We start from the raw sequence: 72,089 nt of genomic DNA on the forward strand, positions 1-72,089 counted from the left end.
AGTCTCCACCACCCAGTGATAGTGCCATTGGTTCCATTAAAATGCACATCTTTCCCATCATCTGAGGCTATCACAAGGTAGCTGACTATTGGTACCATTTTGCTTCTGACCTCAATCTTTCCTTCCCTTGGGCATCCTTGATCTCTCCATCACACTTGTTCTGCCTCATTTTAATTGAGTCAGACTGACTGTCTCTTAAACATCAAACATCAAGTTCTTTAGCAGCCCTGGGGAGCACCTATAATTTCATTCTTTCCATCTCTTAAATTATTACAGCCACACTTCTTCTTAAACCTTGGTGATATTGGCTCACTTGCTCTTCAAACTGTTACTAGCAACTTGGATTTTGTCCTTCATATGTTGTCTCAAAATTTATGTTTTTTGTTTGCTAAGACTCACTTCAGATATTGTTCTTCTGGAACTTTATTCTTTTAAGATTATCTTTATTGGAAAGGCAGAATTGCAGAGAGAGAAAGATTCCATTTGCTGGTTCACTCCCAGAATGTTTGCAACGGCCACAACTGAACTGAGCTGAAGCCAGGAGCCAGAAATTTTATACAGGTGTTCCACATGGGTTCAGGGTACCAAAGCTTTGAACCATTCTTTACTGCTTTCCCAGGCCACAAGCAAGGAGATGGATGGAAAGCAGAGCAGCTGGGACATGAACCAGCACTAATATGGGATGCTGACACTTGTAAGTGAAGGAGTAGCCAGTTGGGCCAACACCCTGGTTCCCGGGGTGATTATTCTAAGAGACATCTTGTTCACACAGAAACCATTTGCCCAGTGGTTGAAACAAGTAGAATATCAGTAAGAATGAATTAAAATTAACAGAACTATAGAATGTTATAGTATAGTAAACCTGCACAATTACAGTTCTTTTAATCTATTGCAGTAGAATTGATTAAGAATATGTGAGAATTTATTTTTTTTTTGTAAGTTGGGAAGATGTATCTAGCAAATTTGATAAGGCCCCTTTTGAAACCTTGTGTGTGATACAAATTGTGTAATAAGCACAACATAAACATTTTGTTAGCAGATGGCATTGTGGTACAGGAGTTAAGTTGCCACTTGCAATATCAGATTGCCTACCTGACTCATCCTGTTGCCTGCTAAGGCACCTGAGAAAGCAGTGAAACTTGACCTCAGGATTTGAGCCTCTACAACTTACGGGAGACCTGGATAGAGTTCCTGGATCTTGGCTTCAGCCTGATCCTGAACCAATGGATAGAAGTTCTCTCTCTCCCTCTTTCTTTCTCTGCCTTTCAAAATAAATACATCTAAAAAGAGTCTTTCAGAATATATCCCATCTTATTATTTTCTTAATATTTTAAGTTATCACAGAATCACACAGTTTCTTAAATTTCAACTAGACTTAGGTTGACATGCATTCTTTCTCCCTCTCAATGAAAGATAGATCAAGGTATTTTCAATATCCTCTTAACCAGTGCACATTTTTTTAAACAGTAAAATATTTGCAGATGTCTTCACCTTGTAAATTACAGGTTACGGGTTGGGATCAGTCAGGTTCCTTTGGCAGGAGCGTGGATAATGGTTGCATAGTGAGTTTATGTAATTACATCATGCTATTGGTTGACAGATGCTAATTAATTGAGCTGGAAGCTGTGGTTACAGTGATTTATAGGCAATTATTTAGTGGTACATGAGAGTATAACCTTTGGTAAGATTCCTCTGGTACTTTGCATGAATTAGTGTGCCTAATCCTCACATGTTCCATTGAAATAGATGTTATCATTCTTTCTACCAAGGTAACAGAAAAACACTTGTAGTAACCTGGACAAGGTCACACATGTCTACAAGACTAATGTTAACGTATTTGAATATTCACGTTGAATAGAAGATAACACTTCACTTCAGTATTTTAAGCTGTACAGATGCCTTTGTTTATACTATTTAAATCTTTTTTAAAAAAGATTTATTCATTTTATTACAGCCAGATATACACAGAGGAGGAGAGACAGAGAGGAAGATCTTCCATCCGATGATTCACTCCCCAAGTGAGCCACAACGGGCCAGTGTGCGCCGATCCAAAACCGGGAACCTGGAACCTCTTCCGGGTCTCCCACGCGGGTGCAGGGTCCCAATGCATTGGGCCATCCTCAACTGCTTTCCCAGGCCACAAGCTGGGAGCTGGATGGGAAGTGGAGCTGCCGGGATTAGAACTGGCGCCCATATGGGATCCCGGGGCTTTCAAGGCGAGGACTTTAGCCGCTAGGCCACGCCGCCGGGCCCTATACTATTTAAATCTTAATGGTACACTTGCCATAGATCTTTTAGGTTTTAGTGACTCAAAGGATTAATCTTATTTTCACAGTGTTTCTTTTCTTTTAAATTTGTTCCCTGTTACAGTTATCCTGTCATTATTTCTGTTACATTATTTTTCAAATTTTGACTTACATTAATGTCATAAGTTGTGAACTCTTGTATGACACACATGTACGTGTGGAATATATATATATATATATTCCTTGAAATATCATCACAGAAACTAGAAATCACTACTAGGGAATTCAATTTTTGGTTGTAGGCAAAACAGTAATTTTTTTCGAACTAAGGACTGAGTCCAAGATGGGGGAAAATGAAGGAAAGTAACCCTAGAAAATTAAAGGTTGCAGATATGTCACAGGAAGTGAAGAGCTGGCAGGAAACACACAACCCTGGGCTGTCACTGCCAGGTTTGTCATTGGCTGGGCTGAGAGTGCCATGGGAGAGGGAAGTCTCTTACAGGAATGGGGACAGGACCCTGGGCTGCCACCGCCAGCTTTGTCCATGGCAGGGCTGAGAGTGCCATGGGAGTGGTCTGTCTACTGTAAGAATGGGGACACAGAGTCTCAGTGGCAGTTTCCTGCAGGGGACACCTGGAAAGGTGACAAGAAGGCAGAAGAACCATCAAGAGCATCTTTCAGCATATGGAACGTTAGGACAGTGGTTAGCTTATGTTTCTTTTTTTTAAAGATTTATTTATTTTTTATTACAAAGTCAGATATACACAGAGGAGGAGAGACAGAGAGGAAGATACTCCGTCCAATGATTCACTCCCCAAGTGACTGCAACGGCCGGTGCTGCGCCAATCCGAAGCCAGGAACCAGGAACCTCTTCCGGGTCTCCCATGTGGGTGCAGTGTCCCAATGCATTGGGCCGTCCTCGACTGCTTTCCCAGGCCACAAGCAGGGAGCTGGATGGGAAGTGGAGCTGCCGGGATTAGAACCGGCGCCCATATGGGATCCCGGGCATTCAAGGGCATTCAAGGTGAGGACTTTAGCTGCTAGGCCACGCCGCCGGACCCCTATCTTCTGTTTCTGAAATGAACTTTTTCATGCATCCCCTTGCTCCTCGTCCTCACGTCTGGTTAAGGATTTCAGACTTAATTATTTTCTCTGCAGATGTGGCTGAACACTTTGTTTTGTTGCTTCCCCTGCATGGCTTTTGTATTGAATTTCATTGTGGCGCCTACTACTTTATTATGTTTCCCTAGGCAGTGGCTTATGCATGAGTAAACAATATTATCTAAAGTTTTCCATTTGTTTAAACTCAAGTTTGTTACTTGAGAATGGACATTAATGAGTTGATATATTATGCCTTGTAGCAAACCTGTTTCTCATTTCATTGTTTTTTATTATTACTTTCCATGATATAGCTTTGTAGGTATAGGGAAAGGCCGATCAAAATTGCCTTATTACCTCACACTTGTTAGGATGCTGTGATGGAAAAGGAAAGAGGTAACATATGTTGGCAGGAGTGTGGTCAAAAGGTGCTGTGCTGATGGGAAGGTTAATCAGTGCCGCTGTCACATGGAGCACTATGGAGGAATCCTTAAAAAGTTAAAAACAGAAGCCTGATACGCTCTAGCAATCCCACTGTAATGCACATCCACATTAAATGACATCAGCATCTCAAAGTCGGTGTTTGAACATCTCTGCTCATCACAGCTTTTTCTCAGTAGTCAAGAATGGCAACAGTCTAAGTGACCACTGGCAGATGAATGGATGGAAAAAAATGAATCTTCAAACTATACCTTCAGTGGTCAGTTCTTGGTGTACTCAACCCTGGTGTAATGGCTGGCCTGTGTGAATTACCTTCTTCATACTCTGCTTGAAACTCTCCACCATATGTACCATTCTCCTTTTATTTGCTCTCAAGGAGGACGACTTTTGGGAATTAAATCTTTGAAGTTCAGCAGTGGGACCAGTGCACTGGCCTAGTGGCTAAAGGCCTCACCTTGAATGTGCTAGGATCCCATATGGGTGCTGGTTCTAATCCCAGCAACCCCGCTTCCCATCCAGCTCCCTGCCTGTGGCCTGGGAAAGCAGTCAAGGACGGCCCAATGCCTTGCACACTGCACTCGTATGTGATACCTGAAGGAGGCTCCTGGCTTCGGATCAGCACAGCACCGGCCGTTGCAGATACTTAGGGAGTGAATCATTGAATGGAACATCTTCTTCTCTGCCCCTCCTCCTCTCTATATATGTGACTTTGCAATAAAAATAAATACATGTTTTTAAGGAAGTTCAGCAGTTACGCAGTGTGTTGTGGGTTGTATTTTCTGCTAATTCCTCTCAGTTGAATGGATGCCATGTATATAGATCCTGCTTTGAAAGTAGTATGGATTCATCTATCCCATGTTTGATGAGCATAAAGATATCTTGATATATTTTTCCCCTTTAAAAAGATGCCATGAAACAGGTCACTAGAGATAGAATGCTCACATGGGTTTCTCAGGGTCAGTAGGCTTTTATTGATCTACGTATGGCATTGCATACATAATCTGGCCTCAGGAGTCACAGTTACACACAGTGAAGCTAATGGCAATAGACTTTAAAAAGACAGTCTAGAGAGCTCAAGTTCATTTTCAATAAAATAAAGTATATATGTATAACATATATTGCACATACATATACTAATGCATAAAATAATGTACTAGGTTGTCCTAAAAATCTGGAAATATATTTCAGGCAAATCTGTGATAATTATTTTCTAAAACCTCTTTCAAGAATAAATATTTAAACATTTTTAATTTCATATTTTATTTTGACCTGTGTACATGAACATTATAATTTTAATTAACCAGTGAAACATTAATATATTATTTAAATCATACAACTTGAAAATGAAACATATAGTTAAAGTTTAAGTGGATTCAAAAAAATAAACCTATTTATTTGAAAGGCAGAGAAACAACAGACACTGGTAGACTTTGTATCCACTGGTTCACTCCCCAAATGGCTGTACCAGCCAGGATTAGGCCAGGTCAAGCCAGGATCCAGGAACTCTATCACATGGGTGACAGAGTTCTAAGCACTTGGACCAGCATCTTCTGCCTGTCAGGTGCATTGACGGGAAGCTGAATTGGAAGTGGAGACTGTTCCAGGCATGTGGACATGGCGTGTGGCTATCTTATACCGTGGATTGACGCAAGGAACCAAAGTATTTGCTCTAGTCTGCTTGGATTTCAAATTGGTTAACCTTGACTCTTTAGTCTAAACACAGTTATCTTCCAAGAGTTTCCCAAAGTCACAACATTTTAGAAATTCTAAATTAATGGTAAAGGAAAAAAATATTAAAATCCTTATACAGTTTGACACTAGAAAAGATTTATTTTAGCATCTGTATAGAAAGGCATGCCCTACTTTTTCACACAAAAATTAATCAAGAAAACATTTAAGTATATTTTTTGTATAAACTTTGAAAATATTTGAGAACTGAAATTTTCCTTTGGACCAGAATTTGCTTTGGAAAAAAATACCTTCCTATGGCTTTGTTATCTTTTTGTGTAAAATAATAATTGAAGATATTTTCTTGCACTCTCATTTTGGCAAGGAAAGGCATTTCAGTTCATCCTCATAAATTTCCCCTGGGACTTAACATATAATTTCTGCCAAGATATTTTGATAGATGGCAGCTTAGAAAGACTAAATAATTCATCTGTCTCAACACGATGAAGTCTGTATGCTGAGCTGAGAGAAGAATTCAGATCATTAAGAAATATTCCTTTGTTTTAAAGCAGATTTTAGGCTTTTCCTGCAGAATTAACACACCTGTTATAACTCATTTGTTGAATATACATTGTTCATTTGATTTTTAAGTCTCCCTACTTGATTTTTACAATAGAACCTAATTCTTACTCTATCTTGTGCTTTCTTGTCTTAGAAGCAGTTTATTTTATTTGAAAGGCAGATTTATAGAGAGAGGGGGGTGGAGAGAAGGAGAGGGCGGAAAGAGAAAGAGAGAGGGTAAGAGAGGGAGAGAAGAGGAGAAACAGGAAGAGAGATCTTCCATTCGCTGGTTAATTCCCAGTTGGCCTTAATGGCAAGGGCTGGGTCAGGTTGAAGCCAAGAACCCAGAGCTTCTATCAAGCTTCCTAAATGTCTTCCAGGAGCATTAGTATGGAGCTGGCTTGGAAGTGGAGCAGCTAGGACTTGAACTAGCAGCCTTATGGGATGCTGGTATTGAAGTGCCAGCCCTTCATTCTTCTCATTAGACAATTAAATACACTAACCTGGCAACATAATTTCCTGTGTGTTTATGTGATACACACTCATTACTGACCACCTAAGGTTTTATTAAAACCTTTGTTCTGGGATGGAGCTGGAGTTGGGGAATAAAAATAAAGCAGCCATCTGCAGTGCTAGCATCTGATGTGAGCACCGATGGGCGTCCTAACCTAGCTGTTCCACTTCCAATTTAGCTTCCTGATGATGTGCCTGGGAAGGGCAGCTGCAGATGGCCCAAGTACTTGGACTCACACACTAACGTGGGAGACACTGAAGAACTCCTGACCTCCTGACTTCAGCTCGTTGTGGCCACCTGAGAACTAAACCAATGGGAGGATTCTCTCTCTCTCTCTCTCTCTCTCTCTCTCTCTCTCTCTCTCTCTGTAGCTCTGCCTTTCAAATAACAGATCTTAAAACAAGCTTTGCTCTAAGATGTGATTTTAGGCCCTTCCTTCAAGCATTCTCTCCCTTTGCTCATGTTGCCAAGTTCTACAAAACACTTGGTCTTTCTTTTCTTTCTTTCTTTCTTTCTTTCTTTCTTTCTTTCTTTCTTTCTTCCTTTCTTCCTTTCTTCCTTTCTTCCTTTCTTCCTTTCTTCCTTTCTTCCTTTCTTCCTTTCTTCCTTTCTTCCTTTCTTCCTTTCTTCCTTTCTTCCTTTCTTCCTTTCTTCCTTTCTTCCTTCCTTCCTTCCTTCCTTTCTTTCTTTCTTTCTTTCTTTCTTTCTTTCCTGTTGCATCATTAGTCCCTGCTTTGGTGCTGGACACTTGAAAAAATGAATCATTTTACTAATTGTATTTCTAAGACGATGCAAGTTGAACATTTTGCTTAATTTTAAGCATTTAGGAATTTTTGGCTCCAACCCTTGAATTTATACAGTAAAAAATGCTTCTTTTTTTTTTTTTTTTTTTTTTTTTATGTATAATCCATTTTATTGTATTGTTGTTGACAATCTTTACATAGTTAACTATAGTTGAAGGAAAATCAAGAAAGAGAAGGAAAAAAAAAAAAAAAAAGGTTCAGGGGGATAGGGAGGTGGGCAATGCTATTATGTCCATATTGTTTCCATCATGTATCTGAGGTAAAAGGGGATATTGAGGGAGAAGCCCCACCCGGTTTCCCGCCCACCCCAAGTCCCATATGTGGGGCATGCTCTGAGATATGTGCTCAAGTGGAGTTAATAGTTCTCCAGTTATGAGTCACTGCCAGTTTCGCTCGATGAGGTGGTCCACTGATTGATATGGTCCATCATGAAGTCTCCATTTGTCCCTTATTTCGCTGCCAACATGTAGCTGAGATGAATGATTGTCCTATTCTGTCTTCTGTCTTTTCTTGGTTAGAATTCTGAGTCCAGCAGTTCAAGTGGGGAGATCTCCAAAGATACTTTGAGGTATTCCCAGACCAGATTCTTGTATGTTCTAGCAAGCACAGGGCCCGGCACAGTCCATCACCCTGATCAGCTGGTGGTTGCAATTGCTGTGTTGGTTCTGTTTTCAGTCCCGAGTTGCACTGGAACCAATGGGTGTTGCAGTCCAGTCTGGTTCGGCCCTTACATCAACCAGTGGGAGCTGCAGCCTAGTCGGGGCGACCCACAATAACCCCCACCAAGCCTGCCCCCTACCCTGGTTTGCCAATTTGTGTAGCAGAAGACCAGTCTGTCCCCCATCCCATTTGGCTCTGGTACTTGTCAATGGGTATTAAAGCTTAGTTCTATCTAATCGACTCAACCATCCAGCCCTCACAGATGTTGTTGAGTGCCTCTGTCTAGCCATCCCAGCCCCCGTCCTAGTTTTCATGCCCTCCCACGGGAATAGTGACCCAAGAAGGGGGAACCCACTTTTTCCCTCCCAGGTCTCTCTGTCCCGGTTTATGCACTCTTTAGGTGGTCCTGTGATTTGACTCGACAGAATTAGTCCCCAGTGCCAGCTTCTGCCAGCTGATGCTGTGGCCCTGATCTTGTCCACATGCAGCGCACAGGTGTTGCAGCCTTGCTTAGTCGTGTCTGTCTCTATCCCAGCCAACACTCTCCAGTGGGAGTGGTTGTCCAGCGAGGGGACCAGCCCCTTAACCCCCCCGCCAGCTCTGCCCCTCCCTTCCTGGATCTCACGTGTGCTGGATGGGTGTTGCATTCATATCCAGTACAGGCAGCCACGCCCTGGTGTTCCAGAATGTGTACTGGTTTTGTCGCAACCAAACCCGGCCCATTCCACACTCTGTTCTGGTGATCGGATTTGCCAGAGGATGACATGAACTGATTCAGCCTGGCCTGCTCCTGACCCATGCCGAATGCATGCCAGTGGGAAACTTTCCATGGCCTATTCTGGGCTGTTTCCAATCATGCTTCTCGCGCTTACCTGCAGGGACTGTGTCCTGCCAGAGGAGTTGCCCAGGCTCCTCCATCAGAACCCCTCCCAATGCCAGATTTTGCGCTTGCCAGGGGGTTCTTGAGCCAACCCTACTCAGTTCACCTCCTGTCCTAGCAGGAACAGTGGCTTTTCCTGGCTGGCTTTCACCCCATTCTGACTCTTGTTGTTGGATGTTTCAGCCCAGCCATGGCTCGTCCATACCCACATACAGCTCACACATGGCTCAGAAGGGGATTGAGACCCAGCCTAGTCAGTCCCACATCTACCCTGTTTCTCCATAACACCAGATGGTGCTGGGATCTGAACCGGCCTGGTGCATCCAATCCCAGCCCACACTAGTGCCTCGGGTGACTGCAACTGTTTCCTAGATAGAACGCAGCCCCCATTCCAGCACATACACCCCTTGGTGGGAACCTCATCCCAGCTGTGGCTTCCCAGATTGGGACCGTTCCTAGCTGTAAATCACACACCTGCACGTGGTTGCTCCGAGGACCATTAGGTGCCAGCCTGCTACACAAGCCGGAGCTTATCTTTTACTTGATAGGTGTTCAAAGCTCAGCATTGTTAAGGGATTGGAAGTTCTTCAAAGGAAGAGTTACTGGCATTGGGAATCTTTAGGATTGACTCAGATCCCAGAAACAGTGGGGTCACTCTAGAGCTATCTCAGCAGCGATTCAGATGTCCAATACCCCAGAGCTCCCCGGCCGGGCGGCCAGTAGGCACAGCCTGGCGCCAAATGGCGCACTGGCCGCCCTGGCCGCACCCAGGCATGTCCGGGCCCAGCCCGCCATGAGCCATGGGCACATGGCGGACTGGGTTCGGGATCCGAGCTAGACGTCCTCTCCCGCAGCCCTCGGCTCGCCTCTGGCAGCCGGAAGTTAAATCCTGCAGGCCCGAGGTTGCGCCCCTCCCCAATCCCGTTCACCCACCACCCAATGAGGGTGTTGGGTGGGTCCCGGACATGCCCAGTCACGGAGGCCTCCCCCCTCGGCGTACTCACCCCAGAAGGAAGCAGGCCGCACCCAGGCATGTCCGGGCCCAGCCCGCCATGAGCCATGGGCACATGGCGGACTGGGTTCGGGATCCGAGCTAGACGTCCTCTCCCGCAGCCCTCGGCTCGCCTCTGGCAGCCGGAAGTTAAATCCTGCAGGCCCGAGGTTGCGCCCCTCCCCAATCCCGTTCACCCACCACCCAATGAGGGTGTTGGGTGGGTCCCGGACATGCCCAGTCACGGAGGCCTCCCTCCTCGGCGTACTCACCCCAGAAGGAAGCAGGCCGCACCCAGGCATGTCCGGGCCCAGCCCGCCATGAGCCATGGGCACATGGCGGACTGGGTTCGGGATCCGAGCTAGACGTCCTCTCCCGCAGCCCTCGGCTCGCCTCTGGCAGCCGGAAGTTAAATCCTGCAGGCCCGAGGTTGCGCCCCTCCCCAATCCCGTTCACCCACCACCCAATGAGGGTGTTGGGTGGGTCCCGGACATGCCCAGTCACGGAGGCCTCCCCCCTCGGCGTACTCACCCCAGAAGGAAGCAGGCCGCACCCAGGCATGTCCGGGCCCAGCCCGCCATGAGCCATGGGCACATGGCGGACTGGGTTCGGGATCCGAGCTAGACGTCCTCTCCCGCAGCCCTCGGCTCGCCTCTGGCAGCCGGAAGTTAAATCCTGCAGGCCCGAGGTTGCGCCCCTCCCCAATCCCGTTCACCCACCACCCAATGAGGGTGTTGGGTGGGTCCCGGACATGCCCAGTCACGGAGGCCTCCCTCCTCGGCGTACTCACCCCAGAAGGAAGCAGGCCGCACCCAGGCATGTCCGGGCCCAGCCCGCCATGAGCCATGGGCACATGGCGGACTGGGTTCGGGATCCGAGCTAGACGTCCTCTCCCGCAGCCCTCGGCTCGCCTCTGGCAGCCGGAAGTTAAATCCTGCAGGCCCGAGGTTGCGCCCCTCCCCAATCCCGTTCACCCACCACCCAATGAGGGTGTTGGGTGGGTCCCGGACATGCCCAGTCACGGAGGCCTCCCCCCTCGGCGTACTCACCCCAGAAGGAAGCAGGCCGCACCCAGGCATGTCCGGGCCCAGCCCGCCATGAGCCATGGGCACATGGCGGACTGGGTTCGGGATCCGAGCTAGACGTCCTCTCCCGCAGCCCTCGGCTCGCCTCTGGCAGCCGGAAGTTAAATCCTGCAGGCCCGAGGTTGCGCCCCTCCCCAATCCCGTTCACCCACCACCCAATGAGGGTGTTGGGTGGGTCCCGGACATGCCCAGTCACGGAGGCCTCCCCCCTCGGCGTACTCACCCCAGAAGGAAGCAGGCCGCACCCAGGCATGTCCGGGCCCAGCCCGCCATGAGCCATGGGCACATGGCGGACTGGGTTCGGGATCCGAGCTAGACGTCCTCTCCCGCAGCCCTCGGCTCGCCTCTGGCAGCCGGAAGTTAAATCCTGCAGGCCCGAGGTTGCGCCCCTCCCCAATCCCGTTCACCCACCACCCAATGAGGGTGTTGGGTGGGTCCCGGACATGCCCAGTCACGGAGGCCTCCCTCCTCGGCGTACTCACCCCAGAAGGAAGCAGGCCGCACCCAGGCATGTCCGGGCCCAGCCCGCCATGAGCCATGGGCACATGGCGGACTGGGTTCGGGATCCGAGCTAGACGTCCTCTCCCGCAGCCCTCGGCTCGCCTCTGGCAGCCGGAAGTTAAATCCTGCAGGCCCGAGGTTGCGCCCCTCCCCAATCCCGTTCACCCACCACCCAATGAGGGTGTTGGGTGGGTCCCGGACATGCCCAGTCACGGAGGCCTCCCCCCTCGGCGTACTCACCCCAGAAGGAAGCAGGCCGCACCCAGGCATGTCCGGGCCCAGCCCGCCATGAGCCATGGGCACATGGCGGACTGGGTTCGGGATCCGAGCTAGACGTCCTCTCCCGCAGCCCTCGGCTCGCCTCTGGCAGCCGGAAGTTAAATCCTGCAGGCCCGAGGTTGCGCCCCTCCCCAATCCCGTTCACCCACCACCCAATGAGGGTGTTGGGTGGGTCCCGGACATGCCCAGTCACGGAGGCCTCCCCCCTCGGCGTACTCACCCCAGAAGGAAGCAGGCCGCACCCAGGCATGTCCGGGCCCAGCCCGCCATGAGCCATGGGCACATGGCGGACTGGGTTCGGGATCCGAGCTAGACGTCCTCTCCCGCAGCCCTCGGCTCGCCTCTGGCAGCCGGAAGTTAAATCCTGCAGGCCCGAGGTTGCGCCCCTCCCCAATCCCGTTCACCCACCACCCAATGAGGGTGTTGGGTGGGTCCCGGACATGCCCAGTCACGGAGGCCTCCCCCCTCGGCGTACTCACCCCAGAAGGAAGCAGGCCGCACCCAGGCATGTCCGGGCCCAGCCCGCCATGAGCCATGGGCACATGGCGGACTGGGTTCGGGATCCGAGCTAGACGTCCTCTCCCGCAGCCCTCGGCTCGCCTCTGGCAGCCGGAAGTTAAATCCTGCAGGCCCGAGGTTGCGCCCCTCCCCAATCCCGTTCACCCACCACCCAATGAGGGTGTTGGGTGGGTCCCGGACATGCCCAGTCACGGAGGCCTCCCCCCTCGGCGTACTCACCCCAGAAGGAAGCAGGCCGCACCCAGGCATGTCCGGGCCCAGCCCGCCATGAGCCATGGGCACATGGCGGACTGGGTTCGGGATCCGAGCTAGACGTCCTCTCCCGCAGCCCTCGGCTCGCCTCTGGCAGCCGGAAGTTAAATCCTGCAGGCCCGAGGTTGCGCCCCTCCCCAATCCCGTTCACCCACCACCCAATGAGGGTGTTGGGTGGGTCCCGGACATGCCCAGTCACGGAGGCCTCCCCCCTCGGCGTACTCACCCCAGAAGGAAGCAGGCCGCACCCAGGCATGTCCGGGCCCAGCCCGCCATGAGCCATGGGCACATGGCGGACTGGGTTCGGGATCCGAGCTAGACGTCCTCTCCCGCAGCCCTCGCTTCTTTTTTTTTTTTTAACAGATTTATACAGGATGATTGCAGAAAGAATGTGAATACAATCATTCTCCAAATAATGTGCTTAAATTGTATTTCAATTGTCTTACTTAGTACAGTGATTTATTAACATGAATTTTTTTGTTTGTTTTTCAAAGATTTATTTTATTTTTATTGGAAAGGCAGATGTACAGAGAGGAGGAAAGACAGAGAGAAAGATCTTCCATCCAATGGTTCACTCCCCAAGTGACCACAATGGCCGGTGCTGTGCCGATAAGCCAGGCACCTCTTCCAGGTCTCTCACGTGGGTGCAGAGTCCCAAGGCTTTGGGCCGTCCTCGATTGCTTTTCCAGGCCACAAGCAGGGAGCTGGCTGGGAAATGAGGCTGCTGGTATTAGAACTGGTGCCTATATGGGATCCCGGGGCGTTCAAGGTGAGGACTTTAGCCGCTAGGCCACCGCATCAGGCCCTATTTACATGTATTTTAAATCTACACAGGAGTCAATGGAACTTACACTGAAATAATTTCAAAATAATAATAATAATTTCAAAATAATTTGCAAAATTTTTTCCTCAATTTTATCTTTTTAATTTGAAAGGTATCCAAGAGGGAGAGCTGGAGACAGAGAGAGAGTTAGTTTCATCTGCTGGTTCACTCCTCAAATGGCCACATCAGCCAGGACGGGGCTAGGACAAAGCCAGGAGCCAGCAGGTTTCCCACGTGTGTTCAGGGTCCAAGCAATTGGACGGCTTTTTGTTACTGTCCCAAGGGCATTAGCATGGCGCTGTGTCGGAACTGGAGCAACTGAGACACAAATCGGTGCCCACGCAGGATGCTGGCATTGCAGTCAGCAGCTAGCCTGATACCCCGCGGCACTGGTCCTTCCAAATTACTTTATAAATATCTGATGTTATCAACAAGCTGTAGATGTCTGGAGACAGTATAGAACAACTGCTGTTTTTAGGATGGCTGGAGCCTAGTTTGTACTTGATACATTTGTTGAATGCATTGATAATTGGGCAAAAGTAGAAATTTGTTTCTTCTGTGTTTGGGAAGACTTAATGAAGTAAAATCGTGCTGGAACAGTTTAAAAATAATATCTGAAATGGTATTTGTTATATCCTAAAGGAACAAAGAGAAATTGTAAAGCAGTTATCTGATTATGACCTTCTATTCGTTATATATGTATTTTTCAAAAAGCAAGAAATTGAAGAAACATAATGTTTAAATTTTTTGATATTTTTTCAGAATATGCTTGTAGATATTATTTGTCAGAATGTATTTGTAGATATTATTTTTTAGAAATTATCACTAGGCCAGGGAGAGGTTCAAGTCAGTAGGCCAGGGTGAAGTCAGTGGGCCAGGACGTTCTTTGTGTCTCCCATGTCAGTTCGGATATCTTTTCTATGTGCAGCTGCAAAGATGATTCTTCCCTTCTGCTGAGTCAGTGGCTATGGAAAAGCTTCTCAGCATCACTAATATTGACCTCAAGGTTTTGTAATCAGGCCTCTGTTTCCAACTTAATGTCTTGGATTAGTGTTTGGAGCATGCTTTTACTGTAAATTCATTATGCAATGCTGTATTACTTATGGACTGAGTAGAAGTCGGTAGGTGTGTTGGCCCACAACTGCATCTTTCCTCATGGAAACACTCAGCTCTGCCTTGCTGGTCTCTGCCTTGCGCTAACATCTGGTAAATATGGGTGTGGCTTCATGTTATATTTTAACCTGGGTACAGAACACCTGGGTACAGCATGCTTGATGGCAATTTTATTTCAAATAGATATGAATATCATGATGCATATTAATCTCATCAGGGCCATATTCCCTAAAAGTTTGTCTCTTTTTTTCAAAATATTTTACTTAAATATCAGTAAAGTACTAGCCAAAATTGTTAGCAAACTTACGTAGTGTTGAGTTGCATGAATAAAGGCAGGGATCCTTTAGGGAATAAATGCCTGTATGAGCAAATGGCCTTTTGTTTAGTATGACTTACTCTATACCAACTTCATATTAACTGTGTGCAATGTTAACAAAAACTAAAAGGGAACATGTAGAGGAGATATTTTGGGTCTTTCTGGACATGTCACTGTGTTGGAACAGCTTGTAGAGTGCTAGTCCTTCCAAAGGAGCTTTAAAATAGATTCTTAGTAGTTTTCCAGCAAATGACCCTATTTTAAAAAGGTAGACATTTCAATAGAGCTGCCGATGAAATGGGATTGACCAGTTTCCATTTAATGATGCACAGAAAATTAAAAAAGGAGGGTGCTAGCCTCAGACGACAGAAGCTGCGAGCTGAGGTCATTGAAGTCTGAGCCATGATGAAGAAAGTGTATGCAGTGATTTCCACATCAATGTTTGATCTCTAATGATCATAATCAGGGTTGCCTTTCACACTTGAAAGTGATTATAAACATACTGAAGTCTTTTCCCAGAAAGGTCATGTTGAAAGACGTAGATTCAAGAAGAGATCAGGTAAATGAATTGATGGCAGATGCGTGGCAGCCTGTCAGAGAATGTTAACGGGCTTTGGGGTACCATTTGGAGAGCCACTTACTGAAATGCTTACATGATTGATCCCAGTTTAAATGATTGATTCCATGCTTAAATGAGTCTGCTCTGGCATGACATCGTCCTGATTTTTTTCCCCGCACTTTTACTGATAAACTGGAACTTTTAACGGTAACATTTGTTACCGTTATTGTGTAGCTGCAAGTGATTTGTTGCCTTGCCAGAAAGCAATGTCCCCTGCCTTTCCCTCCTACTCCTGAACATAGCTTTGATTTGGGGTTGAGTGAAATCTCAGAGCTGCAGGCTGTGCAGGTGTGAGACGCTGCCTGCATCTTGCACTTTCCTGAAGCTAGGCTTCTGCTGCAGGCCACAGGTGCCAGGCTGACGCATCCCCACTCAGAGTGCCCTTCTGTCTTTTCTCTTCAACCAACTCCTCTATATTTTAAGATGCTGACTGACACAGGATTTATGCTTTATATCACATCATGTTTGTGTATTATTTCTATTCCTGGTAATGATGTTTTTACTGCTTGTAACTAAGGATAAATGTGTCTACCACCAAGGGAAATCTTGTATCTCCTGATGAAACAGTGTACCTTTTCTTCCATTCCGATCAAAAGTTCGTAATGGGGACACACATCTTCTGGGTCCTGGCCCTTCTTAGGTAAGAAGTTCTTGAAGGGATATTGAATGCATCAGAAATACATTTTGTCCCGCCATGAAATCCTGAGTTTGTTATGAATCCCTCCTCTGGCCTTGACCACACTTAGGATTTCTAGTTCCTACAGCTTTCAAAGGGGAATTATATGATTTCCAAAGCCCCTTTATTCCCCCCAATCTCATAAATTTCTTTTTTATAGATATATTTCTTTATCTGAAAGAGCTATATAGAGAGGAGGACACACACACACACACACCCTCTACCTTCCATCCTCTTGTTCACTCCACAGATGGCTACACATGTCCAGGGCCTGAGCCATGTTGAAGCCAGGAGCTGAAAGCATTTTAGAGGTGACCTTAATGGGTGCAGGAGCTGGATTACATGCACAGCACAGGACAGAACACAGCAGCCAGCACAGAGACCAGTGCGTCAGCTCTGGCCCCAACAACTGTTATTTTAGTGGATCTCATAGCATGACCAGGACGAAGTACTCTGGGCTAAGGGAAATTAATGAGTGAGAGAATGAAAGAAAGCGATTAAGTTAGAAGGAAAATGTGTCATCGTATAAAAGAAAATTAACAAACCTTCAATATATTTTATACTTGTGAGCAACTGATTGAAAACCTTATGGCGCAGAATTCGTAAATTCTAATAAGAAAAATATAAAATTTTTCTTTCTAAAATCAGTAATCACCGCAGAATTGCCTTTGTTTTTTTTATACTAGTTTTTGACCTTATTACCCACTAATTTAATTTAGACATGGATCATCTTCTTATCAATTTATTAAAAATAATTATGAGGTTTTATTTCTTAACTCCAGAATTCAGAGATTTTACCTGAGGTTGAGTGCTAAGATACAAACATTTATCATGTGACAGGTGTGGGTGGCTGCTGCACACAGGCTGTGTTAGTGCAAAGACGGCGGACTTGGTTACAATGTGAGTCATCACCCTGAGCTCAGATATGGTTGCTCCAGCTCGGAGTCTTGACTTCCACCTGCTTGTCCGTTAAGGGATGATAAAACATGTATTTTATAATGTTGTTCTGAGAAGTAAGTACTGGATAAAAAGGGTTTGTAAATGCTATGTTTTGTGTTAAAGACTTTTTTGTTTGTTTTGTGTGTGTTTAGATGGAGTCAAAGAATTGCTTGACATGTTTCTTTGGTGTTGGTTCTAAGTGAGTCCGAAAGTGTGACCTCTGAGCCATTTCTTTCACTTCAATCTGTATGAGCAGTGGCTGAATGTGACACGGATGCCTGGGCTGCAGCAGATTTTGGAGGTAGAAATGCAAATTTGGGTCAAGTGTGACTTCTTAGGGCACGTGCCATTAGTTCCGTGAGAACTTGAGTGTTTGGTAGATGGAGCCTCATTTTGGTGCTTGGGAACACTGAGGGGGCTGCTTCCTTGTCTCACTAGCAAGCTGGAGTGATGGTGGGCTCCGTGGTATCATTAACCATGACTCTAGGACAGTGAGGTGCCGACTCTTCCGGGAAAGTGCAAGGGGTGCCGGGGCTTATAGCACCAGGAATCCTGCTCCCAGACTGTGGAGGACCCTGCTCCAGTCCTACAGGGTAACTACAAGACGCACTGGAGATTTGGCACTGGCTAGTATGGGTCTAAACAGGTGGAATGCAGGCTGGTTCTTTCCTGGATCTCACAGGGAGGACTCCCAGGGTCCGAGAGAATTGCTGTTAATGTTCACTGTCTTGAGGCTGCAGAGGATGCACGGGTCACAACCTCACCTGACAGACTGAGGTCCAGCTGTGCTGGGGATGGTAGCAGTGACCCGCCTGAAGCAAACCGGTGTTGATCAAGCTCTCTGGATTCTGCAGGAACTGTAACAATGACATCAACAATGCCAACTCTGTAAAGAGCTGAGAGAAAAAGTCCTAACAGTGGAGCTTGGATGGTTGGGTTTGCATGCCAACTTGACTGTCTCAAGGGGCACCAATGGTTGACATGCCTCTGGGTGTGTCTTTGCCGCATGTTGGCAGAGGAGGCATGTTTGAATCAATGGATACCTCTCCAGGGTGAGTAACTATCACTTATTAATTGAGGGCCTAAATAGAACAGAAAGGATAAAGTCATCGTTTTTGCTTCCTGTCTACCATCTTGAGCTGAGACATATGACTTTTCCCACATCTGGCCTAGGGTTTCTACCCCTGGTTCTTTGATTTCTCAGCATGGGGACCTGGACTGGAACTATAACACCAGCCTCTCAGGCTCTCCAACTTGCAGGAGTAGATTGTGGACCTTCTCAGCATTTGTAACTGAATGAGTCAGTTCCTCATAACAGTTTTAAATGCATCTGCTCCTGATTGGTTGTGTTTCTCTGAGGAACTTCCTCCAGTGTAATTCTCCAAGCTATCACCGATATATAAACCTTTGTTTTGCCACTTCTGTGTCTATTCTGTGAAAATTTGGACACAGTGAGTAACTGTATACAACCTGAATCTTGCAGTCTGCAAGAATGATTAATCTTACCTATGTTAAAAGGATGGTGTAATACTTTTTGAAAAAGAAAATGAATGTAAAATGCTTAGTCCAGTGTCTTATGTGTTTACTGTGTAATAGTTGATAATATAGATAGCACCACATACCTTTCAAAAGGGGCAGGAATAAGAAACTACAGTTGGAGTGAGAAGACAAAGACAGAGAGGACCAGTATGGGCATTTACCGTAACAATGGATCAAATAGTGACTTTCCAGAGTCTCCAGTCATGTCTCTATTTTGAAAGCTTTGAGAAGTTAATTCAACTCAGGCATTGGGTACTGGTGCAAAGGGATTCCTAAAGTACTAAGGAGCACTTGGAGCATTTTGGGACATAGCTGGGAAATTCATCAAAACTGGGTTGTGGGGATGAGAAATCTTCCATGGGCTGAAAAAGAGATGTCTCCACAGCGTGCATGGCCGAAGATTCTGTCCACACCCGCAATGGTGTCATGTGAGCTCCTCAGCTCATTAACTTCTGTGGCATCTGTAGTTCTGAGTATAATGTGATTTAATGCCCTCTAATTTTTACTGTGTTGTTTCAGAGCCCATTAGGGCATTATGGAAAATGCTGTCATGACTAGAAAAACTCATATCTAGAATGGGAGCGACTTGAGCATGATCTGTTTGAATCAACAAAAATCCTGCCATGTGTGCTGAGAGTTGTGTTAGTACGAAGTTGTTTCAAATAGAAAACTCATTTTGAAATTGGAAGACACATGAGTACGTCAGGGCCGTTCCTGGCAGTGTGCAGACATGATTTACTGTGTGTGTTTTCTCCACTGATTTTCAACTTTCTTTGTAAACACCTCTATATATAATTCATAACAATCAAAGGCCTATACTGTGAAAGAAACATGGGTACAGTGAGATTCCCTTTCTTGAGTCTGATTCAGGCCTTCATAGCTTGCTGAATTTAAACAATTTGGTTGCAACGGAAAAATAAATAAGTTATTTAAAAGACTTGAAACTAAACAACCCTCCTCTGTGTTTTGGCCATGAGAAGCAACGGAATAACACAGTACATCGAGAGTCACTCACTGAACACTAGTGGGATATTCTGCTTGTATAGTGTGGTATAACTCTTCAAAAACATGTGGTTTGGGGCTTTTCAAACATAATATACTGTAGTGGCTCATTTGATGAGTCAACATTCCTGTGCCCCAGAATGCACAGACATGACGAGGCATGGTGAAGATGCTGCATTCACTCGGCCTGGCAGGGCTGGGTGCGATTTACCACACCCTTTTATCTTATCTTATCTTATTTTATTATTGGAAAGTCAAGCATACAGAGAGAAGGAGAGACAGACAAATATCTTCCATCTGCTGATCCATTTCCCCAGTGGCCACAATGGCCAGAGCTGAGCTGATCCCATGCCAGGAGCCAGGAGCCAGGAGATTCTTCTTGGTGTCTCATGTGGGTGTGTGGTCCTAAGGCTTTGGGCTGTCCTCAATTGCTTTCCCAGGCCACAAACAGGGAGCTGGATGGGAAGTTGAACACCAGGAAATGAACAGGCAGGTATATGGGATCCCGGCAGATGCAAGGCGAGGATTTAGCCACAAGGCTACTTGGCTGGGAGCTCCTCTGCCCTTTTTTATTCCTGGTTTTCATTGTTTGGATTTCAACTGAATCTACACATTGCCCTGTTTCTTCTTCTCAGGCCTTTGACTGTCCCACTAGATTTGCTAGGTTTGCAGCTTTCAGAGGACAGATCATGGGGCACCTTGGCCTTCACAACTGCGTGAATCAATACCCTTCCTTAGACTATAAGGGTGTTTACATTTATATGATGTGTGTCTCACTGCAGAAATATTTTCAAATTCATGCATGGTTTTTAAAATATGCATTTCCATAGACTTTTAAGACACTTTATTAATATGGATTTCACAATTTATTTGTACTATAATAAACAACTTTTAATTTTTTTGCATTTTTAAATACTCTTATGTGACACACTGAATGCATACAGACTTAAATGAAAACAAAGTTGCTCATTTTTAAGATTTTTATTAGGAATGAGATCAGAAATGATACTTAAAGCAAAGGGAAAAGCAATTTAGCATTTACCAGATGTTCCCTTCAAGTAAAATGTTGAATATTCAAACACACATCTATCGCAAAAAGCATTTTTCTCTGTTAGCATGTTCCTCATTAATTAGAGAGCTACTAAGTTGAGGATAGAAGTTAATTAACTGTGAGATCAATATCTGATGCTGATTCCAGTCTTACATCCCTCTAGCAGCACTAAACCAATAGAAGCAGTTACGTGTTTCAGTAAAACTTACTGGAGCAGAGCTTCAGAGCGAAGGGGTTCCTGAGGCTGTCACCAAGAAGCAGAAGATGGTTGCACTGGCAAAGCTGGCTGTTTGATCAGTAATTGAGTAAAACTAAGGTGATAAGGCATGCAGGTTATCTGAGATGTCTAAATAATAAAGAATTTTATTAGTGTTAGTTGCGTGTATCTGTAGGCAAGAGTGTGCATACATACAATGTTCATCAATTAAAGCAAAGCATTAACACCCTTTTTAATGTTATTATTGGAGGCTTGAAGATTCTTCTCTTATAAACTAGATTATCTTAAACTATGATCCCTTTACTGTCGTGTGTAACCATAGGAACCTAGTCCTTCAATCTAACTGATTTGCTATCCATTATCCAAACTCCCTCTATGCCACCCTACCCTGCCTGGCATTTCCAAAGTTTGTCTCATTACATTGAATGCATGTCAGCCTGTGCCATCCTAAGAACATATGAGCATACCTAAATGCATTTTTGAAACTATAATTTAACAGATGCCCAAAGCTATGGCTCATTTTAATCAGGCTCAAAGTTGATCCATGACTGTTTTGAACGGATTTAGTTTGTGAGAAATTATAATTTGATTCCTTATGTGCTGCTGAGCCACAGCAGATGATTTCTGTTGTTACGAAGATTCTTAATTGTAACTTCTTAAAAAGTTTGCAATCATGGCATTTTTTTCATACTGTGAAGAAAAGTTGCCACAAGTAAGACTTCATTGTTTCATCAGTGTTTGGACGTAGAAGGCCTTGCGGTCAGAATTCCTTTTCAGGAAAACACAAAGTATTTCCTCCACCTATGAGTGGTGTCCACATTAACAGCCAGAACTTTCAGTTCTTTGGGATTTTCATTTCTGATGGGGAACGAGTTTTGGCTCAACCTTCAGGCCCCATTAGAGGGAATTACGATACAGTTTGTGTGATGCCCTTTAGCCTGTTGGCTATAAGTTGTAGTTAGAGGAGCTTTGTTCTCCATACAGCAGCTGTGAATGAGCATCTGCTGGTTGTCATCACCCAATCCCGATGGCCAGCGTTAGAGGCCACACGTTAACCATCCTGAAAGTGAGCGTGAAATTGAAGTGCAGTGTGCAGCTGACACCCTTCCCTTTTCTCATCCCACTCTGAACCATGGGCATGGCGTTCTTCCCCTAGGTGTAGTATCTGTGTTTTCATAATGAATTTGTTTTGTTCAAGCTAATTGCTTTAGAATGCTCAGTTACGTTTTGCATTTCTTATGGTCCTCTTGATAGAGACCCGAATTAATGCATGAAAAACAGGGAAAACTGTTTCGCCACCTGCTGAGCACCTGATACCACTGTTGCTGTAAGTGTCATTAAACACCATTATTTAAGATTTTCACTGGCTAGTTTCTAATAATCTGTGGAACACAGGATATGCAAGGAAGGAAATATTGGGGTAGGATACTGGTAAACATTAAAAAAATTAAACAAATACAAGGGATTCTGCAAACATGGTGGATACCAGTACTGGATGCTTTTAACTACCCTTATAGAAGTGAAGCAGGAAGTGGTGAAACCAGAGACTCGCAGGCATCACTTAGAACAAAGCCACCTGTGCTGAGCGGGGTCCGCTTGGCTTGGAAGGGTTTCAGGCATGGAGAGTATACTGAAGTGAGGCATGGACAGAATGCCTATCAGTGAGCTTGTTTCTGGTGGGAAAGCTTTTTAAATTAAGAAATCATTTAATTTATTTGAGAGAGAGAGAGAGAGAGAGAGAGAGAGAGAGAGAGAGAGAGAGAGAGAGATATCGTCCATCTGGTTTACTCCTCAAATAGTCACAACGGTTTGGATTGGGGATGCTGAAGGTAACATCCAGGAGCTTCTTCAGGGTCTCCCACGTGGGTGTAAGGGCCCAACGACTTGGGCCATTCTCTTTTCTCCTTTGCTTTCTCAGGCTCAGTAGCAGTGAGCCAGATGAGAAGTCGAGTAACTGAGATGCAAACCGGTGCCCTTGTGGGATGCTGGCATCACGGGAGGCCATTGTTTGTTAGGCTTCTCCTGTCCTGCCCTTCCAGGAATGGGGCCTGGAAGGCTGTGCTGACCTCCATGCTGATGCCCTTTCCGGGACGGAGTCAGGACACGTGGCAGAGGGCTGTGAAGGTGGCTGCGGTGTACTGTCCGTCTTCCTCTCTCTCTCACTCCTCCCCTCCGTGTCTGCCTCACCGCCAGCAGGTGTACATGCAGGCATATGATTGTATCATTCACTTCTGGAGTTAAAATAACTCCAAGTGAAAGTTTATGGGAAATGAAATCAAAAGTTAAGTTTATTTTGACACGGGCACTTTTGAATTATGCATCTTTTCATAATACTCATTTTCCATAAAGTTTTTGAAAAGTACTTGCAAACTCCATGCACACTTCCTCCAGAGAGGTGTTTTGTAAGTAAATTCTGGGTTCTCACTTTCAATGAAATGTGATTTTCTTTGGCTTCATTAGGAAAAGACATTCATTAAAGAAATAAGAGAAAAAAATCAAGAGAAGATTCTCTTTCAAGGGCAAGGAACATAAACTCTGTAAATGCCACATATTGTAACCTCACTAAAATGGAGGGTTGCAGCCTATTTTTTAAAATGTCAAGATTATAAGTTTTCAGATTTCCCAAATAAAAGTATACTGTATATTGTCAAGTTGAAAACCAGATGAATAGTGCTTTTTTGCATGAAGCCTAAATATTTTATGGAATGTACTTCAAAATATGTTGCTAATTCAGAATGCAAATTTAACTGTACATCCCGTATTTTTTCCCAGCGATGTAAATTCTACACATTTTCCTTGCTTCCGTAGTGTAATGTCCTTAGCTAAAAGAAGTAATATTGTACAGGAAAATAGCTTTCTCTGGATGAGTACGTCTTTGAAGTCAGTTCCAGAGGTAAACTTCTTGGGTAAAGTTAAGTATGTGCAATATACAAGTCTATGAAAGAATTCTCTCTGTGTGTTTGCTAGAATGGTACAGTCCTCAGCATCAGTTCCTTTCATTCGTGCTTCCAGCTAAGTGTTTAGGGTTGGATTTGTATTGGCATTGCCTGGCACACACCTGCTTTTTCATTCCATGTAAGGGGATCCGGAGGATCCTGGTGGGAGTGCCATGGTGGGAGTCCCTGCACCTCCCTGGGCTGCTTGCAGATGTCTCCGTGTCTGGGAACATTATGTCCCCGTGTTCTGTAGCTATGCTCAAACCGTTGGCACCCACCCCATGCCATGTCCTCTCAGCCCTGGGTTCATTCTCCACTATCCTTTCTTTGTGTCTGGCGGATGGCTTTACATTCTAGGCTCAGCATTTAAACAGTGACTGTAGGATAAATGCAGCATCTTAGAGATTCTGAAAAGTTGCCTTTGGTCGTTTGCAGTGGGGTGTCCTTAGCCAAGTTTCTTGGCTTCTCTGAGGTTTGGTTCCTTTATGCTAATTCGACAAGAGTATATTAATCATGATAAAATGAGGGTCCCTTGAGAACAGCACTGAGTGTATCGGCTCTTGAGTACAACCCTAACAATGCTGACCTAGATGTAAAGATGAGTGGATGTGGGCGACCCTTGGAGAGAGTGATTGCTCACCTTGGTTGTTATCATCAGCTGGGACGCCTCTACACAGGTTCCAGTTCTTCCTGAGTGTGGGTCTCAGGTCATCAGGAAGAGGAGCTTATGCAGGAGGGCTTACACATTGACGTGGCAATGAGATGCCTGGCTTGGGCACTGTTGTTGCCGTTGAAGGGTGATGACCTGAAGCCTGGTGGGTGACTGGGTGTGGTGGGGGTGCAGAAGGAGACCATATGAGGCAGGGGCTCTTCCCCATTGCATCTTGGGTGCTCTATACCTGATGGATAGGTGAGGCCCCATTCACCAATCACTAATCACCAATCACTAATCACCAATCACCAATCACTAATCACAGATGCATCTTCCCTTCCCAAGAGTACTGCCTATTCTTACATGGCAGACCCTGCCGCTGTGTACTAGGGGCCTGAAGAAAGTTTAAGGAATAGTAACATTGAAGGACAGTGGTGTGTGTCAGTGATAAGCAAAACAAACCAGGACATATATGGGCGATGAAGAGTCTCTTGCCTCTTCTCCACTGCCTGCCTCTGTTGATGCCTTGTCTGAGCACGGCTGCTTTGGTGAGTGGGACTCCAGCAGATCATCGAGCACAGGAGGCCTTTATGAGTCTCTGGGTTTTTAGCTGAAAGAATAATTTCCAGATTGTGCTGAAAGAGGAAAATAACTTGCTTGATGTTGAACAGTCAGATGTATAAAACTATGAAATACTTCCCTGATTGCAGCAATAGCTCAGGATTTTCGTGTTAATCCCCTTGCAGTGCTGTCAGACACACCTCATTCTCATTGATCCAGCCTCACCTCTATCCATTAATGATTATTCAATGTCTATTAAATTCTCCCAGGGTTTAATGCCCAAGAGTGGTAGTGAATCTTCTGATCAGAAAATACGATCTGTTAGTACATTTCCCATGGCTATAAAACACGCGACAAACGCAGCCTTGTTCCGCAGTCAGTCAAGGCAAGGTCCTGGAGTGGCTGTTCATCAGCTTTTCCGAACAGTGTTGTCAGTGTTGAAAGAGTTCAGCATTCTTAGTGCATAGCTTTTAAAAATACTTCCAATCGTTTGCGGTCAGTGCTGTAAATATGAATTCCAAGTGGATGGTTGAAACATATCGAAAATGCCTCACATTTTTGCAGCCTCCTTTGATGGCCGAATCACTCAGTGGCAGTGGGTGAAATTTTGCCTCAGGTGCCCCTGTATCTCTGGACTCTGCCTCTGGATTCTTGCTAGGGTTGTCCGTCTTAGCAATCCTCTGCTTCATTCACTGCTATTCTGCAGCTTTGCCGCTGAGGGGCACCCTGTCACCTTATTTCGGGCTCCTCACCCTTGGGGGTCCAAAGCTGTGGTGGGGACCTGGAGTCCCTGTGGAGAGTCCAGGGTCTTGGACTCAGCAGCTCTCTGGCACCCTACAGCCCTAACTGCATCTCTTCTGCGAGCGACTTACCGGGTTCTCATGAGAACTACAAAAAACCAATCTAAAACAGTTGCAGGAGCTGTAAATAGGAAACACCCCCTAAATTTTGTCTATGATTTTTATATTATCTTCTTTGGGATTTTACAAACGATTCTGAATATGCAGGCAGGCACATCACAGAATCTAAGGAACAGACTAAATCAAACAGAAAAAGGCTAGTGAAGTGTTGCTATGGTAACCATGGCGAATGGCTAAGAACTTTGGCAGTAGATTTCTGGTGGGAGATGCATAATAATTAGCAAAAATATTCTAGTAATTGACTTAATGACATGTATCAAACTCTTTGTGAGGATGACTTTCTGGGCTTATCCTGTACAAATATTGGCTCAATCCTCCTGCCATCAGCTGTATTCAAGTCAATGTTCTATACCCTTTTTTCCAGATAAGGAGCCTCAATTCTCTTGCAAGTGGGAGACCCTAGGTTGGTCTTATTGCAAGGCCTTTTTTACAGCGTGCTTTTCCTCTGCTCTCTGATTGAGTCTTCTACCTCTGCTGTTCCTGGTTCCTTGCAGTGTCAGGTGGCCTGTGACACTTCATCACTAAATCAAACATGTGTCTGTAGATTGAGCCTGATGAAACTTCTTACAATTGCTGTGGCATTTTCTCCCTCTCTGAACCGCCTCAGCATCTCTGCTGACGCTAGTCCTGGGCCAGCCTCTGGAGTTCAGCCTTGACACAGGACGCAGGGCAGGGTGTTCCCCAGGGAACTGCTTCCCAGAGGCGGCTGATGTGGGAAGGAAGATGCTCTTCAGATCACCCAGCAGCGGGATTCAAACGTGGTTTTGGAGGAGGAGCACAAACAAGTGTTTCCAAGAATCTGTGCCGAAAGAAGTGAGTTGTTACAAAAATGTTAGCAAATATTTTTTTCCTTTTAAAACAAGACTTAGACTTAAAGGCATAAAACAAAGAAAGCCAGAAAGAATAAGAAATAGATTTGAATATAACAAACTTCAAAAATTATTGGTACTTATTCATCATCATTCAGTATCTTTCCTAATATTTGTGTTTCAAAATTTCATAAAAAATTTTAAATTAAAAAAGATTTATTTTTTAGCAGAAAGACATTTTGACAGAAAAATCTTCCTTCAGCTGGTTCACTCCCCAGACAGCCACAATAGCAGGAACTGAGGTGATCCCAAGCCAGGAGCCAGCAGCCCCCTTTGAGTCTCCCAATGGGTGCAGGGTCCCAAGGCTTTGGGCCGTCCTATGCTGTTTTCCCAGGTGATAAGCAGGGAGCTGGATCAGACACTGAGCATCCAGGACATAAACTGGTGCCCATATGCAGTGCTGGTGCTTGGAGGTGGAGGATTAGCCAGTTGAGCCCTGAAAAAAAGTGGGATTTAAGTTATGAATTTTATTTAGGGCAAAAACTTGAAATCTATGTGTAGTTTTTTCAAAAATATATTTTTTTCCACATAACTTATAAAAATTGTGTGCCACTGTCAAACTCACAGTTGAGTTGTATTCTTTCCCTTCTTCAAGTATTGCTCAGATCTGCCAGCCACTGTTTTGCAGAGTGTAGACATAAACATAAGTGGCTCTGTATAGAAGGTGACGTCACTCTGTGGTGTAATCCCAAACGTCTCAAAATTCCCTCCTGTGTACTGTCTGTGACATTAAACACGCATGTGCTCAAATGCACGCATGCATACTTCGTATCTGGCAGAAGCAGCAAGACACATAAGTACACACACACCGCCCTCCTGCACCTTAGGTTTCACCATCCAGAACCACCATATACAAAGCGCACCTTCAGACTCTCCGAGCACGCACACGCAGGCTTTCCCCACCCCTGAAGGAAAGCACGGGGCGTAAGGACCTAGCTGTTTAACTGAAGCACTCCTGTAGGGACGTGAGCACAGAGTCGATGCTTGTCATTTTGGTACATCGAAATTCAGGATTCCTTGACAATGTTTGAATCAGCTGTTCGTCAGAAGTTCTTAAATGAGTAGGCTGCTGATTACTTCTCGAGAGCAGGTTTAGATAGGCATTCCATACTAAGTGCCTGAAGACAAGGTGAAAATCACAACAGAGCCAAAAAGAGGGGTTAGGCTGCCTCAGACATGCCCAGTCAACGCATTAGTCTGTCTTCTGGTCATTGCCCAGAGGAAGCCTGCAGAACCACTGAGACCCATGTACAGAAACAAAAGCTTACAGAGAAGCCCGTGGCTAAAAGGTGTGCTTTCCTACTTTTACCAGTGGGATGTTTGTAAGCTCACTGTGGTGTATGCTAAACTGAATGAGATGCTTCGGACCCAGCCTGCGCAATCAGAAATCCCAAACCCTGAATTCTCCAATTCAATACCAGGGTTAATACTTTTTGCTCTTTGATGATAATAAATGTGTGTGTATGTTTTAATATTTGGGTAGAGAGAGTATGTGAGGAAATGCCAGGAGGTTTTGAGAAACTGGAAGCAAAGGATTGTGGTTCACATAGGAGATGGCCATGTTAAAGTTACATGACTCAGCAGGTGCATTGTCACGGCTGCTGGCGAGTTGCTGGCTCAGTCTGGGTGTGTATGGTGAGTTCCAGTAGAGATAACCATGAAGTACTGTCTTAACTTTTTTTCTCTGGTAACAAGTGCTCCCTTCAACCTGAGCTTTGGGCTGCCACCCCCGTAATGTCTTAAATGTTGTTATCTATGGAAGAGCAGAGGAGGAAATATTTCTTTGAAGATCATTAGCTTTAGACTTACTTCCTTTTATCCATCTGACAGCGCCACATCTATTAACCTAGAGAGTATTCCTGGAAGGGCTATTTGTTCACCCATAGTTTCAGCTGTAGAAATGACTTATGGGATGCACGGAGACCAAGTTTTGTTAAAAGTGCTTAATATTGGGTTACCTACCTGCATTCAGTCTGAACTAGTGGAAGGAAGTCTAAAGATAATCAAGAATTTTTACTGTAGATGAGAAAAGGAAACAAGCCAACAACAACAAAAAAGAGCTAATGCACCAGACTCGATATCTTAGGAAATTATATTGTTTTGCAAGAGTGGGAATATTGTTACCTAATATTTTTAAAAACATGTTTAGTGAAGAATCAGCAGAGGAAAATATGCATAAAAAGATTTATTACCTTACATCAATGTACATAGTTCTTTCTGATGAAACTCTACCTTTATTTTTGTGAGGATAAAATAGCCCCCTGAATGTCCCCATTTTCTGAATAATTCATATGAGTCACTCATATCTGTTTACAGTATACCTGGTTACAGTGCAAGAGAAAATGTCTAGAGTTTAAAAATCACTCCTAGCTAATGGTTTCTAAATTATAGGATTGACTGGTTGTCTCAGCCCCTATTTTTATTAGGCATATATTTATCGAGGTCTTGATCTATCTATGCCAGGTTGTGTTCTAGCATTTGGAGACTGCTAAATTCAGACAGAAAATAACTCTCTCCTGTGTGGCTTTTATGTTGTAGCACGGGAGGCAGACAATAAACAAGTAGAACCCCAATTCCCGTTAAAATACATGAAGCAAGAAAAGAAGAAAAACAGACCCACAATATAAAACACCATGATTGCAGGAAAATCAGTATCAGAAGAAATGTTATAAATTTACATTCAATAGAAAAAAAGAGTATTTTTAATTTCTACGTTTCACCTTGAGAATAACAAGATGAACGAGATTTGCAAAGGTGAGAGGGGTCTTATTGCTCCTAAACTCTGTGCATTGGTCGGAAGACTCTGGTCACCAGCCCGTGGACAGCCGGGCCATCATCTCCTAGCCCCCGTGATGCCTCCAGATAAGTGAACACTGGGCATGCAGAATGAATGTGACACATGTATTTCGTTGGTAACTTGTGAATCTGCTATAGAACAAGAAACGGACACAATGAAGTTAATCATATAAGTTCACAGTGTGTATGGCAAGAACAACAAAAATGTGGAAGTGCAGGCACGTGTTGCCTGACGACGGGATATATCCTGAGAAAGGCGTCTGTGCCGTGGTCCTCGAGTGTACTTGTGCCGATGAGGGCAGGTGCCACTTCCCTGGTGCTGCGGCCTCAGGTACTGTGGCTGTGGCTGTGGTCTGTCACTGGCTAAACCATGCATGTTCTGTGCTCCAATAAGGCAAACGTATTAGGTCTCCCTTGTGTGTTGATATGGGAAATTAGTAAATAATAAAAATTAGAAATAGGAATAGGACAGCTTAAATGGTTTAGGGGGAAAGAGGGCATTAGAAACACAAAGCGTTAGTCTTTAGGCAATCTGGGGAAAAGAGTGTTCCTTGTTTATGTACGAATATTTTAAATAAAATTCACAAAAATATATTGAGGCTGCTATCATCTATGTTTTAATTATTTTTAGAAATCACAATAAAAGGTCATTTCAGTTCAGATACACTTTGTGAAAAAATAATAGAGCAGGCTTTTTTATTTAAAATTGCCTAAAAATATATCATTGTATTAGCAAAAAAAGAAAAATGTGTCTTGGATTTTGAAGATCTTAGGCGTGTTATTTATGTTGTCACTACAGAGTATAATTTTTAAAAAAAGCCAACTAACTCTAGCAGCTATCCTCAGATGTTTCTTTCTCTGTAAAAATGTTTTAGCAATGTTCATATTCTGCAGAAAAACACCTAGTAATTTAAAAACACATTTTTATTCTTGGTGGTCAAATGTTGATTAGGTTATTGGTGGCAATAATTTGTTCTTTCTTTGTTAGAGTGAAAGTCAACAGTGGGTGTCACGGATTGGAGACTAGGAAGAACTGATCCATCAGCTGTGTGCGGTGCGGGTGCTGGTGTACCGCATCGATATCAACAGCAGGGTGTGCAGGCAACCTCATCAGGCTGCCTTCAAAGTGTTTGAGATCTGCATCACCCCAGCCTTTCCCTGATGCTTTCAGTGTTCAGATAGCCAAGCAGAACACAGATTCCATCGTGGATCAGGGATCTGCTCTTGGTCAACTCTCAGTGTGAGGGCTCCGAGATTCAAGCATAGAGTGATGTTTAAACTAAAGCAAAAATGTAAGGCAGGCTGATTTTATGAATTTTCTGAGTTAATTTTTCTTTTAGAAATACTTACAAAAATTAGGAATACTTGATAAATAATAGTCTGCCAGAACTTTCTTCTCTTTTTCTTCTTAAGAGTAATCTATTTTTCAAGGACTATATTATTATAATAACATAGGGGAAGTCAGTGAGGGGAGGACAAACAGAGAGGAAGAGGGGAAATCCCTAGGCCGATGAGACTGTATCTTAAAATATAAAGAGTTAAAGAACGATTTATCTACCTACCCACCTGCTTATCATCTAGTTATCTGGAAGAATGATGGGGAGACCTGGAGAGATAGATAGAGAGAGAGAGAGAGACAGAGAGAATGAATTATCCATCATCTGCTGGTTTACTTCCCAAATGCTGGCCACATTTGAAACTGCCAGGAGCTTCATCCCGGTCTTCCGTGTGGACAGAAAGAACCCTAGCATGTGGGCAGCATGAGCTGCCTCTTGAATTGGAAGTGGAGTAGCCAGAACTTACATTAACACTGTAAACTATGTTGCAAATTTTTTTTAAGATTTATTAATTTTTATTGGAAAGGAACATTTACAGGGAGAAGGAGAGACAGGGAAAAATATTCCATCTGCTGTTTCACCCAAAATGGCTGCTATGGTTGGGGCTAAACCGATCCAATGCCAGGTTCCAGGAGCCTCTCCCATGTGGGTACGGAGTCCTAAAGGCTTGGGCCATCCTCTACTACTTTTCCAGGCTGCAAGCCCTAAGCAGAGATCTGGATCAGACATGGAACAACAGGGACACAAATCCTTACTCACGGGCCCAGTGTGATAACCTAGTGGCTAAATCCTTGCCTTGCAGCCACTGGGATCCCAAATGGGCTCTAGTTCGTGTCCAGGCTGCTTCACTTTCCATCAAGATCACTGCTTGTAGCCTGGGAAAGCAGTAGAGGATAGTCCAAGGTCTTGAGACCCTGCACCTGTGTGGGAGACCTGAGGAATGTCCTCAGTTCAGATTGGCTCAGTTCCAGCCATTGTGGACACTTGGGTTGTGAGCCAGCCAACAGGAGATCTTTCTGTTTTTCCTTCTCTCTGTGTATCTGCCTTTTCAAAAAAAATATTAAAAAAAGCAAAAACCAAATACTCTTCTTCATATGGAATGCTGTTGCTTGCATGTGGAATATTAGCCTGGTGTGGCAGTGTGTGTCACACCCTCCCACTCCTGTGGAAATGAAAAGTCCACATCCACGTAATTTAAACTGTTGCATTGTTCTTACATTTCAGAATAAAGTGCAGTGGAGAAAGAAGAGTGCTAGCAAATTCAGGTGCTTTTCTGTTTGAACAATAGAGAATTCCCTTTAATGGATGTTTGAAGCACTAAAATTCTGGGTGGGGAAGTCTGGAAGGAACACACCAGTGTACACTGAGCAGAGGAACTGGCTTGCCTGTATAAATGGTGACTGAATCTTTGAGGAGATGTGTTATCTTTGATAGCTGCTGAGACACACGGTTAGGCATCAGTGGATCACAGGTCCAAGTGGGGTTGGGAAAATTATCTTGGTAGATGTTGGCTGAAAGGTTGGTGTAATTGCATTCCTAGTAAGAAGATTACAAAATAAAATGATGTGATATATCCATGCATCATTTTTATGAACTCTTCCTACTTCTGATATGTGCTTTAGTCACAGAAGAATAGAGTGTTTTAAACATAATAATCTCAAAAAAGCATATGAAAAGGGAATGATAAATGTAAGACAGTTGAAAAGGAACATTGTAGAAGGTTCTACTGTTGGATAATGTGCCATTTGCAGCACAGTGTGGTGCAAAGTTTGATCAGAAACAGGGAGGTCGAAGGAGATGGACAGGTGGGACAGGTAAGGGTAGCTCCTTCTCTGATGGATAAGTGTGGTGTGCAGATGCATTCAGTCTTGCACACTGAAAGTGGAAACTCGTGGAATTGATCTTTGCATCAAGCAGCGGCTAAGTTTCCCTGGTCTGCATTTCTGTCTTGTTGGGAAGAATTATGGTCTGAGTGGCACAGCTCAGCTTCAATGCTGACAAATTTGCCCATACTTCTATTTAATTGGGAAAACTTCCAAATAGGTTGTCACATTGATAAATGAGAAGTGAAAATACTGCATTCATATTTTGAAGTAAATATAGGGATGTTCATATGGCAAGTATTTCTAAGATTGATTTAGAAATAAACTTTTTCATGAAATATTCAAGTAAGTTCCAGCACTATATATTTATTCACTTGTTCACATCTCTTTTAATTTTGGTTGTGAATATTAGTGTGACAGATTTTATTTATATTTTATTTATATTGTGTGATAATGGAGAACTGAATACCCTATTCTGTTCTTTGGATATGAATAATACATGGAAAAATTGTATCTGTTGAAGTACGTTTTGTACTAATTTGTCTAAAAAGAAAAGTAATACGGATTATAAGGTAATAAAATTTCCCCTGAAATCTGAAGGAAATTTTCTTTAGTCTTTAGGAAAAGCAACTGTTGGCGATTAAGTGGCTTCCCACCATTCCAGAAGTTGCAATCCATGGAGGAAGCACTCAGACCCAGCTCCCTCTGGGTCAGAAACTCGTCCCCTGGCTCACAGAGCCAAGAGCAGAGTCTGGCTGTGGCATGGCTAAAATCCTGTCCATTCTACCATTAGCATGGCTGGTCCTCAGGGAGTGCCTGTGAAATTAAAGAATGAACAAGATTGAAAGGTTTGGAAATAACTGTAGTTGATTGGCATAATAGAAAGTGGTGTCAGATAGAAGATACAGGATAGAGGGGAGATCATATCTTTCCTGAAGAGTTTAAACATTGTGATAGCTGGAACACGTTTTGACCTGCTCCTTGTGGGATTCCCTATCTGAAGGGAAACTCCTCTCCAGTGGTTCTGGAGTCAGCACTGACTGGAAGGAGAGGGGATCCAATCAGCCATGTAAATACCAGTGTTAAAGTGTTAAGTTATGCATGTTTCTGTATCAAGTTTAAAGTTTATCAATTTGGTAACTGAGAGTCAGTGAATTCTATAAAGATAAGAAGTGATTGCTTAAAAGAGACATTTATGTAACATTGCATGTGGTGGAAATTAGGAGGCTGGGAAGGAGGAAAGAATTAATCGAAAAGGCATGGGTCGATGTGCTTGTGTGTACGTACACCACTTGGAGACAAGAAGGGACTTCTCTTAAAGTGCACAGTTGCTGTTAGTGGCTACCGGTATAACACTGGAGAATTATGAGGCTGGCACTACAATCAATAAGAAAGAACATGTGATGCATTTGCAATGCCTATCGCATTGAGAATGTAAGGGAAAATGCCATATTGTTCTCCATGCTTGATGGAGATGCTGGTCTCCGTCATGAGATTAAGTGCTGTCGACCACAGAGATGAGAGAGCCACGCCCATATCCTAGTGTCCTACATACTGGTTTCTTCCCCAACTTCTTGACCTGATAACTTTCTCATCCTTGTGTACTTCTGTTTTTCCAAATTGCTGTTCTTGAATTATTCAAACTATGTAGTACTAGAGTCCCTTGCCCACATTAATTTTTTTATATTACTTTCCTGGCAGCTATGTTCTTTAACTTAAAAATTTCAGCGTCATATACTTGGCCACCGGCACGTGTATCTTAAGCACCTACTGGTTTCTTTCCTGTTCTTTTGCACATGTTGCTATTTGACCCAGGAACACCGTATTTTCAACTATTTGAATAAACTTAGAACTTGCTTCTTTTTGTCATGTTGTCATCACTTATAGCTAGGCAATCTTATTCATTCTCTTTCCCAACCATAATAACAGCGCACGAGTCTCTCCATCCATGGTTTTTCTTTTATTAGCATGGCTATCTTCTGTGAAATCTGAAATTCAAGAACACCCTTCTAGGAAAACATAAATATTAGCAGGGACTGAATAATTTCTGCCCTAACGTTTAACTAAGATTTTTTTTAAGATCTATATATTTATAGTTCCTTTTCAACAGCTGTAACAAATTCCTTCAAAGCAATATGCTGCGAGAGATCAGAGAGCCATGTTCAATTAGAGTTGTTCCTTATTAACTGTAGTCAGAAAAAGCAGTAAGGAACAAAACTTATCTGATATATCCTTTGGTGAATGAAGACTTAGTCTGTAGCTTTAAAGCAGATTAAAAGCCTGTAGAGCATCGAAACTCTGTGAATCGTGAGAATGCACCTGCTGTGAGATTTTGTTTCTGATACAGACACCACCTGTGAAAGCTTCTTAAGAATCAAGAAATCAAAAATTTAAAGTAAAACCAGCAAATTCTGAGAACGCAGCCAGTGTACTGGCATCAAAGAGGGGGTACAGCGTTAAGTCCAACGTCTTGATTTTGCTTTGAACAGAATTGCAGCAAGTTTCTAAGTGGCTGTTAAATTAGATGAAGTAAGATCACTAAATGTAATAAGGTGGAAATTGATTTTAAAAAAGCACAGCCTTATATCAAGTGGTGTGACATGAAACCATAACAGCATACAGCGCAAAGCAACACGTGGATAATAATGGGCACGGTTAATCTCTTGAACAGACACATGAAGCCGCCTTAATTGTACCACAGTTCTCTCTTCTCTTAGGTCAAATGTTGGTCCAATTTGGCGTTTTTCAGTCCTGCTTGGCATACATCCTGGCTCAATACTTGTGAATTCTTCCCCACCCCATCCCACACAACTTTTACCACCTATGTATCTACTTACCTTTTGTTTTTCTTTGTTATAATATAACTGTGAATTAGTTAATTTGATCGTGATTTGTGTTGAAGGAATGGTGTTAGATAAATTAATTTCCTTTCTCCAATAAGCAGAGTGGTATGACTTTTTTTCCTATGTGAAGTAGTTCTCAGCTTCTCCATCGCACGGTCTCATATCCAAGGGCAATTACTCCTCGTTTTGAACTACATCCATGACTTCATCTGTTTCTGTTACAACCTCCATTTCTTGTATTCCATAGATATGAACTCCCTAGGCTTTGGGTAGCTTTAACTTGTGGATCCTGGTAACTTTTCCTTTCTGTGAAATGTCAGCTGTTAGTAAGGGAACAGATTGGAAATCCATCAGTCTCCTTTAACCAGGTCAACATTTCCAAATGCTGAGTGCCTTAGGTAATTTTCCCCCATGTAATACTGTTTGTGACTTCCTTTTAATTCAGCCATGTGCTTCCATCATAAGGAAAGGGATTTTTCCTCAAGAAAGACAGAATGGAAAACTTTTGCTCTCTGATTTCCTACTACTGCAGCAATTCTCAGAGCTTTTCTGATTTCATCAGCCACTTGTCTCTACATAAGCTTCCCAGTCTGATCTACATCTCTTGCAATGTGAGCATCAAGGATATCACTTTAACTGTTGCCCAGAATGCATTTAAGTAAATCTCTTGTGATGAATTCAGGCATGATGAGGGGTTCAAATTTTGCTATTTTACATTAATCAAGAGAGGAAGTAAATAAATATTTTAATTGTAAAAGGAAAACAGGATTACTTCCTGTGACCCTTTGTGCAAATACTACCCATGGGATGAGAATTAGCATTTCTCAAATTGAGTTTCATATAAATTAAGGCAATGAGACCAGTAAAGGGGATGGACAGTGTCAAAACTAAATGAATCTAAGTCAGAAAGCAGAGGCAAGAACAACTTACATCAGTGTAGACATACCAGGCAGACAGCTCTTATCCATGAATGCATGAATCTGTTATTGAGAGAGAGCCCACTTGTGACCCACTTAAAGACTCTACCTGGTTTCAGCTCTTATGTGAGGATGAAACATCCACAAAAGTTTGTTGGAGACGTCAGACCGTGGAGCTCTGTTGTAAACATCTAAGGAAGCACACGGAAGAAATGATTTTTTGAAATAGAGAACACAAAATCTTGCACAGGGAAATTTTATGATACCCAAGGAGAAAGCTGAATTATAAACAGTATTAGAAAACCTTCTTGTAAATGTAACCTCACACTACATAGATATTAAGAAACTATAATCTGTCACTGTTAAAGGGAACATGGCCAAGGTTGAGAAGTTAATTGATAGGGAGGTTTGGGTTAATATGAATGTTGTATAATTGAATTATACAAGTTTTCCCGCATAGCTCATTTATACCTAATTTTTTTGAAGCTGAATAAATGACTAAAATATGTTAGAAGAAATATCAAGTGTAATTATTTATTATGATAAAAGTAATGCACACATTCATGAATTTTATTATGATCATTTTTTGTGTTGTTGCTTTGAATGCAGTGTTTAATTTTCAGTCTTATTTGTTTAGAAGTATATGGAAAACTCTGCTGTGCACAGAACTGTTGTTAATTCTTACCTAACTGCATTGTGAAATTTCTTGTGGAAGTTTAACTTTCTTTGTTAACATAAAAAAATCATTTGGATTGTTGGGTTGACTTTCATTGTAATTAAATTTTTTTGATAAGGAGGATTCAATGTCAATATCTGCTTGAAACCATAATCATATTTCTTTTCTTGAAATATTTGAGTAGATCCAATAACTGGGCCATAAACATTTTATTGAACTGAGGCATGACAAGGTCTTTTTTTTATTGGCTGTTAACATTCTTGTCATATTTAATGTTTCACCTGGGAGCTGGCTTTTCGTCAGAGTTCACTGTTATGTATGTCTGCCTTTCAACCTTGATGCAAAAGTAATGACTTATTATCTCAGTCATAAATGAATCTTCAAAAGACGCAGGGGACTTTCTTTAATCCAGTTAAGGATCCCTACTGTGTTGGGTATTAACTGTGCTGTTAGTTCTATTGCATTTAATGACAGCCAATCTTTTCTTTATAACAAGTGACATTTGGCTAAAATGCCTTAGGATCGCATTTTAATATTCCTTGAGTACTATCCCATGTCTGATAATTTGTACAATCTAAGCACATTTATTTGTACTCTGAGCCTACAAACACCTAGGAGAAAGTCCTGCTCAGAAAGGACTTGGTGCATCCCGAGTCCCGACTCCACTACCTCGCACCCAACCTCTTGCTCAACTCCAGCCCACCCTCACTTCCAAATACAGCTCTACATCCACATCCGTTTCCGCATCTTCTGTTGTGTTAAATTGTGAAAGATGTTTTGTCCCACGTTAGCTAAAAGAGATGTTTTTCTGAATATCCCTAATCCTATGTAGTTACGTAGATAAGTATAAAATCTGCCTGGGAATGTTATACACCTCGGCTTTATTTATTTAGGAATAAAAGGTTTTGGAACAAAAATGCCAAAATATAACACCTATTAAATCTAATTACCAATCTATAGTGTTTAATTATGTTCTGCTTTTTGGGCAAATGAGAGATAAAATGAAATCAAATGAAGGTATGGATTTTCAAATTGAGATTCTTCCTAATCAATGTGTCTAGTTCACATTACTTGTGATTTTCTGGTGTTTTTTTTTTTTTTCTTTTTTACTATTTGTTTGAAAGGTAAATTTACAGAGAAGAAAAAGATAGGAAGAGCTTTTCCATATTCTGGCTCACTCCTCAAACAGCGTCCTGGGTGGGGTTTTGAGTCAGAATTCAGAATGAAGCCAGGATTGCAGAAGGCAGCCTCACTTGCTGTGCTGCAATGTAAAACTCTATGCTTTTCTGATACTCAGTGTCTGTACCATACTTTTTATTAGCCTTCCTTAATTATTTCTTGTTAATAATTTCTTTCTGCTTTTTAAGACATACTCTTTATGGTATTCCTGTGTCCATAGTGATTCTAAGTTGTTTTTACTCTATTTTAAAATGTGTAATTTTACTGTAACCCATACAAACGCAAATCACAAACATGTTTGAAAATTTCATTTCATTTCACCACTTCAGCTTTCATATTATACCTCTTCTCATTCTTGGATTGCCTGTCTTCATGTATTGTTTTATCCTTTCCACAGTTGTCATCACCTACAATTTCATTTCTTCATAAATGTGCACAAATTGTGGCCTGACAACTGGCAGAGGATTCATAAATACAGAAGTTAACCCTTATGTCCTTTCCGCACTTTGATAGATTTTCCTCTTAATGATAAGTTCTCAGTGCTCGCACCCTGATCTGTTTTCAACTCGCTAAGGTTTCATAGGAACCTGTGAAATAATTTTCAGCAATACGATTACAATACAATACCTGTGTGTAAGCAGGAGCCTGGAGGTGTTACAGCCTGGAGTTAATAACTGAGGAGGAAGCGCTCTGTGGTCATGAAAGCCTTACATTGGACCCTGTGCAGGTCAGTGCTTTTGAACAGTCAGTCAAAGCTTACAAATCCCTGGGTCAGTGGGGGATGAGGTCTTGTTCTTGGTTCTATTGGTCTTTGCACAAATGTATGATGCTGGTACATCATAGTTGGTGGTTTCACTGGCTGGGAGCCAAGGCTTGAATGAATCAAGCACAGAAAATGATCCCTGAGTACTGAGGCAGCAGTTACCCTGTGGTCCAGGTCCAGGTGTTGGCCATGGGTCTTCAGTCACAGGATTACCTCTCCCAGCACTCTGTTTTCTGCCTCTGATTCAGACACTAGTTGGGCCCCAGAATCTCCCTCAAAGGAGACTGAGGAGTGGCTGTGGTTCCCAGTCTCCATCACAAGAGCCTCTTTTCCTAGTCTCCCTTGCCTGCATAATTTTTTTTTGCTAATTCCAGTTTCTAGAAATGAATTTTGATTGAACATAAGTGTTTTAAAAGGTCTTAATATCAGGTATAAACTTTTATATAGAATCTAAAAAATTACTATGAATATGTTGTGGGTTTATCACCAAATAAATCACGCCAATGGAAATCTTTTTATTCTAGGAGAGAAGCATTGTTTAAAGAAGTTTCCAGTCAGTGGTTACACCTTGTTGATGGTCATCCTATGGAGAGTTTTGTGTGCATAGATGTTTCATTATGCTGTAAGATACACCCAGAAGGCTTTCTGTTTCTGTTAGGTGATGTGTACAATGCCTCTTGGTCTGGAATCGAGCACCTACTATGTGCCAAAGCAGAGACTAGATTCTACTGCTATGCAGCAGTAGAGCGCAGTGGTAGTTTTTGCACTTATTATAGCTTTGTTCAAGTTAACTCGCTATTTACTTCTGGTAAGACCCTGGCAAAATTATTCGCTAGTATCATCTGTTAAGAAGAAAAAAAAAAAAGCAAGAGGGTTCAGCACAGTAGCCTGATGGCTAAAGTCTTCGCCTTGAATGCACACCTGGAGACGGCCCAAGGCCTTGGGACCCTGCACCCACGAGGGAGACCTGGAGGAGGCTCCTGGCTCCTGGCTCAGGATTGGCTCAGCTCCAGCTGTTGTGGCTGCTTTGGGAGTGAATCAATGCATGGAAGATCTTCCTCTCTGTCTCTCCTCTTCTCTGTATATCTGACATTCCAATAAAAATAAGATAAATCTTTTTTAAAAAAAGGAAAAGAAAAATAGAATCCTGATTTGTGCTGTACTACACTGCTAAGTTATTTTATGACTCACGGGCTAATGTATGACAGCACTTTGTAACTGAAGTGCTAAACCATAGGTACTCACATTTTCTTTTAAAATTGATAAGTGTTATCATAGGAAATGTGGGGAAATTCACTAAGGAAGAAAACTTAAAGTTTTATAAAGTTCTAACAGGGCAAGGAAGCCTCCTGCAGCTGCCTACCTATTTATAAGGTGTGGCTTAGATATGACTGTTTTCAAATATTTCCTACCATTATTGTGTACAGGCTATCTGTCTGCCATAGCAAATGAATAATATTCTTTCAAAATGTAGGGGGCTAAACTTCAAGAAAAAATTCACAACTTATAAAGTTAGCAGAGATACTAAAATTATTAGCAAATGCTAGAATTACGATTTTAACTGAAATTTCATAAAATAGGAAGCCAAATAATGTCTGTGTGAGAAGTACTTCAAGATTAATGTAGAATACATGCTCACATGGGTTTCTGTCACAGGGAAGTGTAAGATTTTATCACCCTCTTGTTTCCCAGGGATGGTGATGTTTAGTGCACAGTTGATGATGAATTTTCAGTGACGTAGGAGAATGACCAGAGAATTATCAGAGTTGATGAAGGGAACTAATCTTCTAACTAGGGTTTTGAAATAATTAGTTATGGGACATTTTTTTTCCTAGGTAAATTTTACATAATAAAATGCCTGGTTGATCTCAAAGGGATTTAAAAATAGTTGGAGGCCCCAGCATAGTATCCTATCTCGCCTTACACGTGCCAGAATCCCATATGGGCACTGGTTCGTGTCCTGGTGGCCCTGCTTCCTTTCCAGCTCCCTGCTTGTGGCCTGGGAGAGCCGTGGAGGTTGGCCTGAAGCCTTGGGACCCTGCACCCGCATGGGAGACTGGGAGGAAGCTCCTGGCTCCTGGCTTCAGATGAGCTCAGCACTGGCCATTGTGGTCCCTTGGGGAGTGAATCAGTGGACAGAGGATCTTCCTCTCTGTAGCTCCTCCTCTTTGTATATCTGACTTTCCAATTAAAAAATAGTAATTGGTATGAAAGGCACAACTGTAGCAATTGGGAATGTAAAACAGATTGCAAAAAGAAACAAACAAATGAAATACCAGGCAGATTTTGTAAAATCTGAGAGTATTTTGTGCTCTTTTGTCTTTTGTTGTTATGAGTAACTTGTCATCCGTATCCAAGGGCATTTCTCTTGGCCCTGTGTGGGTGGGATGATTACATGGAAAACTTCAAATAGCATCGTCTTTATGCAACTGCTAGCTTATAATCAACTTTTGATGTCCCCTATAGTCAGAGTGTGATTAATATACCCGAATTAAAGTAAAAAATACGATGTAATATCTCTAAATCAGGATTTAACAAAGTGAAATGATTTAGCATAGATGTATTCACAGTGATAAACTTCATCCTTTGTCTCCGTAGGGTAACTAATTCAGGAAGCACTTCAATGTCTTGAAAAAATGCGGACGGGATCCCTTCCTATTGGGGTCATAGAACACATGGGTGCCATCTTCAAAGACTGTTTACAATGAAATAGTATCTGTTTTCAGCCTCTGGTGATGTCTTTAATATCCATTAGTTTTCACCTGCTCTGTGCTATCTCCACTTCCAGGTTGATGAAAAAACATTCTCCTCTCTGGAGAAATAGTTTATTTTTCATTGCCTGAAACTCCAATCTTAAATTTCCATTTAGTCTCTGATTAAACAAGTCATCTTTATTTACCATACACACATTTCACTGCCTGCACCATTGGTAGGTACCAGGGAAAGACGAAAGTTTTAGGAATATTTTACTTTTCAGAAATTCTTTGAAGAAAGGAATTCATCTTGCACTTGTCTGAACTAGTGTATGGTTAGTATTTATTGATTTGACTTGACATGAAAATGAGCTGTAAGAATGTATTAATGCCAAATCTGATTCTGTGTTTTATAATGAGAACATCTCTTTTAGAAAGTGTGTTGGTGAGACACTTTTCTTTCTCTAATACAGAAGCAGACATTCATTTGACAGCATCTTAAAATTAGTGCAAAAATTAGGAAAAAATTCAAATTTTGTTAATAAATACAGTCATTATTGGTAGCCAAGGTTGACATTTTGGTAGATATATATATATATATATTTCTCTACTTAGGCTAAAACTATTGCTGTAATCACTCTCGTTATAATAGAATAGTTTGCTTTTAACAGTTAGCATGCTATGTAGATATGTTCAAACTATTTCATCTTTTAGACCATTATTTAATAGAGTATTTCTTATTATTTTTGTTTCTTTGAAGAAAGTTTATTTTAGACTCAGTCTGGGCCAAGTGTTTGTGTTTTAAGAGATTATATCTATAATCCTAAAAAGAACATGTATAGAAGTAGTTTTAATACATAAGAGCTGGTTATACAGAGACTAAATATATTTCAATATTTACTTTACAGGTTACGAACTGACTCCTAAATCTTTGTAAAATATCTGATTTGTCTACTATATTAATGCTTTGAAACACTGAGCACTGTTGGCAGTCTATCCGTTACCCTATTATCAATGTCAATGAAAATTTTCTTCCTTTTGGATTATCTTCTCTTACCTTTTTTCAGCTTTGTTTCCTTCTTTGTTTTCTGGTGTATATTGTTCTGGGACTTAACTTTTTGGATAGCTGTTTTCTTAGAAATGTTTTGTATAGGTCAGATCATTCTTGATATTTACCGACTCGTCAGTTGGGACATCTGCTTCCTGAGTATTTTAGTGTACGATCCCGCGGGTCTCCTGTTTTTGCTCTTGTGTTGAAATGTAAACACAGGGCACCTTGGTTCTCTGTATCCTGGCCAGGTGTATGTGGCTCTCCAGCTTAAACCCAAGAGGGGACCTTGAACCTTCCCAGTCACTGGCAAAGTTCAGAGTTTTACTGAAGGCTCTCTGCTGAGCAATCTTCACCCCGAGCCAAAGGCCTAGACCTTTAAATAAACTGTGTGTCTTGACTCCGTCCTCACGGAAATACCATTGCAGAACGTCTGTTTCTCTGTGAGAGTTCTTCTGGTAAGTCTTTGGATTGGCCACTCTCATGTTTACTGATGCTTTCGTTGGAATCACACCGTGCCCCATGTACATATGGTTTTGGAAGTTCTCTGGGGGAACTCCCTTGCCACTGCTTTTGGGGTGACTCCAGCAGAAGGTTGAATGGGATGAGGCCAGCGTCTGCATTGACTGATGGTTCACAGAGATTTCTGTATCACTGGAGTCCCTGTTTCCAGATTTTAGAATTTGATTAATCCTTTCAGTGTAGGATATCAGTGTGCTAGAATACAAAATTGCTCATGATGTCACGATTTTAGCTGTTTACCAACCACTGAAGAAATTGGGGCTTTTGTGTGAATATAAGAGCTAATAATACCTATCCCTTTTCAATTCCTATTACGTAAATGTCATTGTATGTTTTTTAATGTTTTCTCTTTTAAATCTTAGAAGAAGAAACTGATATTCCCAAAGTATAGATAGCTTAGTTTTAACAAAGGCACTATATTTTAAATCATTTTAGTGTAATATATCCCACATGATACAATACTTCCTGGGGTCAGGAATTTTGATACCTCCAGCTAGCCTAAACTGTGTGTGGCTCCACATGAATTCTAGAATTGTCTTTTCTATTTCCAGAGAAAACATCATTGGATTCTTGATGAGGTGAACATTGAATCCATAAATCATTTTGGGTTGTGTGACATTTTTGCAAGATCAAGTCTTATAAGAAATGAATAGCAGATGTATTTCCAATTGTGTCTACCTTTAATTTCTTCCATTAATGTTTATACTTCTTAATGTATGCATCTTTAACTTACTTGGTTATGTATATTCCTAAATATTTTGGTCTTTTTATGTTATTTCATGGAATTGCTTTAATTACCTTGGAATATTTCATTTCAAATCTATGAAAGTGAAATGATTTTTACGTGCATATTATTTTGTGACTTCACGAAAATCATTTAATTGTCTCATAATTTTTGTTGAAAAAAATAGTTATGTGATCATGTATTTATTACACTATGTAAAGATATGATATTTGTAAATGATTTTACTTATTCCTTTTTAGTTCACTTGCTTTTTAACCCTTCTCTGCCAAGTTTCTCTGAATGAAATTTTAGTATTGTGTTGAGTGAAAATGAAGACAGTAGATATTCTTGTCTTATTTCTAACTCTAGAGGAAAAGTTTTCAGCTTTTCATGTCACATGTAGGTGATTATAGTCTCTATAAAGTCAGTATAAGCACGGATCTGGCCTTGTGGCATAGCAAGCTAAGCTGCCTCCTGCAATGCACACCATCCTGTGTGTCTGGCACCATGTGTACCTGTTGTGTTATTCATATCCTGCTCCCCGCTAGCTCACAGTGGAAGGCAGTGCAATGTGGCCTGAAGCCTTGGGCATCCTCCCTCATGGAGAAGACCTGGCTTTTGCAGCCATGAGCGGGATGACTCAACAGTTGCAAGGTTTTCTGTCTCTGTTTCTCTCTTCCTCTGTCTCTTTACTTCTTCCCTTATCTTTCTTTGACTCTGCTTTACAAATAAATAAATAAATCTTAAAAATAACCAACATAGTTTTTTCAAGTATTGAAAATAGAACTTCTGGAGGACACGGTGCTAAGTAAACACTCGGTGGTTTCCCTTGTTAGTGTGTGGGACCCTAAGATCGTGAGGAGCTGAGCAGACGGGGTGTCGGCCAGGCTGAGAGGATGGGTTAGTGAGAGTTGTTGTCCAGTGTGTGTGAAGTTTCAGCTCTGCATGACATCTGCTGCAAGCACAGTGCCTGTCTTCAACAACATGCTAGTGTGTACTTAAGCATTCATCTTCAAGTCAGATTTTGGGTTGTGTTCTTACCAGAGCAATAAAGCATAAACATATAAAAGGGAACTTGTGGAGATGAGTTGACTGTGGTGAGTGCTCTCAGGACAGTACGCAGACATCCAGTTTCAAATTGTTTCCTTCCAGTGTGCACGGTTGTTTTTGTGTGTATTCACAACCGTACGTCAGTGAAGCTGATTTTAAGAATAAGTGACACATGCCAGTGTCGTGGTGTATTAATCTGCCTCGTGCAGTGCTGCCATCCCAGATGGTCGTTGGACTGTATCCTGGCTGCTGTGTGTCTGATCCAACTCTCTACTTGTGGCCTGGGAAAAGGAGTGGAAGATGGCCCAAGCATCTGAGACCCTGCCACCCACATGGGAGTTCAGGATGAAGCTCCTGCCTCCTGGTTTTGTCTGGCTCAGTTTTGGCAATTGTGGGCATGTTGGGGGTGAACCAGCCAGTAGAATCAACCAATCTCTATCTCTCTTTCTCTATATATAATTTTGACTTTCAAACAGAATAATCACACAAGATTGAGCTACTTCTATAGGTTTAAGAAACTGAGTGAATGAGACTGGTCTAACTCATTCTGGGAATCCACTGGATGGTAAATTTTAAAGATTCTGGAATTCTACACATTTCCCACATAATATTGTCCATGATCTACTTTTCCTTCCTGAATAGTGTTTAAATTTGTATCATGACTTCTTACAATAGTCTCCCTATCCCTGACACTGTTTTATAGTTCTCTCTCCCATTTACTGCAATCTATTCTGGTTAATTTATTGTGACTCTAGATTCTAATTCCTGGTTTCTTTATTTTTTCCATTCATTGTCAGCTGTGTCCATTTTTGTAATGTTGGATGTTTTAAATTTTGACTTTTTATGTCTTTTTTGTTTCTTTTTCAGGCTGTCACTTGTCTTAGAGCTTCCTGTAACATGTAACCTATAGACAGTTCCAACCTTACTAATTTTCTTAAAGTGAATTATTTTATAGTATCTGATAATTTCAGTACATGAAGTTGGTGAGTATCTGTTTCTGATGTCCTCCTCCATTTTTTTTCCCTGACGATGTCATGGTGCATGGTTCCGTTTAAGTGTGCTCATCGTCACTGGAGGTGCGTGTGTGTGTGTGTGTGTGTGTGTGTGTGTTGTGGTCGAATTCTTTAAACCACAGATGGCAATATCACCGCAGAGGAAGTTTGTATTTGTCTATAATGTGTGAGCCCTTCAAGTTAGACATCCCTATGGACACACTCTGCTAGCACGATTCATTAGGGAAAGCTTTGATTTCTTTTATTTCCTTTTGTTTGCTGGGCGTGGTTCAGTACATGTCCCTACCTGTACTCATCCAGGTGAGTAGTGGTGGGACACACCAGTTCAGGCTCACTTTTCTCCTGATAGCTTGATTTGAGGGACCTTTTAATGATTTCTGTCCCAAAGTATCCCAATGAGGCTACAGACCAACTCCAAGTTTGCCACATTGGCTGATCAAATCCTCCGGATTACCGCTCTGGCAGTGGGGTGTGCCGCTCGCTGCTCTGGAGTCAGACTTTAACACGTTCTGGCAGCAGTAAAGTCACATGAGCTCTTCTATGCATTGAGGTTCATGGAAAAACATGTAGTTATGTAATAGTTTTGTTGTTTTCACGCAATGTGCTTTTTTTTAACATTTCAAAATATTTTGTTTTATGATATAGTTCCGTAGCTTCTGCGGTTGCCTGTGCCCTCCGCCACGTTGATTTACCCTCTAGTAATGAGCTTTTATGCCAGAAACCTAACTGCAATACTGGGACTCAGATTTTTTTTCTAGATCATGATAAATATTCTGCACTTTTCCCTTTCAGAAATATGTATTTATTTGATTGTTACAGAAGACAAGGACAAGAGTGTGAGATACCAGAGATGTCTTCCATCCAGTGGTTCACTTCCCTCAGCAAGAGTTCAAGTTGGGCCACAGACAGGAAGGAACTCAATGCTGGTCTCCCACATGGATGGCAGGAATTCAGTCACTTGAATTATCTATTTCTCAGGGCTATGCCAGCAGGAAACAGCAATCATAACGAAGACAAGGTGAACCTAGGGCGTCCATATGGAATGTGTGTGTCCCAACAGGGTGCTCAAACACTAAGCTAAACACCTGTCCCACACTTGGCTTCCTGAACGTAATACTTATCACATTTTTCCTTCTTTTTAAATCTACATGTTTGTCTTTCATGAGTCAAGTGAAGACCAAAATCTACAAGCAGTTCGCATGAATAATGCTTTTTCAGGCTAACCTACTTAAAACTTAATGTTCAAACTCTTTACAAGCTGTACAGAAACATGGCTTTACACTTGAAAATTTAGGGCTGCGATGTGTTCTAACCTTTCAGGACTTTGCATTCATTTTAAATCACAAGATGCAGAAATTTATTAGCACTTGATGTGCAAGTGATGGTGTGCTTAATATGTTATATGAGCATGGTGTCCTCTAGTGCTCCCTGGACCAGCATAAAAACAAAAACTTGTATCTCATTGGAGCTGTTGAAACACAAAAATTTTAATAAATAAGAATTACGGTGCAATAAAATTCATCATTATGAGAGGAATTGGGATAGCACTAAATGTCTTTAGAAGCTCATGTTATTCTTGTGCTCTTCTTGTTTCCCTTCCTCTCTATCATTGTAATGGATTCTTGAGGTATTTCTGAGGGATGCTTTAAAGTACGGAGCAGCTTCAGATTCCCTTTTCTTTAGAATTACTCCAGGGTTAAATCTGGGGATGTACACGTGCTACCTGTATTTTTCTTTTTATGGGCATCCAGAGAGCCGTTTTGATTCTGACCTTTCTCCTTCCTCCACATCCTCTGCAAACACTGACGGGTGCTGCCCAGAGCCCTGTGGCACCAGGGCACCAAGGGCATGCTGTCTCCAAGTGCCAGGGTCTGTGATTCCGAGCTTGCTCTCTAGTCCTACAGGCAGGAGCTTTCCTGAGTCAGACTGGATGTGCCGAGGCATTCCTGCCGCTCAGGGACAACATTTAACCACGGGTCCGGAGAGTGACAGAGAAGTCCTGCCACCTCACTTGTTGTTTCTGGCTGATTTCCACAGTGGGATGCTTTTGGGTTTCCATGGTAACCTCTGTCACATGTCTATTCTCTTCCTGAATACTTGCATCAAAATCCTCTGAACAGGATTCCGTGCTGGGGAACCTCTCCAAATGCAGTCCTCCCACTCCTCCAGATCCCAATGGCATGGATAAGGTGCTGATTAACTGCAGGAATGTGTGATTTAGGGCTACTGAGTTTATCTTTAGCCTTACTGAATAATTTTGAGAATTCACAAGTATTCAAATCTGTATATCTCTTATAAGAAAATGTATTGGGAAATAAGCTTGCCAACAGCTTGCTTCACCTATTAAAATGTGTACAGAGTGAGAGGAACAGCTATTGGTTAAAAGATGGCAACAGAGCATATTTACTGTCTTCTTTCAAAATAGTGCTTCCGTGTGCTAATTCTTCACACTTTGTTAGGTTAAAGCTGCTGTTAGCATCAGCACTTTCAAGGAAGAAACAAAGGGAATGAAAGGTTAAGTAACTTGCCTAAGAATCGGGTCTACTATAAGCATCAGAGGTAGACTGGGGTTAGGAACCTTTTTTTTTTCTGACAAGGGTCATTTGGATAATTACAATAATGTTTGCATAGCATACAAAATTAGCAACTTAAAAAGTGAGCCTGCTATAGATTTATTGAATATTGAGTGCCATCAGAGGCTTTTTTTGGAAGGACAAAACCAAACGATTACATGGCTTCTCAGTCGTGCTCAGGCCAGGCCTTGCCTACTCCTAAACCCTACACACCATCCTTAAAGGCTACCTGGAGTTTTATTTCTAGATCTTCTTTAGCTCTGTGGTTGAATAGGACTGTGCCCGGTTCCCCAGGTTGTCTAGGTGAGGAGTTAAGCACATGGTCTGTGGTGCAGAACTTTGCTTTCCTATTTGTAGGAGTCTGAAATCCTGGAAACTAAAGTCAGAGTTATGGTGCTTAAGCTCTGGTCTTTTTGGTGCTCAAGTCTTGTTTTGATTATATTCCTCCAAGCCTTTATTTTGATTTGATTAGATCATTCCGTGCAAACTGCACAAACACAGCTTTTGCTCTCTGGTTCTATCCAAAGTGCAAATGATCTTCAGTAATTTGTGGCCACCTTCTTTTGTAACGTAGGGATGCTATATCACTATTCAATCAGATTTTAGCTATATATGTTATATATTCAAAATGTTTGCTTTCCTCTAAATGTACCTATCTGTGATTATTTTCCCATGTAGAGCAGCGTTAGTCAAAAGAAAATGCTCTTCAAAAATGACTTATTCATGACTATCATCCACCAGCAAGTTGTATAGATAACCCTTGAAGTTAGGATAAACCTTGCCCAAACTAAATTGAGGCTGCTATTTTGTTGTTATTATGATTGATGATTAACATGTAATAGCTGTACACATTTGCGGGTGCAGTGTGGTATTTCAGTGTATGTACAAAACAGTACTGATCAAATGAGATAAATTAGCATTTCCATTTGCATAGAGCCTTTGATGTGTGAATCTCAGATTGAAGGTTTTCAAATGTGCTCACCATACAGAAATGACAAAAGTTAAAGGTAACAGACCTGCTAATTGAAAGAAGTAATACAACAAATGGAAAACAACATTAAATAGAAGTCAGAGGCCTGGCGTGGTAGCCTAGTGGCTAGAATTCTTGCCTTGCATGCACCTGGATCCCATGTGGGCACTGGATCTAACCCCAGCAGCCCTGCTTCTCATCCAGCTCCCTGCTTGTGGCCTGGGAGAGCAGTCAAGGATGGCCCAAAGCCTTGGGACTCTGCATCTCCTTGGGAGATCCGGAAGAGGCTCCTGGCTCCTGGCTTCAGATTGGCTCAGCTCTGGCTGTTGTGGCCACTTGGGGGGGTGAATTAGCAGATGGAAGATCTTCCTCTCTGTCTCTCTTCCTATCTGTATATCTCAATTTCCAATAAAAATAAAATACATCTTAAAAAAAAAGAAGTGAGACCCGGTAAACTATTGCTTGGTCAGGAAAAGTTGCAAAAGAATAGAGGTTATACTTTGGTATGACCTGGCAGTGCAGAGTGAGAACTTGGCATGTTTCTTCAAGCGAAATGGGAAGCCACAGGAGGAACATAAATAAATTCATGGCACAGTTTCACTTGTTTAAGAAAAAAATAAGAAATAAGACTTCGCTTAGCAGTAATGTTTGTATTTGTGGCAACCGTGTGACATTTCATCCCTTGAGTACACATCTGTACTGATCAGATCAAGGAAATCAACATTTTCTCTACTTTGATACCATTCTAAGATTCAAGTTTCAAGGTTTTTTTTTGCTTGTAAAATACGTAGTTGATGAGTGAACAATTGTGATCTCACAGCACTTTGTCAAAGTAAGTGCTTACTTCTCTGATCCAAGGCTGATTTGGTACCTGTTACCCAAACTCCCTGTGTTCATTACCCATTCTTCTTCTCAACAAGACTCTTGGTACTGTTGATCGTGGACCCAAAACGAGAGGGCGTGACACAAGATCATTGGGGAGCTGTGCAACAATTCATGTCAATGATTAGGTACCTCGAGCCAGCACCTGTAGGACAAGAAGTTAGCATCTGGACATAGTTATAATTATATCTGGCAGGAGGAATTATGGTTGACCTTAAATTTGGGGACCCAAGCAAATTGCCAATGTGAAGTTGCATGAATAGGTGGGAAGAATCCAGAACTAGTTGATTTGGGGCCAGATAGGTAATGCTCATTTGTGAACTATGCAAAATTCGTAGTGGTTTTTATTAAAAAAAAACAGAAAACCTGAAAAAATTATTCTCAGAAATAGCCATGAAATGTCCTTTTACAGCTCACATGGGCTTGGTGGACAGTGTTTTCTGAAAATCCAGAATTCATATTCTTCACTTGTGCCAATTTTTGAGTAAGAAGTCAGCTGCCCAGTATGCTTTCTTTTTTCTTTTTTGGGGGTGAAGATGAGTCAATTAAATATGACAGTCCCTGAAGCTCTTTTGTGAGATAGTGCAGCATGTTTTCTCCTAGGAGTCCCTAACACCACTTCCACCGTCAACAAGTCATTCTTCTGTAAATCCCTTTGGCTAGTATTCATTCTACGTCCATTGCTTGATCTAAAATCAATGGTTGTGTCTCTAGTCGCCTGCCCAGAGGTGCTGTTCACTCGTCTTTCACAGGGGAAATCTGATTTGTTCTCATTGCAAATGGATGAAGATAGGCTGCCATTTCTGTTCACCTTCTTTTCCCTTTCTCTTGTAGAGCACCATTCTAGCATGTTGAGACAGAAAACAGCCAAATGAAATGTCAGCGTCTCCTTTCTGGCGTGCCTTGCTGAAACCCAGCGTGCAAATGTGGCCCTTGAGAGAAGCCAAGAGGAGATTCCTCGCAGTTGTTTCCACAGGTAAACCATTGATATTTTACCTTGTGAAGATAATAAAGCAATGTCACTTCTCCTTTATCAGCAAGAGAGGGAAGTCATCTGTCATCCCCAGGGGTTCATGGTACTTAGGAGTGAGTAGTGGTGGCAATGTCAGGGCGGCACGTTTGATATTGTAAGCCCTCAGACGTCTTTGAGCTGGGCTCCTACACTGAGAGCCCTAACTGGGACAGTCTATTTATAGAGCTGTCCTGTGAATGGAAACACTAATAGTTTTTCTACAACATTCACACTGACATCAGCCCGATTCCCTCCTGTACCTCTGAAGTCATTTTGCCCATTGAAAACATCCCCAGAAGCAGTTAACACGGTATAACGTTAACATAGATTACGGTTTTTCTGGAAAAAAATTATTTTAAAAATGATCTAGAAGTCCTAATAAGCAAATAAAAACCATAAAGTGAAGTTAGGTTTAATCTCATGCACAAAGGAAGCGGCCATCCATTTTTCATGCAATATTATTCTTGGCTGATATATTCACATGTGTTTTTATCTTTACAAAATACTTATTTGGCATTCACGCTAAAATTCTTCATTTAAGATTATGTCCCTTGCATATTTTCCTGTAAACGAATATTCTCTCATCAGTTCACTGTTTTATGGTTGCATAGGGTTATATGTGTGGGTAAACTGTAATTTATGTGACTAAATCTGTTGTCAGTTGTATTTATTCTAGTCTTCATCTGCTTCCAATAATGCAGTGTTGTAATCCTTGTTATGCATTAAGGGGATTTATTGAATGTTAATATAATATACACCTAGAGAAGTATATATTATTATTATAAGTATATAGCCCAAGGGATTTCTACCAAGTGAACACATCTGTGTAACGAGCACATGAATCAAAATGAAAACAAAAACAGGAAATGTCAAAGTGACACCCCAGTCCCAGGGGCCTCTTCCACCTTCTCCGAGAGTCTGTTCCCACGTTGAGACAGCCTATTCCTGGGCTGTGACCATGTAGGTCGGTTTCCTTGCTTTATTAACTACCTAAAGCAATCATTTTTCTTCCCCTGCTCCCCCAAAATTTGGAGCTTTAACTCCAACCTTTATTATGTTATTGTTTTCCATGCTACATTTTGTAGACATAGGGATTTCCACCCCCTGCCCTCTGCTTTCTCACTCCTTGTTGCTCCCTCCAACAAATATCTTTCATATTTTCTCTTTGCCTTGTATCATTCCTCCATGTTGTTCTCACTGTGGTGTAACAAGGCCAAGTAAACATTTTTTTTTAAATTAAAGGGATAGATAAAGTGTTAGGCTTTGTGGGACACAAACAAATCTGTAACATGTACTTGTGTAATTGTTTTATCATCCTTCAGAATATAAAATCTGTGGTTACTTCACCAGCAATAGGCAGAATGCTTCACATGAGAACTTACCTAAGGGTGATGGTTTGCTGGTATTTTATATACATGTTGAGTGACATTAAAATACCATGTTTTATCCATTCCACGTGGATGGACTTTGCTTTGAAATTTTGCAATTGGGAATTTTGCCACCGTGAGCATGCTTGGGTATGGCTTTGGTGAGTTTATCTATGCCCATCGCTTGAGGAGGAATACATGAACAGAATTGCTGATCATAAGGTGTGTGCATGCTCTTGTGTAATGGGTATTGCCAAGTGTTTTTCAAAGTAATGATACCACACACACTCTGACATTCTGACGGACGGTCACAGTATTCCGCATCTTTGCTCATGATTTTGTGTGTTTTTAAAATTTTAACTAATAGTGTTCCATATAGTTTTGCTATTCATTTTTATGACTTAATACCTGTTAGTACCTATTAGTACCTGTTAGTACTTAGTACCTGTTAGTACTGTTACTACCTGTTAGTACTTAGTACCTGTTAGTACCTGTTCTTCTATCAGTTGGTCCCTTTAGATTCTTTTGTTATATAGTTCCTTTACAAGATCTTTACCATTTTAATGGTTTCTATGCCTTTTTTTGTATCTTCAAGTATTTAAGTCATGAATATGTGTGTGTGTAGATATGTATATGTATTCTATATTTATTGAATCCATGCTTTACAGTTATTTTCTCCTGGTTGCTTATCATTTATTGAAGATACAGGTAAATATAGTGTCCTAACATTTTATGTACTGTTAGCTCTGTAAGTATTTTGCTAAGATCTACCACAAGGTCATGAGACTATTTGCCTTCCTTCTAATTCAGCACTTTATCGTTTTATCATTCCACATTTATAGAGGATCCATTGGAAATTTTTTTAAATTGATTACATTGCATTATGTGACACAGTTTTATAGGCCCTGGGATTCCCCCCATCCCTCCCTAAACACCCCCCCATGGTGGATTCCTCCACCTTGTTGCATTACCACAGTTCAAGTTCAGTTGAGATTCTTTCATTGCAAGCATTTACCAAGCATAAAGTCCAGCATCTTATTGACCAGAAAAGTTCAACGGTTTCTTGGGGAGACCATCTCTGGTCTGAAGGTAAAGCCGGCAGAGTATCATCCCGATCAATTAAAAGCCCCGACATTACATCAGTAACAATTTGTAACGTTATGGAATTAATTGACATGGCATTGAGTAACCAATATGTTAAAAAAAAAAGAATGCAAGTTCTGAACCACATCCTGTGACTTCTTCATTGACATTTGAATTATTACTTTATATACAACCGGGTTCTATACACCTTAAAATGGCTATAGATTACTATTCAGCTGTCTTGTGTCTATTTTAATTTTAGTATTTAGCAGTTTATAGCATTGAAGCATAATTTTGCTGAACTTGGCTTTTTTTCGGGTAGTCTAGACTGGCTTATAACTCTAACCAGACATATGTCAACAGTTTAGGTGAACAGTTTTAGGAGGGGTGTGCAGAGAAATCTTCAGTACCCCAGTGAGGAGTAACTAATCTTTGTGTCCCACCCAGTGAGTTATAAGTGCATCCCCGCTGACCGTTTCCTGTCTGATTCTAAGCTTTCCTTGTTATTCTTTGTCTATCTAATCTAGATTTTTTGTTTGTTTGTTTGTTTTGAGGGGTTTCTGGAGCGATCCTGATGGTCACTGTAAGAGATGGTGGGGACCCAAAGTCAGAACCAGGCAAGGACCAGAGAAAGCTCCCCTCCCTAGTCCCGAAGGAAGCTTACTGTTCTTTTGTTTCTGTGGACCACTCAGGGCTCCTGGTTGTTGTTCCGATGACCTTGGATCCTGCAAGGCAGGAATTGGACTTCTTCATCCCATGTGGCAGATCCAAATGGGGATGGGTGACCTCAGAGTTCTTGGCCTCTGAAGGCACTCCAATTCCCCATGGTCTCCTTGGCAGTAGGGATGTAGTCCTTTGGAAATTATTTGTCTATGTCTTCATACTTCTTTTCTCTGCATGTGGTTAATCAAGTGAGGCATCACTGTGTAGTGAAAAGGCCATCTCCTTCCTTACCCTCACTTACTGTCACCCTGTTCGTATTGAGGTGACTAACTACGCATATCCAGATCATTGTCGGGTACTCCACTGGCACATTTGTCTGGATTAATTTAGCTGTTTTCTGTTGACAGGCATCATGGCATAGTTGGTTAGGTTGCCACTTGGAACACATGCATTCCAGTTGCAAGTTGATGAAAGTGTTCGTGTGCTAAGAACCACCAAAGAACTGGTGAACTGGTGTGTGTCACCCAGAGGGGCGGCCACAGGCAGTTGACCTTGTGTGGTGTGTCTGGGCAGCCCTGATTTGTACTTACTGACCTGGTGTCATTGCTGATTGGGCCTCTATCCTCCGCTGGGTTCCTGTGTGCCACCTTGCATCTCTCCAGAATCATGGATATGCCCCTCCCAGTGGCAGCACAGGAGAAGATGGTCAGTGGTAGCTGCTGCTCCTCTCTTTCCGTGGCATAAGATCAGCAGCATTTTCTCAAGTGAAAGGCAGAGACTGGCGACTAGGGCAGTCCTCTTATGAGAGTGTACCAGGCCACACAAGACAGCTGTATTTAGGGAAAGAAAGGCCTAGCCTGCTCAGCTCTTGGGGCAGCTTAAATAATACTGCAACGTTGCTTGGGCAGCCGTGCTAGCAGAGCCACTCACAGGCTAAAGCATCTAAAAACTCCAGGCGAAGAAAGAAAAGTCCATTTTCTTCTCTCTACTGCACACCACACTTCTGCATACTTTATTCCATCTGAATTTAAATAGAACTTTCCTCTGCTTCCCAAGAGAGAGAGACAACAATGAAGTGGATATGAATCAGAGACCCTGGAAGAAGACAATGCTCCATATCATTTGGCTAATCTATTCTTGTTTATTAATTTATTACACGGAACAGCAAGCTTAATGGATTTTACTTTGAAGTGGAAAAGAAGCCCTAAAGTACACTTGAGAAAATGCAGTAATGACTTCAGGAAGATCTAGAACAAGGATTGGACTTAGCATTTTAAGTTGTTTTTTAAGGCCCACTTTAACTTTAAGCCTTCAGATGTATCATTTTACGTTAGCCAAAACAAACTAGCACTATAAGAAACCATGTTTTATTAAAATCAGAAGAGTTTCCCATATTTATTAGTTTGGTCATAAACTTGCTATTAGAAGTAGCATACTGATGAGTTTGATATCCATAAAATCATTGAAACATAAAATGACATTTACTACCTGTGGTACATAATTAAACTCACACACTCTTAGATGTATTTATTTCTGTCACAGAATCATTATTTTCAGCCAGTTGTACTGCAGTTTCCGAGGTAGAATTTTAATTTTCTGGTTCCTTTTGGACTTCTAATTTTGAAAAGTTATCATTTTAAGAAAGATTATTCAGGGGGAAATAATCTTAGGATACATTTTTTACTATTTATAATTTTCAATAGTTCCACTTTTTATCTTTGTCTATGCAGTGGAATCTATAAAATTACAAAATAGTTATGTTAGCGAATTGCATCCAGCTTACAGGTCCAGAGAATATTGGAGTAGAGAAGAAATGTAGCTTCCTAACCCTTCTGCTAATGCTTGTGCTTCTAAAATACTGACTCAAATATACTTAAAGGGGAAGAATCTATGGCAAATACTCTGAAAAAAGACACATGAAAGATAAAATCAATGCAAAAATCTTTGTGTTAGGGTTTCTCATGACCTTAGTGTCATGCTGTTTACAGAATTATTTCAGGTTCTCCAATTTCATTTCTACTTATTGGAGTAATGACTGGCTTCTGTTAATTATTATACCCTTAATTATTCACACTTAAGTATTAGTACATAACAGCGGTAGCTGACACCAAGAGCTGGGTGCACAAAAGGAAATGAGGGACTGTGATCCGGAAGCTGTGATTCCTGGTGTTGACTTACACGTGCTGTGTGGACACAGACCTGTCAGCCCCCTGGCCTTTTGTTGGCCATCTGGTAAGACCCAGGCACTTCTTGGGAGGGGCTTTGCTTGGTTTTAGCAGCTCTTCCTCCGTGGTTGCAACAGCCAGAGCTGAGCCCGTCCAAATCCAGGAGCCAGGAGATTCCTCTGGGTGTCCACATGGGTGCAGGGTCCCAAGGCGTTGTGCCATCCTCCACTGCTTTCCTAGGTCACAAGCAGGGAGCTGGATGGGAAGTGGAGTAGCCAGGACAGAAACTGATGACCATATGGGATCCCAGTGTGTGCAAGTTGAGGACTTTAGACACTAGACTACTGTGCCAGGGCCTGTTTTCACTTTTATTTCTTGTGTTGCTAAAACAAGATCCTCCCAAATCCTGTCTCCTAGCTGGAGCATTTCCCCTTGGCTTCCTTCTAGTTGTGTCAAAGTTTCAGGCCTCACATTTAAGTCTTTAATCCACTTTCAGTTGGTGATGATAATGTTAAATATTAAACCTGACTTAAGGGAATGAAGCAATACAAGTGTTTCGGTGAGTGCCTCGTAGGTAATGATTTTCCACATTTGGTTTTATTTTTTAGTATTCTTTTGACTTTGTACTCGAGATGCTGTTTAATTCAATAAGATAGACATGTTTTCTTCCAACAAAAAGGCTAGTTGTTCTTAGGTGAATAAGGAAAGTCCTTTGTAGCATCCAAATATAAAAGCATAAAAATAATAAATTTGTATCAATATTGGGTACTTTAATAATTCATGGAAATTTGAGTTAAAAATTAGTTTACCTTGGTGTCAAACATTTAATAGTCTCTGCATGTGGCTTTCTTTCTTTTAAGATGTGTTTATTTGTTTAAGGGCAGAGCCACAGAGTGAGAGCAGCAAGAGAGATCTTCCATCTGCTGCCTTACTGCCCAGAGAGCTGCAGGGCTGGAGATGAGCTGGTCTGAACCAAAGCCAGCAGCATCTTTCACGTGTCTCACATAGGTCAGAGGTCCAAGTATTTGGGTCATCTATGTTGCTTTCCCTGGCGTCTTACCAGGGATCTTGATCAGAAGTGGAGCAGCCAGGAATGGAATCAGTGTCCAAATGGGCTTTTAGCACTGCAGGTGATATTTTTACCCACTCTGCCACAACACCCTTTCCCATGCATGCAGTTTTCATAAGGCATACATTCATGAACCATTTTTGGGCTACTTATATGATATCAAATCCTATATCTACTGTTTTAAATATTAAAACATACATTTGCGTGTACTATTGCCGAAGTGGAGGATGTGATGTGTTTATGATGATTTCAGAGTGCATGTATATAGTCCACTTTTAGATCTTCACTTTGGGTGCCGAGGCTTCATTTCCTCGCCCTGGCTGCTGCCTCCAACTTCCTGTCATTGCAGACCCTGACAGCAGGGTGAAGGCTTGAAGAACTGAATTCTGTTCACACAGGAGGACTGCATTGTCTTTCCAGATCCAGGTTCTGGCCCTCCCCATCCCAGAGCCTTGCAGGCATTGGGGGAATGAACCAGATGTGAGCTCTGTCTCAGTGTCTCTCTATCTGCCTCTCAAATGAATCAATCGATCGATCATAGTGCATGATAATAAAATGATTTTAATTATTGCCTGGTGTTTATAATCCGTTCTTTTAATATTATAACATTAACTTCCAAGTTTTCTAGAATATAAGGATTGTCTGTCTGTAGAACTTGAATCTCTCTGTCTTTATACTTGTTTTTCTAAAACATATTCAATCCCATACGACAAAAAAAATTGCTATTTAAGGTTTGTAAAGATGAAATCTCAGAAACTTAGTTCAACAATAAAGATGCAGCTTGTGCCATCAAAGTTAGAATGAATTGAAATGTCTGGAAAGTATAAGAATGACATTTGTAGTAGATGCAGATGACAAATGAGGACTTATATGGATGCCTGCTTGGTTCATTCTATTACATCCCCCTGAGTTGGAAAGAAAGTGGCTTTAGAGCAGTTTTTCTTAGGCTGATGGAATAAGGACTTAATAAGTATTCTGCAGAAGGTTCAGTGTGTGGTTTTGATCTTTGCCGACTAATGCATTGTTTTCTCTTAAGAGAATGCTTTTGGTTTAGTGCAGATAAAAATATTTTGACCAATAACTTACAGTGACTTAAAAGACGATGCAGAAGATTGACTTTAGAAAATTCCTGATTGTACTTGAACAGCATCCGGACACATACTGGAATGGGAAGCTGGGTTAGGCTTCTAAAGAGATTGTCAGTGTTGGGAAAGCCACCAGCCATGGGCTCTGATCCATGTGATCTGTGGGTGACCCATCCATCCTTTGCCTCTTGGAGCCTTTGGAGTCTGAACTCCTCTGGGTCACTTGAGCATGGACTCACCTCTGATGACTGGTAAAGGAAAGCACGCAGTTTTACGGGTTCCTAACACAGCTTTGCTTTGCCGGGGAAGCAGGCAGATCCTGTCAGCAGAGATGGCCCTGGTGTAGTGCGTGCTCAGTGCGCCTGGAGAGGGCCGCTTACACAATCAGAATATACATAATGGGGCCTCACTCAATGGGGCATGATGGAGAATTGCCCACTCTGCTGCAGATTAAGTTTCAAAAATTGAAATGCCTTTCTGTTGCATCATCTTCATGACTCATGGCTTTGTTCTGTGTAATATGGTAGGGATGGTGTGGCACAGGCTGGATTTCTTATCTCCTTTAGGGAGTCTTTATCTTTGCCAGATGTTGAAAGTTGTCAATAACTGAGTGTTCATGTGTACAAGTATTTGAAAATTCTTGCTGTCTGTGAGAGTACAGCCAGTGGTGTATGACGTGTGTATGAGGCCTCAGAGAAGGTCCTAGGGTTTCCTCTCTCATGCTCTTAGCACAGAGGTGATGCGAGAGGTGACACCTTAAAGATCATTCCTGAAGACTGTTCCTTACTGTAAAGCACAGAATTTCTTTTTTTAATTTTTCAAACAGTGATAACCTCATGGTGTCCCTGACAAAGACTTATATTTCTAATCAAGCATTTTTATCCCCACTACAATTTGGAGTCAGTCCTGAAAATAATATTTACTATAATGATCTGTTGTTCCATGCCACTTAGAAATATGAGCCAACCATATCCTCTTATTTTTAATCAATTGAGATTTTAACTTTGCGGAAGGGAAGAGATTTTTCAACATATGCAAAGGATGTGAAGCAAAACAAAAATGCTTTTAGACAAGACCCGGGCATCATCGCTCATGCTGTTGGCAGCCCCTCTCCACTGAGGCAAGTCACGAGCCCATCTGCAGTTGTTCGGCTGACAGATCAGCAGTTCTGTGAAGATGAGCACTAACCTTGGGAAGGCTTAGAAGGAAAGGGTGTCCCGTGATTTATTCTGCCATTTTGTGCCTGTGCCAATATTTCCCTGTCAGCTACTCAGACTGTGTTAAGTGGAACATCCAGTATTTTTCATAAAGTGCCTCATTCAAGCCAAATATTAACCAGAAGCAGTTCTGAAGGTGCTTCTGATTAAAGTAAATGAAATAAGGATCATCTAGTTCTGTTTAATAACAGAGAGTACGGTGTAATGAACAAGATATAGAGACATACTTGCAATGACAAACTGTGCTGTCGCTTCTCTTCTGTGTCCATTGAGGCTCAGGTGTCTTCCTGGGAGTGCAGGGACATTTGCTTTTGAGCAGGTGTCACAGCCAGCTAGGGATCTTGAGAGCCTTGGTTAAGTTCCTTAGGGAAATGAACTACTTTTGTGCATATGGGGAAAGTTACTTTGAAAAAAAGTATTGTTTCGCATAAAGTCAGGATTAGTAGCTGTTTTAAATAGTTTAACTTTGTAGTTTAGTAAAAGTTAACTGTTTAGAATTTATTAAATGCCAACAAGTACAACAACTTCTTTATAATGTTTCTTTGAATGTTCATAATCTGTTTTCCAGGTGTGTTTTTCTACAACTACTAAATGACTTCTGAAATACTGAAAAGATATATAAGATTTTGAGGAAACTATTTTTAACACACACAAAAAAATGGAAGTTGACAGGAAAAATCCAGTGATAATAGATCTACTTTGGCCCAAAGCAATCTCAAAATGGCATCACCTCTCCACAAGACTTTAATTATGGTTATATACATATATCCTGAATTGTATTTTTGGTTCAAATATTTATAACAAAATCATATTTTAGAAATATTGCATCTTTAAAATATTTTTATGTTTATTTTTCATGACATAGATCCAATTCCCTGTACCTCTGTTATCCACCATATCATCGCAATAGTATACTCCTTCAGCAACAGCCACAAGTCCAACATTCTGCTTTTTAAATATGTATGTATCTGCTATTAAATGTATCTGCTAGTTAAATGGTATAGGTATAGGTATAGACAATGGTGGAAAGTCTAGGATCCTAGTGTCAAAATAAAATGAATGATTTCATTGGGAGTCCTCGTTTCATTCGGGAGTACAAATATCCTCCGCTCCACATTTCCACTTCTGGTCTCCATTATGCAATTTATCTGTGATTCATCTATGATTATACATAGATTATACATTATACATCTACGATTCATCTAGGATTATACATATATATGTATTCATCTTTGATTATGCATCATAGATAAATTATATTTTGCATGAAGGTTGTCTGCCTTATATTAAAGACAGCATATGATATTTCTTCTTTTCGGATTGGTTATTTCACTGAACATACTGGTCTTAGTTGAGACCATTTTTTTTGCATAGGGTAGAATTTCATTCTTTTTAATAGCTGAGTAGTATTCTGCAGAGTAGATGTGTGATGATTTCTTTATCCATTTCTCTCTAGGTAGGCATCTGGATTCTTTTCCTGCATTTGCTATTGTAGATTATTCTGCTCTAAATATTGGGTTCCAGGTTACTTTCTCTTATGTAGATTTTACTTCCTATAGATTCCCCATAGTGGGACAGCTGGATCATATTATAATTCAATTTTCCACTGTATATGCACTCTCCACACTCACTTTCATGTGGCTGCAGTAGCCAACAGTGGTGTAGGAAAACTTCCTCTTTACATCCATGCCAGCAGGTAATGTTAGTAGATTTCTGAATGCAGGACAAACTCACTGGCGTTAGGTGGAAACTCAATGTGGCTTTTATTTGCATTTCCCTGATGGCTAGGGAGCCTGAGAATTGTTTCATGTCTATCAGCCATTTAACTTTGCTGTTTTGAAAAAGGGCTGCTCAGTTCCTTCAGCCATTTCTTCACAGAGTGGTTTGTTGTGCTGTGCTTGAGTTTCTGAAATTCTGTAAATCCTGTATGTTTGTGCTCTCTTCGCTGTGTAATGTGCAAAAGATATAACTCCCATTCTGTTGGCTGCTTCTTCACTTGGTTCATATTTCCCTTGCTGTAAAGAAGCTTCTTAGTAGGCTGTGGTCCCATTTGTTTATTTTGGCTCTGACTGCCTGTGCTTTGGGTGACTTTTCTGAGAAGTCTTTCCTGATGCCTGTATCTTGGAGAGTGCTTCCTTTGTTTCCTCTAAGTGTTAGATGGTTTCTGGTTGCAGATTTAGGTTTTGATCCGTTTAGAGGTGACAGGTTGGGTCTTGGTTCTTCTTCAAGCTGCAATCCAGTTATCCCAACAACATTTGTTGAAGAGACCCAACTTCCCTGGATTATTTTCTGTTTTGTACATGTGTGGGCTCACTTCTGGGGTTTTGTTCTGTTCCATTGATCCTCTCCTCTGTTTCTCTATCAGTGCCAGACTGTTTTGATTACATTGTAATATGTAGTATGTCTTGAGGTCTGGAATTGTGATTCATCCAGAGCTTTTACTATTCATGGTCTCTTGTTTTTCCTAGGAATTTTTGTATTATCTTTTCTATTGGGATTTTCATGGGGATCTCATTGAAACTGTGTATTACTTTCGGTGATATGAATATTTTGATGATGTTGAATTCCACTGATACAGGAACATGGTAAAATTTCTCCATCTTATAATGTCTTTTATTTCTTTCATCAGTTTTGTAACTTCTATCGTAGAGGTCTTCCACGTCTTTGATTAGGGTCATTTCATGCTTCTCCACTATTTTAAAGGAGACTGTATTTAAAAGTTCCTTCTTTTTTTTTTAAGATTTATTTTTATTACAAAGTCAGATATACAGAGAGGAGGAGAGACAGAGAGGAAGATCTTCCGTGCGATGATTCACTCCCCAACTGAGCCGCAACGGGCCGGTACGCGCCAATCCGATGCCGGGACCAGGAACCTCTTCCGGGTCTCCCACGCGGGTGCAGGGTCCCAAAGCTTTGGGCCGTCCTCGACTGCTTTCCCAGGCCACAAGCAGGGAGCTGGATGGGAAGTGAGCTGCCGGGATTAGAACCGGCGCCCATATGGGATCCTGGGGCGTTCGAGGCGAGGACTTTAGCCGCTAGGCCATGCCGCCGGGCCCTAAAAGTTCCTTCTTGATCATGGAGTTGTTTGTGTATTTTAGAGCCATCAAATTATGATAATTATGGACCTTTGCTCTTCTGCCAACTGTTCTTATGCGTTCCAATAGTCTTTTTGAGTTTTTTTGTTTGTTTTCCTGTGTGTAGAATCATGTAATCTATGAACAAAGATACTTTTAATTTCTTTTTTCCTTCTTGAGTCCCTTACATTTTTCTTTTTTTGTCTAATATCTCCAGCAAAGACTTCTACTGTGTCAGATAGTAGTGGTGACTGTAGCCATCCTTGTCTAGTTTCAGATCTTAGTGGAAAGGAAAGTCCTTCTCTGTTTGGTGTGATGCTTGCATTGTATTTGCCATATATTGCTTTCTTTATGTTGCATATTGTTCCTCCTTTGTCTTGTTTAGGGTTTTGAGCGTGAAATGGTAGTCAATTTTATCAAATTCCTTCTCTGCATCCATTGAGATGATTGTATTTTTTTATTCTTTGATTTGTTGATGTCATGTATCACATGTATTGACTTGTGCATGTTAAAGCCATCTCCACATGCCACGGATAAATCCGACCTGTTTATGGGGAATCGTCTGTCTGAGGCATTGTGCGATTCAGCTGGTTATTATTTCGTTGTGGATTTTATGTATATATTTATCAGGGGTTCTGGTCTGTTTTTCTCTGTTGTGCTTCTATCTGGCTCTGGGATTTAGGTAGTGATGGCTTCATGGACAGGATTTGGAAATATCGCCTCCTTTTCCATTGTTTTGAATAGCTTGTGGATAATTGGGGTAAGTTCATCTTGATGTGTTTGGTAGAATTCAGCAGCGAATCCATCTAGTCCTGGGCTTTTCTTTGTTGGGAGGGATTTAATTGTTGATTCAATCTCTCTGATTGGTGATATGTCTATTAATGTATATTGCCTCATGATTTAATTTTGTTAGATTGTATATGTCAAAAAATCTGTTTTTCTAGGTCATCTGATTTCTTATTGTATAGTTGCTTATAATATAGTTCCTGATTATTCTATGTATGTCCAAGGTATACATTATTATATATTTTTTTTCATCTCTGATTCTATTGAGTCATCTCTGTTCTATCTGTTTTTTGATTCGTTGGTCTAGTGGGGAATCCATTGTGTTGATTTTCTCAAAGGAGCAGCTCTTTGATTTGTTGATCCGATGCATTATTCTTTTGGTCTCTATTTGGTTTATTTACCCCCTTAACTTGATTTCATTTCTTTTTTTTTTTTTCTGTTAGTCTTGGGATATTTTACCATTGTTTTCCTAGCTTCTTTAGACATGGTTAGACCATTTATGTGGTGCCTTTAGTTTAGTTTCTTTACATGGGCATTTATTGGTGTGTTAAGATCCCCCACTTTTATTGTGTTAGAGTCTCTGTCTCTTTTTAAATCCATTAATATTTATTTTAAGCAGGGCAGTGTGCTGGTATTTGGTTTGCATACTTTTATATCTGTGATTTCTTCTTGCTAAATGGATTCCTTGATCATTATATCTTTCCTTCTTCATTTGTTTATGCTTTTCAAATCAAAGTCTATATTGTCTGATATGAGAAGGGGTACACCAGTTTGTTTTTCCTTTCAAATATTCTAGAAGATCCTTTTCTATCCTTTGCTTTCTGTTTTCATGAATGTAAGCAATAGATAGAGGGTCCCTGTTTTTTTATCCAGTCTGCTAATCTATCATTAGATTGAGGAATTTAAGCCACTTATATTCAGGTTTAATTTCCACATAGTGATTCGGTCCTGTGATTTTAGCGATTGGTTTCTCATTGTGTCGTTTCATTTTCTTTGTTGTTTAACTGGGATGTTCTCCACGTTTGTGTTCAGCTTTGTTGGCTTGTGTTCTTTAAGCAGCGTTTCTAGGGCAGGTCTGGTGGAGATCGAATCCTTCACCTTTTGTTTGCTTTGCAAGTGTTTTATATCAGTTCGAAATAGAAAGGAAGGCTTTTGTGCGTATATTATTCTGAGCGGACAGATTTTTTTTCCCTTTTAGGATCTGGAATTTGTCACTCCATTCTCTTTTGGCCTGTAGGGTTTCCTCTGAGAGCTAAGCTATGAATCTGATAGGGATTCCTCTATAAGTCATTGACTTTACCATGTGCATATTTAAATCTTTTCTATGTTCAAGTGAAGAGAGCTTGATTATGATGTGTCATGGTGCAGACCACTTCTGTCAGGGCTAGTCGCAGTTCTGTGCCCCTCCTGTGTTCTGTTTCCCAATTCTTTCTCTGTGTTAGGGAAGCTCTCTGTTATTATGATTGAATGTGTCTTTAAGCCAGCTTCTCCATCTGTGCCTTGTGGAACTAATGCAACTCACATGTTTGGCCTTTTGATGGTGTCTCTTAATCCTTGAATGTTTTTTTCTTAGCTTGATTCAGTTCTTATCCCAGGTTTTGTTGTTTCTTTACTCTTTTAGTATTATTTCAGCAGATGTCCTCCAATTTTGAGAGCCTTTCTTCTGCCTTACTCATGCTATTATTGAGGCTTTCCCCTGAATTTTTACTTTTCTGTGTTGTATTCTTTGCTTTTAATTCAACTTGATTTTTGTTTCGGTATTGCTATTTCCAGTATAGCATATTCCTTCAACTTGTATGTGTTTCTTATTTTTAAGGAGCTTTACAACATTTTTTTAAGCGTTCTTTACCTGGGTGTTCCTCAGTGTCTTCCCCAGGAACTCTAAGTTTTCCCTAGTCTTTTGTTCCTTTGTAGGGGAGGCGTTAATAACCTATCCATTGCTCCTATTTGCTGTTGGCTATTGCAGCTCTGATTGCAGGTTCTTCTTGGGGTCAGTTTTTAAGCTGTGTCACCCACAGGTCTACAGATCATTTTTACTGATTCCCATTCAATGCCTGGTTCTGTTTGCGTCACTAGAGCCACTCCCTCTAGTGATTTTCAGTCCTGAACTCCTGTGTTATGTTCTGTCACAGCCTGTACAGCTCTGGCTCTTTGGTCACCACTCTGCACTTCCGTAATTCCTTCTTGTAGCCATGCTGTTGTCAGCTCAGCCTTTCTGTGCTCCCAGGAATTTCCACATTAAAATTGTAACTGAATTTCTAGTAGTGTATTCCTTACAACTTGCAGATTAAATGTTATTTTTGTAAAAATTTTTGTTTAAAATTAGCCCATTTAAAATTAAAACTTCCTGTTATATTTAGTGATTATTCTTCAAAATATTATGAAAAAATTGAGATAGATGGACATGTAAAGGACAATTACATTGTTCTAAATTTGAATAAGAGACAAGGGAACACAAAAAAGGAAACACATTTATATAGGAATGTAATTTTCCTAAACCGAGTGAAAGAGCTTGAATTCAGAAATAATCACATTGGGAAAATATGAGAAAAATATTTAAAGGTTACATTTTTATCCCTTAAGGTCAATAAGCTAAAAATTAAGCCTGGCTTATTTATTCATCCATTTACCAAAAGTTCATAGATTGCCTGTTGTATTTTTGATATTCTTCTGGTTTTTGAGACAACAAAGTTAGCAAACACAGAGCAAAGTCAGCCCTCGGGTTTCTGGTGTGGTTGGGAATCCTGGAGGGAATAAACCTCAGGATGCACTCATGTGCACCTGCCACAGATCCAGCCAGGTGCCCGCAGCAGCAGCCCCGGCATGCACTCATGTGCACAGCCCACACATCCCAGTCAGGTGCCCACAGCAGCAGCCCCAGAATGCACTCAGATGCACACCCCACAGATCCAGCCAGGTGCCCACAGCAGCAGTAAGCCTTTGAATGGAATATTCTTGCTATTAAACTAATAAAAGAGAAAGGATATTTTTTGCATTCTCAGTTTTAAAGCTAATGCATATAAACATTCAGATTGAATGTATTTCATATACACAGTTTTAAGAGTACAATGTTACCTCTCACCATGTCCTGTCTCCCACATTTACTTAGTCAGATCATCCATCCTTCTTACATTTTTATTTTTCTCTTAATTTTTGCAATGGCAAAATTTTTGTTACTTTTTAATAACAAGTTCAATTCCCTGTCAAAGAACTCAATAAGTAGTAAATAGAAAATCCACTAATCCCCAGGATTATATACAAGCATTATAAACAGTAATCAAATCTCAAAATGTCAACTTCACCAACATTCATTAAATTTTTGATTGTTTATTTTATTTCATTTGTTAATGTGGTTTTCGTATTTTAAGTGGGATGTTATAAAAATATATACAAATATTTTCTTATTCCGAAGATTGGGGCATTTTTGTCCAATAACTTTGCTGAAACTTACAAACCAACAGGGATGTCAATATTAATAAAGCTAAATTCATTCTTTGGCCTGAAATTCATGCATAAAAACAAAATACTAAATGGAAATTAAAATAGTATGTCTGAATGTGCTGTAAGTCTTGAACTTATCGTTAAAGTTTAATTTTAATCAACATCTTGGAAGTCAGAAAAGAAAAAATTTGTTTTCTGCAGCATTGTACCTACCAGGACATGTCACAAAGATTCTTAGGATGCATAAGTCAAGAAAGAGCCTTTGGTGTGACTGAAGGTGACTTAAATAGTGACAGCATCAATGATTGTAAACTGAAATCAGAGCTTCATTTCACTAATAGGTGACAATATTTGTGTGTGTGTGTGTGTGTTGTGGAACATACCTAAATACACATTTGTTGAGTTTTTGGCTGAAGTCACCTTCTGCTGGAATACCACAGGGAAGGCACGGGAGGGACAGACAGACTTCTCCTCAGCGGTGCCTGCACCACGCCTGGCTAGAGGACCCCTTCTCAGTGTCCAGCTAGTAAGACAGTTGGCATCTGTCATCTTCAACAACCATGCCGACTAGTTAAAGAGATGTGTTTTCTTAAGACATTTATTTTGACAGGAAGACAGAGGGAGATGGATCTTCTGTCCAGTTGTTTATTCCCACTCTGACCGTAATGGCCAGTTCCAGCCCAGGCCAATGCCAGGAACCAGAAACTTCATGTGGGTCTCCCCAAGTGACCACAATGGTCGGTGCTGAGCCGATCCAAAGCCACACGGGTCAGGGTCCCAAGGCTTTGGACTGTCCTCGACTGCTTTCCCGGGCCACAGGCAGGTAGCTGGATGGGAAGTGGAGCTGCCGGGACTAGAAACGGTGCCCATATGGGATCCCAGCATGTTCAAGGTGAAGACTTTAGCTGCTAGGCCACCGCGCTGGGCCCTCGTTTTATTTCTTTATACAGGTTTATTGTGGTATTTTTCCTTTGAAAGAAAAACCATTTGATGCAGGCAGGATTGTCAGAGTGTCATATGCTGAGAAAACAGTGACAAATGAGAAAGGGCTAAAGCCCTTGGAAAGTGCCATACAAACTGCCTGGGTAACAGGCAGGGAATTGAGGAGGAGATCAGATGGGAGAAGTAGGTCAGAACTGCCCAACGAAGCATCGTCGCTACATGACCAGGCAGCCAGTTCTGTGTGCATGACTGGCAGGTAGGGTGCTGATTGTCAGAGATATAACTCTGGGAATCAAACTATTTTGTAATTTGATTGTGTCACCTGCCTTGGTTTTGTGATATTTGCTTCTGCTTAATTTCAGCATGATGTTATTTATTTTAAATTTCCAATAGGGCTCAAAATAGCTTTATAAATGTAGTACTAACTCAAAAATATATTACTGCATTTTCATGAAGCATAGGACTAAAATGGAAAACAATTGTTCATGCGTAAAATTTAGCCTTCTGAAAATAGAACTGAAAAATAGACATTTTTCTAAGTCATAGAACTTAAGAATATTGTAGTTAATATGAAATGTACAGGATATTAAAATATATCAATCATAGCACAAGTAAATTGGTAGTTTTCAACAAAAAACAAACATAGGACATTAAATAAGGTTCATATATTGATTTTCTTGTTCTTTGGGCTCTGCCAGATGACATACAGCTTGAGCACACTTTCCTTTTAACAAGTAGGATATCTTGAAATATAACCTGCTTCACATATTTTTACGAATAGCATTTCTTATTGTGATCAAGGCAAAGATAATTGGAAAACGATGCTACATCATATGTTTCTTGAATGTGATCATGTTCTTTTTTTTTAATTTATTTTATTGTATTGTTGTTGACAATCTTTACATAGTTAATTATGGTTAAAAAAAAAGGTTCAGGGGGATAGGGAAGTGGGTAATACTATTATGTCCATATTGTTTTCATTATGTATCTGAGGTAAAGGAGGATATTGAGGGAGAAGCCTCACCCGGTTTCCTGCCCACCCCAAGTCCCGGATGTGGGGCATGCTCTGAGATATTTGCTCAAGTGGTGTTAATAGTTCTCCAGTTATGAATTGCTGCCAGTTTCGCTTGATGAGGTCGTCCACTGATTGATATGGTCCATCATAAAGTCTCCGTTTGCCCCATATTTCGCTGCCAACATATAGCTAAGATGAATGATTGTCCTGTTCTGTCTTCTGTCTTTTCTTGGTTAGAGTTCTGAGTCCAGCAGTTCGATTGGGGAGATCTCCAAAGAAACCTTGAGGTATTCCCAGACCAGATTCTTGTATGTTCTAGCAAGCACAGGGCCCGGCACAGTCCATCACCCCGGTCAGCTGGTGGTTGCAATTGCTGGGTTGGTTCTGTTTTTAGTCCCGAGTTGCACTGGAACCAATGGGTGTTGCAGTCCAGTCTGGTTCTGCCCAACACATATTCGGCCCCCGCATCAACCAGTGAGAGAGCTGCAGCCTAGTCGGGGCGACCCACAATAACCCCCACCAGACCTGTCCCCTACCATGATTTGCCAGTATGTGTAGCAGTAGACCAGTCTGCCCCCCATCCCATTTGGCTCTTGTACTTGTCAATGGCTATTAAAGCTTAGTTCCATCTAACCAACTCAACCATCCAGCCCTCACGGATGTTGTTGAGTGCCTCTCTAGCCACCTCAGCCCCCGTCCTAGTTTTCATGCCCTCCCGCGGGAGTAGTGACCCAGAAAGGGGGAACCCACTTTTTCCCTCCCAGGTCTCTCTCAGTCCCGGTTTATGCACTCTTTAGATGGTTCTGTGATTTGACTTGACAGAATTAGTCCCCAGTGCCAGCTTCTGCCAGCTGATGCTGCGGCTAAGCCCAAACATCCCTCACCCACTCTAATTTATGCTTGCACCTGCAGGAATAGTCAGCCCAGCCTGGCTTTTCCCTGATCTAGTCCACATGCAGTGCACAGGTGTTGCAGCCTTGCTTAGTCTGGTCTGTCCCCAAACCAGCCCACACTCTCCAGTGGGAGTAGCTGTCCGGAGAGGGGACCAGCCCCTTAATCCCCCTGCCAGCTCTGCCCCTCCCTTCCTGGATCTCACGTGTGCTGGTTGGGTGCTGCAGTCAAATCCAGTACAGGCAACCTCACCCTGGCATCCATAATGTGTATTGGTTTTGTCGCAACCAAACCCGGCTCAACCCACACTCTGTTCTGGTGTTCGGATTTGCCAGTGGATGACATGAACTGATTCAGCCTGGTCTGTCCCTGACCCATTCCAAATGTGTGCCAGTGGGAAACTTTCCATGGCCTATTCTGGGCTGTTTCCTATCATGCTTCTTGTGCTTACCTGCAGGGACCGTGTCCTGCCAGAGGAGTTGCCCAGGCTCTTCCATCAGAACCCCTCCCCGGGCCCGGCGGCGTGGCCTAGCGGCTAAAGTCCTCGCCTTGAACGCCCCGGGATCCCATATGGGCGCTGGTTCTGATCCCGGCGGCTCCACTTCCCATCCAGCTCCCTGCTTGTGGCCTGGGAAAGCAGTTGAGGACGGCCCAATGCTTTGGGACCCTGCACCCAGGTGGGAGACCTGGAAGAGGTTCCTGGTTCCTGGTACTGGATCGGCGTGCACCGGCCCGTTGTGGCTCACTTGGGGAGTGAATCGTGGGACGGAGGAGCTTCCTCTGTCTCTCCTCTCTGTATATCTGACTTTGTAATAAAATAAATAAATCTTTAAAAAAAAAAAAAAAAAGAACCCCTCCCAATGCCAGATTTTGCGCATTTCAGGGGGTCCTTGAGCCAACCCTACTCAGTTCACCTCCTGTCCTAGCAGGAACAGTGGCTTTTCCTGGCTGGCTTTCACCCCATTCTGGTTCTTGTTGGATGTTTCAGCCCAGCCATGGCTCGTCCATACCCACATACAGCTCACACATGGCTCAGTAGGGGATTGAGACCCAGCCTAGTCAGTCCCACATCTACCCTAGTTCTCCATGACACCAGATGGTGTTGGGGTCTGAACTGGCCTGGTGCATCCAATCCCAGCCCACACTAGTGCCTCGGGTGACTACAAGTGTTTCCTAGATAGAACGCAGCCCCCATTCCAGCACACGCGCCCCTTGGTGGGAACCTCAACCCAGTTAGGGTGTCCCCTTACCTCCCCAATTGGGCCTGTTCCTAGCCATAAATCACGCACCTGCCCGTGGTTGCTCTGAGGACCAGTGGGTGCAAAAGCCTTGCTCGGTATGACCTGTGTTCCATGCTGGTGTCTAGTTTTGCTTGTAGGCTAAGGTTTGCTCAGTCCTGCGCAGTGCATTCCTTTCCATTACCAATTTGCACATTTTGGAGCTACTATGCCCTGCTTGTTCGACGCCAGATCTGGACGACGTGTTCACCAGCGAGAGCTATGACTGAATGTGATCATGTTCTTAGGAATATGTGCCCCACTAATTCCATCTACATGGGCTGAGACATCCAAAATAATACCTACCCTTAGGTACCTGGAAGCAAGATGCCAAAATAATTATGGCTATTTAAAAAATGTGTCTCTGATAATCTGTTTAGATACATGCTGCAGATAATGTTTGAGTTACTGGTTCCTTTGTAGGCTAACTCACCTCTCTGTCACTGTGTGTCATCGCCCAAG

Source organism: Ochotona princeps, chromosome 10 (genome assembly GCF_030435755.1).
Source record: "Ochotona princeps isolate mOchPri1 chromosome 10, mOchPri1.hap1, whole genome shotgun sequence".
NCBI lineage: Eukaryota > Metazoa > Chordata > Mammalia > Lagomorpha > Ochotonidae > Ochotona > Ochotona princeps.